Source organism: Lethenteron reissneri, chromosome 21, assembly GCF_015708825.2.
Source record: "Lethenteron reissneri isolate LAM-NWPU_2019-01 chromosome 21, ASM1570882v1, whole genome shotgun sequence".
Lineage (NCBI taxonomy): Eukaryota > Metazoa > Chordata > Hyperoartia > Petromyzontiformes > Petromyzontidae > Lethenteron > Lethenteron reissneri.
This window is the reverse complement of record NC_083799.1, coordinates 10929496-10985526: the sequence shown is the minus strand read 5'-3', so window position 1 is coordinate 10985526 and position 56031 is coordinate 10929496. Positions and strand designations below refer to the sequence as shown.

The window sequence follows — 56031 nt, the reverse complement described above, 5'->3', positions numbered from 1 at the left end:
CAGTCCTTATTGAGCAGCATGCAGTTTCGGAGCCGCAGTTTGCCGACCCTTGGTGTAAACAAATGTGTTTCCCTTCAGCAGTAGCAGAAGCAACGACAGAAAAACATCAAGAGCAGCTGTATGGAGTGGTCGAGTGAGTTGAGAGTCAAAATGAGAAGGTGATGCACAATAACACGAAGCCCTTGTATGAAAGGCATTTCCTTACGTAATTATTTCACTGAGATTTAGACATTATTTTCACAAAACGGTGGTGGTGGTGGTGATGATGATGATAAAAAATAATAATATTCCTACTACACAACATGGAATTGTAATAAAATGTATTCAGGAATGACTTACTGATTTCTCCAGAGACAGGAGGAATGTTTGGCTAAGTCTTTGCACCTCGGAGGAAAACAAAATTCCTGGAGAGAAAAAAAACATCGACATTCAAGAGGATAACGCTCCAATGTCTGCACAGATGAGTTTCATAAACCGACATGTCTTTTCCACCTTGTAGCCCAATGGACTTGGGGGTTTATACCTAGAAACAGCTGTATATAGGGGACATTCGAGTCTTTGAAATGTTTAAAGGTTAAATTCGATTGGTAAATGGGGTCAGAAGTTTAATGATTGAGTAATCAGAGATTTAGTCTTTTCAAAGCAGATTGTTCGCCTTAAATTCCAAACATAATCACACGTGTCATCAAGTGGTACTATACCGTCACACGGCTCGATGCAACTGGGATGATGCACTGAGTATTTCACGATTGTGTGGGATCATCAGCAAAGGCAGTGGGAGCATTCTGTGCTGCTGCCACAGTCGGCACGTGGCCTGTTTCAGTCAGCGCAACCTCAACTCTGTGGGTACAGCACACTTGCTGGAATCCAGCGGTCCCTTGCGGATCATTGTTACGCTGTATGGTGAGAGTTGCCCTTTTGTACATTGTTTGCATCGTGCGTTTTCATTTGGAACCTTTAAGAATATTTTTCATATTAAGAGACCCTATTTAAAAATATATATAAACCGTGTGCAACAAAACAAGAACTCACGCATAAACATATTTCAATTTTATTTTTACGTTCAGTAGCAGAATGCATCCAATTTTTTAAAATATTTCAATGGCACTACGCAAAATACCACGATCCAGCATCAGATACCCAGGAAAAGCTGTTGTCACTGTCATATATTCACACATGCCCTTGTGAGCAGGGCGCATCGTGAACCATGCTCACAACGAATCCAGGTGCAAATTAATTGGCGAATGATGATTCACTGGCGGCAGTGCCTTGTTCTGCCATGTACGTTTGCATCCCGCAGATTAAAAAATAAATAGACATTAAACGTAAATCCTCATTAATGCAATTGCCTGCCGTGTATGTCATATTGTTACTCTAAAATAGCCGCCTGAAATGATGTTTTGATATGCGTTGCACACTCGAAATGAAGGACGTGGACAGGTGCTCCAAATCGAGGACAAACACATTGTAGTAATCTGTAAAATGCAACAGCACGCGTGTCACAGCCATTCTCAACCGAGTCGCCATTAACCACGTGACTGGTGTACAGGTCAGATTACTCAACAACAGTTTCATTTAATCCCAATTCCACTACTGATAAACCATTTTTGTCTTTAATCATAACCTTTACACTTCACTATTCGAATATTACTTTAATCCTGAGCTATATGTCTATCTATACCACCTACTTATATTGATATCTTACACCCATTATCTGTGCTGTATGTGTACTGTATATGTACTGTACTTATACTCTTTGGTTCTTTCGGTAAAGTCACGTAGGTAGAAAAAACTAAAAATAAATCACGACGTTTCGATCACAACACAAGCAATCGTCATCAGGTGAAGAGATACAGCAGTAGAACTGCTGAACAGGAAATGGCTGCTGCAATAAGAGGTTATATATTTAGGTTTGAGGTGGGTGTCACCCAAGGGTAAGTAGGCGGGGTCAGAGATGGAAAGGAGTCCCGTCGCCGCACGCACGCACATCAGCTGCGTTAAAGGGAGAGATTGGCATGTCAATGTAGACGAGTTTAATGGGAAGATAGCGTGTCTGTGTACTGCACAGCAAATAAGGACCTTCACAAAACCACACTTTACTCCATTGCTGCACGAGGAAATAATTAAAAGAGTGGTCCATTTCTAATGTGCCACATATGTTTACCATTTATAATAAAAGATTCCGTCAGGCACTGCTGGTCTCCGCTTGTCTTTTATTTAGGTTCTTCTCCGCACCCCCCACTGGCCTCTTCCACGGACCAGCGTCGTCTCGCGCGCGCCCCGCGCACACGCTTCCTCCTCAGCTCCTCCACTCGTCCTCACACCCCGCTGACAAGGGACCAGCGTCTCCTCTCGCGTGCCCCGCACACTCCTCTCGCATGCCACATACGCTCCTCTCGCGTGCCCCGCACACTCCTCTCGCGTGCCACATACGCTCCTCTCGCGTGCCCCGCACGCTCCTCCGTCCGCTCCGCACACCGCTGGCCGACGGTGTGCCGAAGCCCCATCAGCCACGTGGCTGATGGCGCGGCGGCCACCCAACGTGGTCCCGCTTCTTCACTCCATCGACTGGCCCCGATCTCTTCCGGGCTCCCCTCTATAACCTCTCTCCCACGTGACCCTGACTCCTCCCTTCCGGATCGTCACATCCGGCCTTCCCATACTGCCCTGCTGGCTCCACCTCCATTCACCTCGCTTCCCATTGGAGCCGAGGTGAACGGCGGCCCCTCTCACACGCCCCCAATACCGGGCTCCGCCCCCAATACCCTGGGTCGTGTGATTGGGCCAGAGTCCAGCAGCAACCCCATTTACGCTCGCATTACACATTTGCAATGAAATGGTGTTATAATCACGTCTATACGTTTGTGTTATGTAAAAACCAAGTCCTGACAGCATTAGCAAAGCCATTGTTTAATTAAACACGGTTAAGAGCTCGTTAAGAGATCAGGGGCTACGTTCTCATCTTGACACAAAACATTCATCGTTTTTTTAATATATATAGACAGTCCCCGGTTTTGCGGAAAACTCACGGAAATCCGACCTTGTGGAAATGCTCCAATAAATCATGTTATGAAAAATTAAATACGTGGACATGTTTGCGTTGGTTACATAAACGCAGGTAGTACAGCGTGGTGAGGTTGCGGATGAATAACGTGGAGCGAGGCGGAAGGCGGGCCCGCCTTACGCCGAGGATTAAGGTAAGTGTAAATTATCTTGATTTTGGTGGGAAATTGTTCAGTTTCCGACATATGGCAAATTCGGTTTACGGATCGTTCTTGGGAACCTAACCCTCCTGTAACCCGGGGACTGTCTGTAATTTGCTTAATTGTTTGGAACTAAGACCTCAGGACATTATCACGAAAAATCTTAGAAAATGTGTCACAGTCATCCAAATGAGAATCTACCCGCCCACCCCCGCCACCCCCCTGAATATTTGTTTCTATGGAAGCCTGGTGGAAAACGCAAAGTGTTATGTAAATGACACGGTTACATACAGCACATATGCAACTTATGCAAGGTTTAAAGACGTAATTCAAGCTGCTAATAAAGACAAGTGGGGCTTGGGGCAGACTTCTCTGGGAAGGGAGGATTGGGCCGATGACCCACAGCAAGCCAAGTGCAGCGTAATGCAGTTAATCTCTGCACACATTCGAACACGCAAACGGTCAAACGCCATCCTTGCACGCACTCCTAACTGTTCGCCGGAAACCAGCTGTCTCTGAAGCTGCCACTTGTGTGCAAGCGCCCCTTTTTGCTGCGGCGCTCCATAAGTGCCCGGTGTGTGACTATGTCAGCAAATACATTTACGTGCAGCCGGAGGCAACGAGTAGTCGAGATGGGGGGGGGGGTAACAAGTTTTATCTGCACCACCCGACTTCCCCCTTCAATAAGACGATGGTGCAAGATGTGGTTAATGTCTCACTCGGCTGCCATTTTACCACAACTGCTATGTACACGGGCTGAGACTAAAAATAATATCACTTTTTTGCGTGTAATTAATGTGTAGTTTGCAAGAACGGAAGTTTTTTTTTTATTTTATAATTGTATTAATATATATAAAGGTGAATTGCCATAAAGTTTACTGTGTTTCTTGTGTACAAATTAACGCCACACTACCATGCCTCTGTAACGCCGGAGAAAAGCATTTGCCAGATATGAAAATATATGTTTTAAGTACCCTATATCTTGAGCGTAAATACACGACGGTAGTTGCACAATGTTCTGACTTATGTCTGGGTTTCATATAACAACATGATTTTGCATACAGCTCAGAATTATTCAACACCAAAGATTCAAATCATGAGATCATGATCCATTTCCCAGCCAGGATCAACTCCACTCTGTAATTATGATCCCTCCAAGCAAGGCGGGGAAATGGGCACCACCTTGTGATACTGTATTCAAAATCAGAATATGTATTTATACTGGAGAAATCCGATGAGCTATAAAGATATTTTCACACATGTCCAGCAATTCACAGATACCCAGTAGTTCGCACATATCCAGTAGACATCTGTGAGAAGTCCGATCCCTGCGATAAAAACAATCAAAGTGATTTCCTGCCAGTATAAAGTCATTCAAATCTGGTCGCACAGACACACACACACGCGCGCGCGCGCGTCTAGCACATAATAAAATCCACCCGTATCTTTTGCATTTAAACACAGAGGGATGATGATGCTGATGTTGTTGTTGTTCCCGTTGTTGATTTCCGACCGCACGAACCCAGCAGCGAGTGTTACCATCGCTACACTGACGCTGTTTTCGCTGACATGTGACCGTGCAAATTACAAGTAATCATCTCATCCCTGCACCCCGCGCGCGCTCCCAGCCGGCCGTGCCAGTGGTTTAATCTGCTGCGAGCGAGTGCGTCAGTGCCGTCTCCACGACGACTTTTGCCTTGCCTGGACACAGACGCGCGTGTGTGTGGAGGGGTGGAGGGGGGGTGCAGCCGTGGCCGTCTGTCAGCCGGGAGCTGTGGGGTGGGTACGAATCTGGCGAACCGGGTGGGTTCCTTTGCCGCTCACGGCCAACACCGGTGACGAATTATCTGAACCGGTGCCTGGGCCGCCCTTAGGTCGACTCAGCCTCAAATGAGGAGCTGGTGCGGTGTGTAAACATCGCCGCGAGGGAGACAAAGGCGGCCGGGCGTGGTGTTGGTAACCCACCCCCTCGTGTGCCGTGCCGACCTTCATAGGTTCTCGCAAACAGCACTTGCCCTAGCAGTCTGTTACAGGCTATACGGGGGATCTTTGTGTTTGTAGGGGGCTGCACTTAAAGGCCACCAGGGGCCGCCAATTGCCCGTGGGCCTTGCAATGAAGAACGCTGCTCTAGGGGATGGACGGGGTGGGGGGGTCCCTTGACTCCTTTACCATCACCCATTCCCAATAACCAATTTCAACCATTGGTACCTCATTTGCCAATAAAAAATATGATAATTGGGTTTTTACCCTTTTATCTGGCAACAAAACTGACACCTTTTTTACGAGGAGTCATGTTTGCATAGACCACAATACCTGCAGTCATAATGCAAGTACGATGTACGAATTGTAAACCTGAATTACACGTAGCTGGTAGTGATATACACATCGTAATGTCAATGGCCGATGTTTACAATTGAACCACATGGTTTATCATTCTGTTAAAAGTATTGCATTCCAACCGTTATAGAGCAGTACGCGTAATATGTTTTGAGGGACCCTCATAATCCGAGGCCCCGGGCTTGCATCCCCTAAAGCGCTTGCGTTCATCTGGCCCTGCCCACACCACATCGAGCCAGCACTAAGGATGCCGCGATGTGTCAATGATACGAGATATATTACACAATATAAGTGGCTAGCGCACCGTGCGAATCCACAGTGGCCAGCGTGGTGAAATATGGTGAAACAGTCCCCCCCCCATCCATGCCCGACATGCCATGGGCAAGTGGATTGAGAATGGCTGGAATCTATGTTGGGGTTTTTTTTATCCATGATAATCGTATTATCTATGTTGGAAAATTATTTCTATCATCGTGGGTTTTCTTTTATTGTAATTATCATATTTTAAAAAATATATAATTGAAGTTCTAAATAAAGATCACGTATTACTTATCGTATTCATCATGTTTATTTTCCTGTATGACAACTTGCAGTAAAGCCGAGACTGTTGTAGTTAATTTAATTATCAATCTTGTGTAACGGACAGCATGTAGCGTCATAAGCGTTACATATTGTCAAGTTGCAACAGTTAATGCAGGTCAATGTTGCGTTAAACGAAAATTTAAAAAAAGCTTAAGTCATCTTTATTCATATTGTACAGCAAAGCACGAAAGCAAAATAAAAAAAAAACTTCATATACAGGCGTCCTTCGCATACCGCGTGACATGCCTTCCTGAAAAACAGCGCGTAGGTCAAATCGCGCTTTATTAAACATGTTTTCCCATAAACATACATGTTTAAGGGGGGGGGGGGGTGCGTTACAGAAGAAAAATAAGTATAATTTCATTATTTTAGCTCTGGGTTTAGAAAATACGTATGCATTTAATATTTCATATTATTAATATTACAAAGACAACCTAAAAAGTAGTTTAATAACAAACAATAATAATTGAGATTGAAAAAAAAAATTTACTTACAAAGATTACGTAATAAGGAGCAAATACAGGTAGTCCTCTACTTACGATGGAGACGACCCCATCGTAAGTCGAAGATATCGTAAGTCGAAGATGGCCTAACCTATCCAGGAGTCTTAAAGAATGGTTATAATTTAGCAAAACAGAGCAATTTACAGTACCGTATTGTATAAACTATATACTGTATTTATTAATTACAATACTGTATTGCACAGTAAAATGTAAAGTAAAAAAACAAGGTCAATTCTTAGCCTACCTGTATGAACTGCAATTTAATAGAAAGTTTTTTCAGGAAACAATGCTATTTGCTATAATAATAAAAACACTTTTAACATGCATTGAACGTATCGTAACGTATCATATGGTACTGTACTCACCAAGATTCTCTCCGTCGTCTGCATACTTGAACGATGTTAGGTTATTGATGGCAATTTTGTCGTATCGCAATCACCATCGTAAGATCGAAATATCGTAAGTCGGACCGTCGTAACTCGGGGACTACCTGTACAGAGCTTCTTGAATGCTTCCATGAGGCTGTCTCTACTCAGATTTAGGATGGCGAACGCCCAGCCCATGACACCTGGGCACTGCCATAACGGTTTTTAGTTGGTTAACCTGTGAAATATTTTTTTACATTAAATTTTCATAATTACAAAATCTAATTTTGGTAACAAAAATACGATTTTGTTTTTGTTCTTTCTTGAGTGCGTAACTGAAACGCATAGTGTGAGTGTGATGTATGTCCCTTAAAGTTGAATCGCGTAGCTGCAAATTCGCGCGATGGTGCGTTATGCACGGGACACCTGTACAGTCACAAAAGTATGGGAAACCGATATTGTGATAATATAATATTGTAAAAATCGATATCACATTGTAAATATCGCGGCAATCCTAAACATAACTATCATATTCTCCAGATTATAAGACGCTTCGGAAATTACAATGCACCCCAAAACGTGTGTCGGGTGTCAGTAAAGTTACACAAAATTCGTCTCACTCACCCACTAGATTACAAGATGCACTCCCAACCCTTGCTTTAAAATACTAGGAGAAAGTGCATCTTATAATCCGGAGAACCCGATGACTCTGTGGCCCTTCATCCCCTCTTACCCTGGCAACATTTATGCCTGAGACTCAAATCCTTGATTGGCATTTATGTCGGTTGCGCTGTGAACAAAAACACCTCTCGGAGAATGTCAGGCCTCTAATTTATTAAATTTCAACCTAAAGAAGAAGAAAAAATATCACGCAATATACAATCTCTGTGACATTGAGATGCAGAAGCCAAGAAGCTTGCATAGCACTGCAGCTGCAGGTGTCCATCGCCAATGTTCCACATTCCACACCTGATTGATCCAGCTACTGCAATTGACGTCTTAAGTGTTTTGCTTCTAACCATACTACTGCCTGAACGGTGATATGCTTTGTAGAATGTCAAAATTATAATTTAAAGAAGCCTCTGTATTTTTGTATCTCTTCGACGGTTGGGAATATATCAAATGTAAAGCTGCGCTGTTTTTTTCTGTATTCCCTTCATCCCAATTCATTGTTGTAGCTGCTGAAGTGTTTACGTTTGGTGAAAATACATCAGGGCTCAGGCTGGAGGGGCCCAAGTTCCAGGTTATGAAAAGGAGGGAAAGCACAAAAACCCATGCCGACCACACTACGCTACCGTCCGAATTGCAGAGTTCAACGTAAAATGTGCTACTCACTGTCTAAACATCAGGGAGTGTTACATTTAAGACGGGTCGAAGGCTCACGTCTCTATTCTAGCAAGCTTTTCCATTGCACCGTATTAGTGTGTGTGTGTTATGCAAGTCTGAGCCTGGATAGCGATTGGACACGCCAGGTTGTCATACGCAGCCACGATGCTCACTACGTGGTGGTCAGTGACAGGTAAATGCCACAAACAGTGTTTTGCCATTCGATTGCGCCTGCAAATTGTTGAAGCTATAATTCTACCACTTTTTGACTACGTGGCATTGCTTACAGATAGGCTACTAATGAAACACTAAACAGGCTAACCCCTGCTTTATCATTCTATTCTTGGACTTGCACTAGATGTACCATAAGAGAAACTGCCACTGTGACCTCTACTTAAAATGAAATTTCACATTACTTTATGCAAGAATAAATCTGCATTGGGCCCAGTTCATCCATAAAATCCTGGTTGCAAAATCTGTGCTATACTTAACTAATTCATTTACCCAATTGTCAAACCAAAGAAACCTAATACGTCCATCTAATTACCTTATAACTATCCCATGAACAAGAATTGGAATAGGTGGAAAAGCCTTTGGCGTTGCAGCACCAACATTTTGGAACAACTTTGTTTCCTCCCTTAACATTGTAAATCTTCCTTCAAAAATATTCTAAAGCAGAAAATGAGTGCTGGATTACAACCGCATGTGCCAATGTGATTTGTAACTTTCATACTTACCCAAGTACCGACGGTTAAACTTGAATGTGACATTTTATTGAGGAACTGTGTTGTGTTGTCTTGGTGTGGTCTGGGACTGTTCTTGCTGTTGTTTTGCTGCGTTGCCCAAGCTTGGTAATTGATGTACTTATGCAATTTAGACTTACATTATACAGGTTTTTGGGTTAGATCGCATAAATATATAAATGTGTCGTTAAACCTGCCACCACCCGATACAGCCATTTAGTAAGGTTTGTCGTCACGTAAACAAAACGTGCCAATTAGTCACTACTTCAGCACACCGGTGTGTTGGCGAGTAAACCCACAACATCACAATTATTACATGACCTCGTGGTCTGTGGTGTTGACCTCACGGTGCGCTAAACTGAGTGAGCCACACTGAGATACTGACGATACATAGAATGAAACTCAAGTGTGGCCTTGGGTTTGAGCCGAGCATGTTTGAATATTTAAAGTGTGTGTGTGTGTGCAGAGTATGGCAAGCCGAGCACCAGATGCAAGTGTGACGTCACCCCCCACTTAGTGGTCAAAAGCGTAGTTGTGTGATTGTGTGCGTGTCCGTTAGAGAGACCGCGGGGGCGCGTAGTAAGTGTGGAGCGGTGGCGCAGTGGTTGGCGCATTGCACTTTGAACCCAGTGATTTGTGTTCAGTAATAGTAATTTCATTTTATATAGCGTTATTCATGCAATTGCATCCCACAACGCTGCACATCGATTTCGACAATCCCTGACACAGATGATACAAAAACAAAACCCCACTAATTAGCAAATAAAAAAAACTAAAAGATTAATAGATAAATAACAAAAACACAATGCACATAACCAGAAAATGATCATCACAGAGATAATCAATGAAAATAAATAAATCCGTTCGGTCTCCATACCTTCGAGCTAAGTTAACATCAATGGCAAGTACCTGGTGCAGTGGATAAACATCAATGGCAAGACAAAGGTGGCTGAGAGTGGTTCTGGCCACACAACCCACCTCGTGCCGAACATCATAGGTGCACACTAACGGCACTTGTCCCAGCAGTCTGTGTGGCTATATCATGAATGTGTTGTCAGAGAGAGAGAAATAAAGAAAAGTGCTACCACAGTGACTGATTCTGGTGACATGATTGATTCTGAGCCATGATAACTCGAGTTTTGCTTATTTTTCCAGAAACCAAACCAGAACCATTTTCTGAGTCAGCCTAGCTCGATCAAAACCGTGCAGTCTACTGGAAGAAAGTTCAACACAATAACATTTCCTGGGGTCTCTTTCGCGAGTGATGGTAAGTGGGACCGGCTCAGGACACTCTGGCGAGACGATGTCGTTCAGCTGGCCTGGGAACGCCTGGGAATTCCTCAAGAAGAGTTAGAGTCAGTGTATAGTGGTGTATAGTGTAGTAGTGTATAGTAATGTAGAGCTAGAATCTGTCGCCAGGGAAAGGGAGGTCTGGACGGCCCTACTCAACATGCTGCCGCCGCGACCCTCACCAGGACAAGCGGACTGAGAAACGAACGAACAATACCACTACCAGATGTCGAAACAAATGAATTCCTGCCAGCCGAACACAAATGGCAATTCCCGAACTATCGAGGTCAAACCCGGACAGGTTAGCATCCCTTATAACCTCAGTGGAAATGAACTTGATTTTGACTTCTCTTGGCTTGACCGAGTAGAAACAACTACGTGTTTATTTCAACGCAAGAAAGAGCAAACAGCATGGGCACGGAACTGGCCCCACCTCATCTGCACGTGGAATGCCACGGCTAATAGCTGTTCGCTTATAGCAATTGCCTTGGCAATTTGGTTGTCAATCCACTGCTGTATGAACACCTCCCCACACCGTGTCAGTTATGGGGAGAGTTTCACCGTACTTTACCATGCTGGTCAGTGCAGGTTGGTGAAGGGGTAGGTGGGTGAGTAGGACTGCTTTAGTCAGCCGTGGCCAGGAATCTAATTCACGCAGTTGTGTTGACAGTGCACTGCTCCACCACTCAACCTGCCCTGGTAATGTGTTCAGACTAAATGTTTCATTTGCAAGTGGCCCACATTGGGAGACGAGGTTTTATGCAACAGGCAAAAATTATACAAACAAATGTGCACCACTCGGAGAGATGTTTGCACAGAGTCTGGAAGGTACGGTGCCAAATTCAGTGGGTCCTCGACTTTTCCATGTCAAGGCAACCTTCTATTTGCTGCAGTATTCGTGTCCACAAATGATACGTTTTGAGTTTGCTTAAAACCATGAAGAAAAATACGTAGCATGTTTCAAAATGCAGTTAATTATCAGAGTGAGCGAGTGAGTGAATGAGCGGCCGAATGAACTAGCGAGCAAGTGAGTGAATGAGTGAGTGAATGATTGAATGTCTGTTCGGGAACAGCACTTGCCCATACAGCCTGCTAGAGGCTACCCGGGGGAGCTTTGTCTTTTGTATGAGACCTGGGTTAACGATATACAGCATATATATACTGTACGATGTGTGTCCATTGGTACTGGGCCTCCCCTAGGTCGACTCAGCCTTGAAAGAGCACGGTACCTGGTGCTGTGTGTGATCATTAACACCGGGGAGACAAAGGTGGCCGGGATAAAATCGGCGTCTCTCCCACAGCTACCATATTTACATACGCGAAACTATTCTGTTTGTGAAGTATGGTCACGTAGCCCCAACAAACCCCATGGTGTGGGCAATCCCTCGTCCAGCGGTGGATTGACGAAAAAAGCTGTACAAGTTAATATTCAGCCAATGGGTATCATTCCATCATAAATCAGAAGCATTATCTGTATTTATCCTGGAGGAATCTGATGATCTATGAAGCTCTTTTTCACAGTTGTCCTGTAGGGGCGGGTCAACAAGTTACAAAAAATGATACAAGAGTGAGATATGGAAAATCTAAGCAAGTCATTAAAAATAAATAAATATACATTTAAGTATGGACGTGCAAATTGCACTCGTACGTATATTCCTGCAGATTTGTGAATCCCAAATGGAAGCTTGGACAAGGCAGCAAAACAACAACAATCCAACACCACACCATGGCACAGTAATTTAAAACGTATATACTTCCTTCACCAAATACATTGCCAAGGAGAGTTATCCTTAGACCGGCAGACATAAAGACGCAGATTCGCACGCACATCGCCAGCCTGTGTTTGTTGATGTTTCTGGGAGAATGAATGGGGAGTGGTGGTGTAGCGGTTAGCGCCACGAACCCGCCATAGACCCAAGTTCGATACCCGCCCACGGCCAACACCAGTGACGATTATCTGAACCGCTCATGGGCCTCTCCTAGGTTGACCCAGCCTCAAATGAGTACCTGGTGTTGGTGTGTAAGCATCACCACCCCCTCGTGTGCCGTCCCGGCCTCCATCGCTAACAGCACTTTTCCAAACAGTCTGTTCAGGCGATACGGGAGATCTCTTTCTTTGTCTTCGGGAGAATGCATGAGTTGTTTAGCTCTGCACAAGAGTAAACACAGCAAGTTCGGCAAATGTCGAAGTCATACTCACCTGCGGTAAACTTTACACGCAGTGAAGATTAGTGTGCGGAAAGAGAGTTGAAGCTTTTTGTGTAGTTTACGTCACTTTTGATTAAGCCAGTTTATCTTAAAGATATTGCATGTGTATGTACATCAGCATTTGTACAGCGCTTTGTCAATAAGCTGCTGGATGAGGGCCTCCTCACGCCGTGCGGATTGTAGGGGTTATTTGACCACATTTGAACTGCTTGATGAAGGCGAGGATACGAGATGTGAAAGCGTGGAAGTAGAGTGCAACATTGACTCTTGCTGCAATGCCCTCTGCTTTCCACAAAATTTACAACAATATGTTTGTGCACGGCAGTCTCCCCTCCGAGCACGATCCATGCTCAAACTTGCTCAGGCTTCCGAGATCTGATGCAATTGGGTGCACCTCGGGTGATTCGATCAGAGGAAATTGATCATGAATACACGAACGTAAATCAGAATTAATCATCCCTACCGGTGAATACACTCCGGATTTCATAAACCTGCATTAGGAGGCAAGAATGAATCAGTGAACACGTGTTTCCAGAACGGAACTGTCATCTCCTGGTTAAGGTGTTGATTGAATGTACATTGTATCAGCTTAAATGTGGTGGTTAAATTAGAAGACGAGGGTTTCTACTGCATGAAATCACCTCGCCCATCAATTACACGGACAAATAATTTCCACGAGCAACATACGTACCAGCAGCCTAATGGCAAGCTGATGCGATTAATAAATATAAATTGCCCATTGATTTACATTTTATACCCTACTGACATTGACTATTTGTTGTTGGGATTCGCTTGTCTTGGAAATTATTTCATTTCAGTTCAGTTCATTTATTAGGTGTAGCCCTGTGAGCCATGCGGTTCTTGATTCGGGTGCAACCGCAAAAAAACAAAAACATGAACAAGAAACATCTTAAAGTGACGACGCGCAACAGAAAAATCCAGGAAAAAACAGAAAAGTCTTCCAGAAAAAGCACCGTATATCAATGCTGTGTGCAAAAATCCCAGTGGGATGCAAGTCAAACAATAACAACCATAAGACAATTTAGATTAAGGTTATCAGACTAACTCTGTACTACAACAAACAAATATCGCTAAACCAAAACGTTTTCGAAATCACCAAAATAAAGCGATTAAAAAAATGTAACAGTGATCATAGAAACTGTGATTCAAATTTAACAAAAAACGACATACGTAACATGTACGACCAAACTTTCCAGCCATAGCTGGCAGCATAAATCACTCAATAACAGCAGGAGTATCAGTAGGAGCATCAATGCACTTTAAAGATTAGCACACTATAATCAAAACTCAAGATCATACTTTGCAGCGATCATCCAGAGCGATACATTTGATTTCAGGCCACTGAATAGCAGTGGCAGCTAGGGGTGTACAACTCCTCTAGAGTAGTTTTGAGTGAAGATCTCACAGGCAGTGATCCAAGTTGCAGTTTATTGGCGATAGCATTCCAGACCCTGGGGGCATCAATAGCAAAGGCCCTTCCTCCAGTATTTGTACGGCAATAAGGAATGTGAAGCTGGTAAATGAGCGAAGACCTTAGGTCACATTTATTCTTCGAAACAGTGAGGAGATCCAGCAGGTAGTCTGCGGATTTTTTTATAAGTACATCGTGAATAAATAAGATATGATGCACAAGCCGTCAATCATTAAGAGATGTTAAGTTTGGCTCAATGTAGAGATCGCAGTGGTGGGTCCTATATGGGCAGTTCAATGCAAATTATAGTTTCAAATTTTAAAAGTCTTCCCACATTTTGTGCTGATGCATACAACAAGCAAGACAATGAACTAGATACGGCAAACGCTGATGTGACTTCCCAATCGATGTACAAGCGCCTTGTTGTCTGACCTTGTTTAAAGGGCGGCGGAGGGGTGTGAAGGGACATACACAAACTCAGGGGATGAGGGGGCATAGCAGTCAACATAGTTTAAACAAAATGTTAAACGCTAAGCAGAACGAGCGACGGACGAAGCAATCTGCTTGTATTTTTCGATTTAAATCTTTCGTGACTGCAGGGATTCATCTTCTTGGTTCTTTCGGTAAAGTCACGTAGAAGGGAAGTAATACAATAATAAAAATAAAAATAATAATTCTCACATTTGAAAATGTTTTATTTTTATTATTTTATTATTTCTATTCTACGTGACTTTACCGAAAGAACCAAGAAGATCCATCTGCTTGTGTCTGCCATGCATTCTGCTCTCGCTCTCCGCCCCCTGCGTGGATGAGGAAAAGCTGTGACGCCCAATGCTTGATTGTGCTGATTTTTTAGCTTTGTCCAACCCCCTCAAACTATTGCGGTTTGCTGACGGGGGCTGAACCTCCAGCAGAGGGGCAGTGGGGCTCACCCCCCGCTCCGGCCGCCCAGATACTACGGGGCCGCGTACAACCGCATTAACATTCAGAGAGAACATTCACTCTCTATGCCTCACTGATTGACCTGTTCGGAGACAATTGCCAACATTATCGGAAAATGTTACTCACGTTGATGGGGAATGCATTCCGGTATCAAGCTTTCAGCACGCGAGACTTAACAGGTATTGAAGCAGAATGTGTAGCAAATACCTCTCTCTGAGTAGACATTTAACAGCGCAGAAATGCCAGTTGGGAGGATGACATATGATTTAGATATGATTATTTAGCCCAGCAATCCGAGCAGCCACGGGAGAGACTTTTTTTAATGGTTGAATGTATTCAACGGCAATGGAGAAGTATGAGACGCGATGACTGTAATACATTCATTAGGTGCATGTAAAAGTAATAGGATGCCTTTCGGGTAAGGGTCTGCGGTCCTGATAATTACTCTGTAATTATCACACTGTCTGAAGCGCCACATTTGTGGCACTGTGGCTTTCCAGTATCAATTGTTCACACATGTCCATGAGTATTCACATAAATTAATGAATTGTAAAGGAAATATGATTTTTAAAAAATATCAATTCCTACACTTTTTGTATATCCAGATCAATTAAGTTCCCAAATACAAAAAATACAAAAATAAACTAAACTATGAACCATTTTTTATTTTACCAGGTAAGGCCCACTGCGCTGTATAGCTCTTTTTCAGAAACGACCTGCCTACAAATGACAGCCCAACAAAGTGATTTATCATGTGGAAATGTATAGCAGCCAAATACTCTAAACCCATGTTGCTAAATGTGGAAGGAAAACCGGAGGACCCAAAGAAAAATCCACGCGACCACGGGGAGAACATGCAAACTCGCATCATTCAGGTGTCATGGTCGAGATCGAACCCACGACCTCCTGTATACCAGGTGAGGTAGTTAACATCTCGCCACCTTGGCGCCCCAGTTACTTTACCAATCCACTGCTGGATGAATGCCTCCTCCCATGAGTCGTATTGGTAATGAGAGCTGTTAGAGCATACATCATCACTTTGGTCAGTTGGGATTGGCGAAGAATAGACCCAGGATTGATGCAGATACATCACTTGCCGCTGATATTAGCCACAGCCAGGAATCAAATGTAGGTGGCAAATTCAGAGCGTTGCTCGCTGACCGCTGTGCCTCTGGTTCACTCCCTGCCCCGCCCACCCGCCCTCCCACGCCCCCACCCCTGCAAGAGTGACCCTGACCGTATGAATGTGGAATGCTTTACCTGTGGCTTAGGGCTGCTAATGGAGACGAGCATTAACTCTAGATTTGAAGCTTTCGTGACTGCACGTGATGCAGTAATTTTAGCTGTGACGGTCCCACCTGATGACGGAGACTTGTGTTGCCTCCGAAACGTCGTGATTTATTATTTTATTTTATTTCCATTATTACTATTATTAACTTTACATTTTTTTACCTACGTGACTTTACCGAAAAAACCTAACAGTACGAGCATTAACCCCACACTTGCTTGAGCATTGAGGCACTTTGCCGGACGAGGCGTTGGAGGTACAGTGGGCGTCAGCAACCACATCCCTGCTGTGTGGTGAAATGGCGAGCCAGCAAAAGCTTGTAGGCACATGCTCGGTTAAGAATACATAGCTGCCCTACAGCTTTACAGCAATGCAGGACATTAATCCGGCAACGTCGAGGTGGGTTTGGTAGATCACATGGAGAACCAGAGAAGGTGGTCCAGACAGAAGGTTATTGGGTAGTATTTTGTATGTACGTATGTTGAACTTCTTTCGCACCGTACGTAGCCAACCATGCTAATCGCAGGAAGTTATTTTCTCATGTGCGGGTTTTCTTTGGGCACAAGCGAGAAAATATATAAGCAATCGTCTAAACATTTGTCAGAGTTGAAATACGATGGGTTTTTTAAATGTGAAATTGAAGGGAATTAATTTGATTAATTTTGCACGCAGCACAACACGTAATTACATTTATAATAAAAAATAAAGGTATTGTTTCTTACACAATGTTTCTTACACATTTTCCAATGTTGCACTTAGGCATGTCTTCGTCACAGCACATTTAAATGCCGTGAAGAAGGGTCATTACCCTAAACGTCAGCTATTATTTTATTTTAAGGCCACAGTGTTATTTACAAACGTGTTGTTTCTTCACTGAAAACATTGTTACGGTATTTCAGAATACGAGAAGTGGTGCGTTATAATTGTACTTCAACGTGTCGCGTTTTCACTTGTTAACAGTGAACGTATGTTTGTCATAAATGCAATGTAAAATACCGAAACCCTAAATGTGCCTTCATCCGCCTACAACCGACACGTTTCATTTCTGGATCAGCAACAGCACCCGCAGTAAGATGGGCAGATTTCATGAATATTATTTCTGCAGGGCCTGTTCCCACAAGTTGGGTCGTTCACCTCTTATGGCTCTGCCTATTCGAGCACCACCCAAGCCTGCAGGGAAAATCATGATGTAAGGTTCCTGAACGATGAGCCATCTAGGTGTGGCTTCTTGTAGAGTTTGCGGAAACCCTTAATGACGCTGACACGGGTTACTCTGGAAACTTACCTCTGGCAGAGCGTAATTCACTGAAACTAAACTAAAAAGGAAAACTGTTCAACTATTTTTTCTATTTTACAAGGTAAGGCCCACTGAGCCCTTTTTCAAAAGCGACCTGGCCACAAATGATAGCTCAACGAAGTGGCTTATCATGTGGAAATGTATAGCAGCCAAAAACTCTAAACGCATGTTTCTAAATGTGGAGGAAAACATCGGAGGACCCAGAGAAAAATCCACGCGATCACGGGGAGAACACGCAAACTCCAAATATACAGGTGTCAGGGTGGGGATTGAACTGATGACTTGCTGCATACCAGACGATGTAGTTAAAATCTTACTACCATGGCGCCCCAGGAAGATTTGCTGGCAACACAGCATTCGTGAATAATGTATATTTTGTGTTTCACCTATCGGCAAGCACTCCTACATTGAGACTCAAGTAGTTTCGAACCCATTGGAAACATGTTGCTTCGTGAGGCAAATGTTTGTAATGGTTAGGTTCCCTGAACAGAGTTGAACTCTTCAACTTTTGAAGTCTGTTTATTTTTCTCTCCCATTCCCACTTGTGACATTGGGACCACGTCATGAGACAAAGACATTTGATTTAGATTACTGCTACTGGATAATTATTTACCCAATGTTCGGAAACAGTCTTTGGAAGTTGAAGTCAGTGTTGTTTCTGAAGTCACTTAAACACTATGCAGTTCTCATAAACACACCTGATGGTGCATTTTTCATAATAACAACAACAACAACCCGATTTACATAACGCACATTATATTCCACGGATATGAATGCCTGTGACTCTGGGTCATGCCGCCAAGCTCAGTGTCACTCAAAAGCCAGGCGAGAGCGGTGGACCTACTCGTGTCTCTTAAAAGTCGGAGGTAATGACTTAGGGAGTTACAACGCAAGTATTTCTGGAACTCCCCGAGCTGCCGGGCCAATGAATACATGTTGAGCATTTTATAAGTACAAAGTTGGTAGCGTAGAACTCAGCACTAAGCCTAACATTAAGGCAGTGGCAGCCCACGGATGCATACGGGTGTTGAGAGGACGAAGAACCACCGCTGGTTTCTCTTCAACACGCAGTGTAATGTAAACTAAACTATGTTTATTTGATCAGGTAAGCGGCTTGACCCACAAATGATAGCTCAAAGAAGTGGCTTATTACGTGGAAATTAACAGCAGCCAAATAGTCTAAACGCATGTTTCTAAATGTGGATGGAAAAACCGGAGGACCCAGAGAAAAATCCACGCAACCACGGAGAGAACAAGCTAAATTTAATATAGAGGCATCAGGGTTGGGATCGAACCCTCGACTTCCTGTATACCAGGCGAGGTAGTTAACGTCTCCTAACCGCCGTGGTGCCCCTAAAAATATCAGGGCCACTGAAAGGTTTTTGGAAACCTGGAGGAAAATGCCAGAAGAAGCCAACCTCTTAGCCCCATCGGTCATCTCTTAGGTTCATCTCTGAGGTTCCCTTGCACGTGAGGCTTGGAGCAAATTGCCCCCCCCCCCTACCCCGCCATTGTTTTAAAATAGCCCAGCATGCAGTCTCATTGCCCGAACAGTTACAGTGCTAAGTCATTGCCCCAGTAGGTGTGCAATAACAACAATGCCCATCATTTATCCAAAAAAACCTAAATGAGCATTTTGACTTTTTTCAGAAGGATGTGTTTAGTATGTGGGAGGAAACCGAAGTGCCTTGAGAAAAAAACATTCATGATGAGACGATATCAACAAACGTCTGCACGGATCGATTTAATCCACTTGCAATACTCTCGTCTCTTAGTCACTTCAAAGCTCAGCGCGTTCGGGACTTTCCAAAATGTGTGATCCACCAAATCTTGCGTCCAAAATGCTGAAGCACAGACATGCACCACCTGCCACAATGTGGACAGTGGCTTCTTTGTGCGTCTGTAATGGCTGTGGTAGTGTGCATGAGTGCAGTGATTTTCTTAAAAAAACTACACTGCCAAAGTGTATAGAGTGACCTTGGCTGCGTGCTGTAGTGGAGAGCCACTCCACATGCATACCACTACTGCCGTCCAAAGCCTCCCCTGCCTCTAAGTACACAACAGTGCTGCTCACCAGCACCACCACCACAAGGAATGTTCAACATCTATTGAATTGCTGCGTAATCTAAGAAGGGGGAGGGGGCAGTTTATATGAAGGTAAAGTTTAATATGGTTTAATTCACAACACACACATCCACTTTTGCATAAAATTCTGTTTCTGCCCTTTGTCAATCCACTGCTGGGTGAATGCCTCCCCATGTCACGTGGTGATTTATATGACTCGTACTTTACAACGATGGTTAGTGCGGCTTGGTAAGGAAGGCACCCAGGCCCATTTCAGATGTCACGCACCACTGATGTCAGCCGTGGACGAGAACAGAAACTCATGTCGCCAGATTTATAGCACAGTGTGTAAGCCACTCCACCATGGCACCTCTTATGATGGGTAGTCGTCACTTCAGAGACACTAATAGTAGGAGGCACACACGTTTATTGTACACTTCCACAGTACAGGGGATAACTACACACGGGTCAAGACAGCCGGCACACTGCCTGACCCACAACGCCGAGGAGGTGAAAACGGGGACGAAGACTTGTGTAGACGACGGGTTCCATTCCCAACGACAGCCCTGACCCAGCGCCGGGACCTCCCTTTTATCCTCCCCAGCGTGGCCTGGCTCCGCCCTCGGCCACGCCCCCGTCTGGAACCTACCAGAAGGTTCTGGGCTTCACCCCACGTGTCCCCTCTGTCACCTTTACCCTACATCCCTTGCTCCGGCCTATCACGTGCCCTGCTGGCAGACCGGCTGCTGTGTCCTCTCTGCCAGCAACCGGCGCTACGTGCTCCGGTAGCACATTTCACCTGCCCTGCTGGTAGACCGGGCTACTACACCCGCAATCCCGCTCTCTACCAGTAACCAGCGCTACGCGCCCGAGTGACCCATTCTATGCCACTACAGATGTATACACACCAAAATATGTGTGTGTGTTCGTATATATATCCAGAAAAGACTGTACTGTATTATCATTCCTTGTTGTTTGTGCTTTGTGTTGGTGCAATTTGTTTATTATTATTATTTGATTCTGCGTGGTAATAGGGGTTTTTATTTTGCTTGGCAGTGGCTATACAGTATATGGGATTAAGTCCTTACATAATTTAATGTATCGATTTAAAGCTTTCGTGACTGCAGGGATTCATCTTCTTGGTTCTTTCGGTAAAGTCACGTAGAAGGGAAGTAATAAAATAATAAAAATAAAACATAATAAAACAATTCTCACGACGTTTCGGCCACAACGCAAGCAGCCGTCTTCAGGTGAAGAATGAGACACTACCAAGTTAGGAGCTTATATATAGCATATTCATGCTAAATTCCTCTTCATATGCACATTCTTTTTGTTAAGGCGCCCTTCTTGCACCTCCAACCCAGCGTAACACCGTACATATTGTAATACAGTACATGTGTAGTGACATCGCTGGATGTCACTGTGTTGTGCCAGCCCTAGAGAGGCACGGCGTGCGGTGTATTGGCATCGCGGATACCACCATGGTCAGGGACGTGCGGTCAGGAGAGGCAGGGGGAGGCAGAGCCTCACCTGTCATACTCCAATGAAAATAGCTGATACGAAAAAAAAAATCAAATCAAATAAACATTAAGATTTTTCCACTGATCTGTGTTATAAATGTCATTTCTGTACAATTCCAATCATTTTTATAGTCAAAATCGCCAAATTTGCGAAGCTCCGCTGCAAATACAGGAAGAAACGAGAGGTGAGGCAGCAATGAGCTCAGCCTCCCCTCTGATTGCGCAACCCTTCAGTAACTGGATGGAGCGCGGGCAATAAGCGCGTGCCTGTTACTATCTCAGTATGTCACCAATGTCATGTTTGTAGACCCCTTCATTTCATGTCCTCGCCTTCCATACTCCAGGTAGCTTATTTCACGTATGTGTATAAAGATATTTAGGCTCGTTGGTCTCGTCATGAAACTGCAATGAAAAAGCACCAGGGGAGGCAGCTATCACATCTGCCTCACTGAGGGGGACGTGTCTAACACGCCCCCCTCCGTAAGGCCACGCCCCCTCCGTGAGGCCACGCCCCCTCCGTGAGGCCACGCCCCCTCCGTGAGGCCACGCCCCGTGTGTTGGTGTTAAATAAATGTGTTGCCTCCAAGAGTACGTCTGCGACTCAGTTCAACCCACTACACATGCAAAGTCGTGTATTCCAGGTCATGTGTTGTTTTCGGAATGGAGAGGCAGGTTAGCAGATTGCAAATTCCAGGATTTGTTCTCATTACGGATGTATTCCCTTGTCAATCGAACCAAGCCTCCTCTTCTTTCAGATGACACCCTCATTGTGTACTATCCGGTCTTGAACCTACAGTGGTGCCAAGAGGTAACTTTGTAGACCACGTATTTTGTTGCTCTGCGCAAACAACATGTTTTGTATTGCATTACAAAGCTATGCATGAGGTCGATGATGAACAAGCCAACTATCGAATTACCTCGCACGTGAACACAATGTTCGAAGCCCAATTTCTTTTCGTAATATTACGGGTTTTTTTGTTCCTGCTTTCTATCAGTTCTGTCATCGGCGTCATGTGGTGAGACGAAGAATCCGTTCAGAAATCTCACAGAGCAGTGTGCATCATGTGCCAGATAATGACTGCAGAAGAGATTTCGCGAGACTTTTAAAATAAGCCTTGGAGTGGCCTCTTTATCCTTTCGACAGTAGAGTTGATGCACTTTTCACGTGCTTAGCATTGAGATTGTCTCATTACAGTTACATTTATATTTCTAGAGCTGGAACTGTAAGAAAACCAAGAGCTTAACCACATTTTGTGTGATGTTTTCCATTGTGCAGTCAGTTTCAGTTTTTCAGTTTCATTTATTAGGTATAGCCCTGTGAGCCATGCGGTTCTTAAATCGGATGCAACCGCAACAAACAAAAACATGAACAAGGAACATCTTAATGTGACTACGCGCAAACAGAAAACTTCAGGAAAAAACAGCAAAGTCTTCCAGAAAAGGCACCGTAAATCAATGCTCAGTGCAAAATCCCAGTGGGATGCAAGTCAAACAATAACAACCATAAGACTATTTAGATTAAAGTTATCAGTCTAACTCTGCACTACAACAAACAAATATGGCTAAACAAAAAGTTTTCGAAATCACCAAACTATAACTATAAAAACAATGTTACAGTGATCATCAGTCATCACTGACCAGGCTAAAACCATCATGCGTGGTTGCTCAGAGCCTAGCAATGCCGGCTCAATGCTCTGAGTGAGCTACCCAGCCACCTGTTCACAGGAAACAATGTTTAAATGTTGTTGGGTTCAGGACCCTTGCTCTATTTCAACTGTCAATGACCCTGAATATCAGTACTTGTGTCTGTGTATTAATGCAGTGCTGAATATGTCAATATCCCAAAAAAAAAATCATTTTTAAATAATATTGAAAATATGCAACTAAGTGAGTCATGTTTTTTTTTTATTAATCAGTGTTTGTGAACTATATATTATCATTGGCACTGCTAATTAACTTAGCAAACAGCCCTAAGGACTGTGAAAATGCCACTTAGCCATTTAAATCACACTTAATCGAATTTGCAATAAACATATAGAATTTGCACGTACAAAGTATGCAAAAAACATTTTACCTAAAATAAAAAGATGAGTTATAGTCAGAGCCTGACTAAATAATAATGAGATGTCATTAAATTATCTTCAGAATTTTTATTTCACCACAGAAATTAGAGCAATAGAATGATACTTATTGTTTCAAATAAGTAAAAATCAGTCTAAAATGTATATTCGATATTGTTGCAACTCACTGTGTTAATACGCCTGTTTCAAGGTTTGAATTTCTGCAGCATCAAACTATTTTTTCATTACCAAAAATGGTGACACCCCACATTATTTGAAAACTCCAAGGTAATATAATTTGCAAACACAACCACACCCAGTGGGGACTCAGCCGACTGGTTTTGCGGTTGAACACTTCGTTTCACAGTACATTTCCAGAGCACGATTAATTCACAAAGCCTGACGCGATCGCAAGTTGTGCAGCTCAGAGGCACCCCACCCATTCACATACACGCGGTGCATCGTCCGCATTTCATCGGCAAAGGATCCCGAGACCCGGTCAGCACCATGGCTGAGAAAACTCTCTGGCTGCTTCTCAACCGTCCGAAGAAGACGGCCAAGCCTGCGGAGGAGGCAAAGAATGGGGACGACATCCCCAAGAAGCTGGAAAACCTGGCAACGGAGCGCTCTGCAGCACAGAGCGTGGGCCTGCGTGTCGTCTACATTGAGGACATGGTCATGTCGTTGGAGGGAGGGGTCCTGGGTAAGTAAATGCTTTCTATGTAGGGTCACCGTATGGCCTGGTTTTCCCAGGATCATCTTTTTGAGGTAGCTGTCCTGGGGAATCTGCAATTGTTGGAGGACATTAAAGGTCCTGGTTTATATCAGTTGTGGGTGCCATGGTGTTGAGATGTTAACTCTCTCGCCTGGTATACAGGTGGTCGTGGGTTCGATCCCAACCCTGACGCCTATATATTTGGAGTTTGCATGTTCTCCTTGTGGTCACGTAGTTTTTCTCATGGTTCTCCGGTCTTTCCCTCCAGATTTAGAAACATGCGTTAGTATTTAGCTGCAATACATTTCCACGTGATAAGCCACTTCGTTGAGCGATCATTTGAGGCCATGTCGCTTCTGAAAAAGAGCTATATAGCTCAGTGGGCCTTACCTGGTAAAATAAAAAATGGTTTAGTTTAAGTAATACAACACTCAAGACATTTTGATTTTAAGTTTTCGTGACTGCAGGGATTCATATTATTGGTTCTTTCGGTAAAGTCACGTAGAAGGGAAATAATAAAAATATAAAACAATAAAAAAAATTGTTTTAGATTTTTATTATTGTATTATTTCCCTTCTACGTGACTTTACCGAAAGAACCAATAACACTCAAGACATTTTCATGCCGTTCTCCCCTCTTCTGGTATTGTGAGATATTCTTCTTCCCATTATATGTGCCAGTTTATTGTACCATTAAGGGGGTCATCGTCACGTGATTGTGCTGCACGTTCATCTTGTTTCAATCTTTGCCTGGAGGTTGAATACATCTTGGGGTTTTCCGTCACGTGCAAAGATCCAGGGCGTTTCTTCATTAATAATGGTGGTGGTACCATTCTAAACCAGGCTGTGCCTTTTGCATTTGTCCACAAAATAACTAATGGTTACGAGGGCAGCGAGGAAATATCCGGATATACTATGCATATATTTATTTAATTTGACATTGTATGTAACAATGGAAACTCAATATTTATAAAGTGAGACATGCAGGTCAGTGTGTGTGACTGAATCCCTGCAGTCACGAAAGCTTTACATCGAAATTTGAGACATGACTGTTTTAGGCTTGAATAACATGTATATTTTTAACTGTGCTAGAGAGAATACTATGTTGAAACATGTTAAAATATACAATAAACCATGGTGAATGATCGAACAGTAAAATAGCGAATTCAGTTGCAATAATTATATGAACATTGTAATACATACTTATTTTATGGCAGTTAATATTTTAGCATTTGACCAAGTGTTTTCCTATATCTTGAGATATACATTTTGCATATAAATTATTCTGTATTACCATTAATAATGTACAGCCCTGAGTCAATACACAAGTTGGTGAAGACCTTCCCATATAATAAGCAATGGGGTTGTTTGACCATACTTCACCACGCAGGTCAGTGTGTGGGTTGGTGAAGGTGGTAGCAAAGCATCTGTTGAGATATCACTTGACATTGATGTTAGCCATGGCTGTGAATCGATTTCAGAATAAAGCGTGCTAATTACTGTGTCACTGCTCTCCCCCAGTATATATATTTTAGGCCTTCATCCAACAATAAACAGATCATCGATGATGATCATGGATTAATAACATATTACTGAAGGAATTATTGTCAGTATTTTAACTGACAATCAATTGCAATCAATTACTCTATTTCAACATTTTTTCAAATGCGTTAATGGTCCCTAAGGCAGATACAAACTATTCATCCGTATTGAATTCCATTAGGGACTACACCAGACAGTTTGTGTGATCTGCGGGGTTACAAGATATAATTGCCACATTTTAAGACTATTAACCCCTTTGCAAAAGGCAGGCAACAACCTTCATTGATGTAGACTATTGCAGATAAATTGACTGGCTTGAAATGTGTCCCGTGTGTAAAGGGTTTTAAAGGTGCGATGTAATAATGCCATGTTGTGACCTGCAGCCATAATCACTGTATGATCGTTTCCTCCCCCCCCCCCCCCCCAAAAAAAAAGAAAATCTGTTCTACAGTTAATCTTTCTCGAGAGGATTAAATTTAAAACCTGTAAAAATAACACAAAATAAATGCATAAAGGTTACACAAACCTTAACACATCCGGTAAAGTCACGTAGGTATAAAATAAAATAAATCACGACGTTTCGGAGGCAACACAAGCTTCCGTCATCAGGTGGAACAGCCACAGCAAAATTATTCACTGCAGTAATTTTGCTGTGGCTGTTCCACCGATGATGGCAGCTTGTGTTGCCTCCGAAACGTCGTGATTGAATTTAGTTATTTTAATTTTTTTCATCTACGTGACTTTACCGAGAGAACCAAAGAGTATCCTCTGATACTTATAAATGCATTGGCTTTTAAACTGATTGGCATACACGAGGGACAGCCTTCTCGAGGACCTAGTCTCACCAGTGTCACACCAAAAGGCGAACAGCACAAAGACAATGCATGTGTCACAGTATTGATAGCTCGAGGTGAGGAGTTGTAACACAAGGTCCAATGATATCAGCTTATTAACATAACATTAATGTCAATGAGAGAAACCCTTATTAAATCCTTTATATTAAGTTCGCTTGCTTGCTTGCTTGCGTGCTTGCTTGCTTGCTTACGACCGTGCAAATCTTTCAGTCGAGCTGACATTTTGCACACAGACTCGTGCGTGACAATTAATTTTCGTGAAAAAAATTTTCTCCAAAATTTTACACTGTTTAGGGAAAATGTTTTAAATATTTAATTACCAATTGCTTAATGCTGCCAGACAATCATCTGTCCCATAGGTGGCAGCCATCTCAAGCCAGAGGACGAGAGGACTCTAGCCGCCACGCATATAAAGGATTTATAGTGAAAAACTTTGTTTTTACGAGTTAATTTTTTTTTTAAGTTGCAAGCAGGCAGTTAACAAATACCAGACTGCCGCATGTAAAAATATAGCTGCTACAAATCACTCGAGCATGCCTCAATTCGACTCGTACGAGAACACAATTCGGAGGAATTGGGGGCACGCAATGCAATGGTATAGGCGTTATAATGTTGCGTAGTTATATTTATTTTGTAGGTCAGATTGTAAATATTACATTTCAATTTTTTTCATATTTTTGTCAGTTTTAGCTATGTTACACGGACATCACCCGCGTATTGCCAGGACATATTCTTTACTTTATTAATATTGTAATCAAACGTTTTATGAAAAAAAGACCATGTCGAATTTCTGCATAAAAATTCTACCTTATTTTTCTAAGAAATAATGATGAAATAATAATCTTTGTGCATGTTACAATATCCACACAAATATCAATGACTATAGTTTATTCAAGATTGGACGCTGTCATGAAGTATAGGTGAGCACACTAGACTTGCAATCCAGAGGGTACCGACTTGCTTTCCCAGCATGGCATTTCAAACAATGGGCAATATAAATGCAGTATCAATGGTTACACCACAATTGTATGCATGTATTTTTAACTTCTTTCGACACTGTACGTAGCCATACCTGCTAATCCGAGGTGCGGCGGAAGTACAATAAAGTACATTTGGTGGGGTGAAGTGTGGGTACAACCACCTTAGACATCTAACCAGCAAACTAAGCTCAAGGACATCGGTTCCCAACCTTTGCAAGTGTACGGATCCCTTTTCAACCTCCAAACATTTAGTGGCGTACCGCATGCTAGTAGTGATTTGAAATTGTGCATTTCCTTGGTTGGGAACCGGTGTTCTAGAGTGTCTCTCTAGACTTCTCTCTGGTAGAGGCCCTACTGCCAACAGTGCCATGAGCAAGTAATTGCAGGGCTGCACTTTGAGCTTTTTTTATTCAAGAGCATCACATTACCATAAAAGCTTGGTGTAAAATAAATTCAGTTAACTGAATGAATATTTTTTTCATATATCATAAGAAGACTTGCAAAAGATTGTTTTCATATTTTTGCTCGACTATCAAGTTATGACGAAATAAGACAAAGCTATGCATATGACCACGTTAATGACATTTAATTGTAATTATGAAATATCATAGATAATTGAGCTCAAATTTATGATTATAGCAATTAACAAAGGGGTAATCAGCATTCAGAAAAATTAGGTGTCTTCTTTCCCAGCTAATTTTACCGTACGTTACCAAACTATTTATTTATGTGACCTTAATTCACCACGCCGGCCTGTGGGAACATGGGGGGGAGGCCCTCTTACGGCCGTGGACTGACAAAGAGATGTATTATTAGTTTATGGTCATCAGCGATGCCAATAAGTCGGAAAACTTACCATAACATTGACAACACAGGACCGTGGCATCAATATTTAAGCATGCAAACTGTTTGGTAAAGCTCTGGCATTATTAATCGTAGGTGGAATTTGAACAGCCTAACCCTTGCAGTCCGCAATTGTGGTGGCATACCCTGTGAATAAGTTATTCTGTCTGTGTGGGGGGCTGCTGTCGACCCTGGTGCAGTGTGTATTAAACATCGCCACTAGGGAGACAAAGGCGGCCGTGCGTGGTGTTGGCCACCCACCCCCTTGTGTCTCGTCCCGCCTTCCATAGGTGCTTCTCGATAACAGCACTTGCCCCAACTGTCTGTTAAGGGTATACGGGGGGGTCTTTGTCTGACGCTGTCTCAAACAGGCATGTACGTGACCAAAGAGAAGGTGAGCGAGTACCCCACAGCGGTGCTCGTACAGGCAGATGCAGGCCGGGCAGGTGGGGACACGGAGAAGCTTCACACCCTGCTGTGCCACTTGGAGAGGATGGGCAGCCGCCTCTTCAACCGCAGCCAGGCCCTCTCTGCCTGCCGCAACACATTCCGCACGTACCAGGAGCTGTCTGGGCACGAGCTGCCACTGCTCGACACCTTCCTATGCGGTATGAGGCGGCAGTGCCGCGTGGCTTATCGGGCACAGACCTCGTCGGAGTTTGTAGAAGCCACAGTCTAATTGGTGCATCCGTCATCTATTTAATTATTTAGTTACTTGTCCTGTCGTACACCTGTCCATTCACCTATTCGTACATACATACATACATTCATTAATTTGTAGGCTATCTACATATCAATAGATCAATGTCTATAACTCCAATCATGTGCCCGAATATAATCAATCCGTCAAGTTACAAGTTATGAATGTATTCTGGATCGCTGGTAAACTGGATGCGGTGTGCCAAGTATCCACATTTTCCACGTTACTGATCCAGACATACCCGGCTGAAATGAAGCTCTGCTGGTATCCATGAATTTCACTTGTCACATGCCCATCTCTCCTTTAGCCATAATTATCATACAAAGGTAATCTGGTGGAAAAACCAGATATAAAAACACGTCTCTGATGGTTTTGGTTTAAAACACAACCAGTGTTTGAAAAATACAATTATCTAACTACACCGATTATATATTAAAAAAAAAATCCACAATAATTATAAATGTGCAACAATAACAATATAAGAATGGATTGTTACCAACCTTTCAGATTTTTTTGTACACCTGCATATGGCGTCATATTTTTTAAAAGCTAAAAAATGCTCCTACAGTATTGAGTTGAAGGTCTAGCGTGACGGGTGGATGATTTATTTTAAAATGATTTCATTAATGGTCCAGCAAAGGGACTGTGATATTTTGAGCCATAGGTGTGACTCTCGTGATCTGTGTCATTAGAGCTGGGCGGAGACCCCCAACAGAGTTTCCGGGCCATGGCTCAAGAGGGAGAAAAACTGGAATACCCTATCATCCTGCGAGAAAGCAAGGGTAAGCATAAACCGGCATTGCCACAGATTCACTTCACATGGCTGGACTGCTCGAACTCAAGTTAAAACCCCATAATCGATTGTAGACATAGAGATTGTAGTAAATTAGAGTTTTATTCATATTGTTTGGGTTAAATTTGGTAAATATAAATGTGTCGTTAACCCACCAGCACCCACCACAGCCAATTAGTAAGGTTTGTCACGTAAACAAAACGTGCCAGTTACTTACTACTTCAGCACACCGGTGTGTTGGAGAGTAAACCCACAACAACATTTACAATACCCTGACGTTTTGATCTAAGCCCAAAAAAACATTTCTCATGAATAATATTGGTTGCGAAAGCCTCCGTGTTAGATTGAGAGTGTTATCATTCACCAGTCAATACTTGACCATGGGCATTGCCACCATTTTACAGGTTGAGGGCTAAATAACCTCACAACGGTGGGGGCGGTATGAGGCATGAGTGGCAAGGAGATTGGCTGAGGTTAAGGATGCAGATGTTACGGAGAGACGACGCATCGGTGTTTTTCACGTGGAGATGCTGTGGCTCCTTGTACATGACACGAAGTGGCTCCATATATCATGTGCAAAGGTCACGGCTTCACACCCATGCTGAGAGCGATGCCGTTTGTTATGTTCGCCATATTTTGGTGCACATTTCATATATTCGTGGTATAAACTAGCCGTAAATAACAAATACTTTCATTGTTAACATTTCGTCAATTGGCTCCTACTTCCCAGTTCACAGTGATTTTTATTGGGTGGGGTGGGGGGGCAAGTCTATTGTTTGCACCCCCATTCTGCCACGTTTGGGGACTTTTCAACCCCCATGTGCCCCCCCCCACCCCGTGGTGCTGCTTATATATACGCTTAGCAACAAACCTAGCAACCCTACCTGATGTGTAAATGCTATAAGCCCATATAGCCTGGTTTGAACTGTCTTGCATCCTCAAACAAACGTTGATAGCATTTTTAAAGGGCCTCTCGTAGCGTGTTTAGTGCTGTTTCTAGGCGGCGTTTCAGAAAACAGCAGTCATTTAAACCGAGGCTTAGAAACGAAATCTATTGAATCGTCCCCTGTGCACAAAGACTCGCCTTGGAAAAACAATGACTGAGAGAGGCAGAGAGAGGGAGCCTGTTCGATCTGACTGCTGCTGCAAGCTAAACGCAGAGGCTTGTTAGGGTTAGCAGACACTCCCAAGATAAGTTTGATTTTATAGTTCATCCTTCTAAATACGCCTCTCCAACTGGAGGTTTAGGATACTCTAAATGCGACAGTGGCTATTTTGGAGACACATTAGCTAACAGTGGAAGATTACGGTATTGAAGAATTTCTAATAAAGGGTGCTTACAAAATAAATATGAAGATTTTAAGGCAGTCTAACTTACATTTCATTGATTATACGCCACCTGTGACCGTTGGTATTATTTATTGTCATTTTTTTCTATTTATCATTGCCAAAAGGGGCAAACGGGTTTTTTTGTTGTTGATGCGTGGCCTGTGTTGTGATGGTGTGATGGCGCGTTTGTAAATTGTACTCGCAGGGCAGGAGGTATTCTTTGCCCGGGACAAGAAATTCCTGCACAGTCGCACGTACTTGCTGCGGCGCGAGCAGCCCTACATGTTCCAGCGCTACGTGAAAGGGGGCGGCAGCATGGAGGTGCTGGTGTTGGTGGTGGGCAGCAATGTGGCTGGGGCCCAGCTCAGATGCTGCAAAGGCCTGGAGGCAGAAGGCACCCCGGGCGAGGGTAAATCCTGAATATGTATTCTTCCTGATTATAAGATGCGCTGGTTTATTTTTTTCTCCACGTAATTTTAAGTCAAAGGAGGAGCGTCTTATAATCCAGAGAATACGTTTGTACCGGAAGACGTGTCTTAATGTAGTTGTTTAGCATCATCTTTCTAATAGATGGTTCTCCACAACAGTATATGACCATCCAGAGGGCAGAAGATACCACCAGCTGTTCAGAATAATTATCCAGAAGACGGCTCTAAACCATTTTAAAGCCATGCATTTATAAATCTTATAAAAGATGGCTATCCATAGGACCTTATTCTCCCTATTATAAAATACACTTTTTCTTTATCAAATTGACGTCCAAAGTTTGAGATGCGCCTTACTTTCTGGAGGGCATTATAATTCAGAGAATGCGGTAATTGTATGCATACAAGGAACAACGTCAAAGTGGTTCCCCACTCTACCGAGCAAGGGGAGATTATCAACTTACGTTTACAGCCCTAAGCCAGTGCTGAAAATTCCTAATTTCTATGGTCTAGATGAGTTTTTTTCATAGGACAACCACTGTCGATGTCCACCACAAAGTGGTACTCACTTTATTTACTTCAGAGGGAAGAGGGGCTGAGTCAACCCCCAAGGTGAAATTAAAATCACAACCTTGCTATTGCAAGGCACGGACTCCAGCGCTGCACCAGCAGGCTCATTCACATATAAACTGTTTTAAATCTTAAGTTATAGCTTTCGTTACTGCAGGAATTCATATTCTTTGGGTAGATAGAAAAATCATTTAAAAAATATCACAACATTTCAATCGCAACACAAACAATCGTCATCAGGTGAAAAATATATAGTGGGAGAGCTGCTGAAGCAGGATGTTATATAGGTTTGAGATTAACACCAACACACGGGGTAACTGGCCCTTAACAGAATAACAACCTTTGGTGGTGACCACCAGGCTAACTAAACTAATTACACCGTAACTAGCTACAACAGACTGGACCACAGCTTGGGTCCCGGTCCACGTGTTGGAGACTCTGCAGGACGTAAAATGTAGACGAAGGTTTCTTCAGGATGAACAAGAGTGACGGTCGCTCTGGGGGACCCGGCTTATATCCTCTGTGGCGTGGCTGGCTCCGCCCTTGGCCACGACCACCTTCCAGAATCCTCGAGCAGAATCTCGACCCTGACACGTGACCACCCCTAGCCCCCACTTGGGGCCCCTATGTAGACTTAACCGGTCACGTGTCCTCTGGGGTCAATGGCCTATAGTAACCCCATATCCATGGCCGGCACTCCCACACCCTAACCTGTAGGGGCCAGCACTGCACGCCGAGCGTGGTGCCATCCAGCGCTATCGATCAGCGCTCACCGAGCCCCTCTAGGGCTGGTACTGCACCCACATCCAAGTGGTGTCCGCGATGTCAATACATCGCACGCCGTGCCTGTCTCGGGCCGGCACCACACAGTGACATCCCACGATGTCACTAAATATGTATATACATGCCCATTTTGTGTGTACATATACCTGTATATTTATGAGATTGTGTGTGTGTATCCTTGCCAAGATGACAAATCAAAGGATTGGGAGCTGAGCTCTGAAGGCAAGGAGTTGGCTCTGAAAGTGGCCAAGATCCTGCAAGTGGACATCTGTGGAGTCGTCTTGCAGTGCGGAGACAATGGATCGTTCTTCGTCACAGAAGTGAATGCCAGCATGGAACTGGGCGCACTCGGAGACATCTTCAAAGAGGATGTGGCGGGGGCTGCCCTAGACCACGTGCTGGCTTACATTAAAAGCCAAAAGAGTGCTGCCTAAAAACAGCTGCCATTAACCGCAAAGCAAGGCCCCGCTTATGAATATATAGCTTATTCATGGCATGTTAATGTTCCAAAGATTACATGTCACAGTATTGGTTATTAAGTGACATACAAGTACTCAATTATGCCATTGTAACAAAAACAATCCGAGACGAATTTTAAATAATTACACATGACTAAATTATGACCACAATATTGCCTGTGTATTCCAGTACATACAATACTTTTAATATTCCATAAATAATGGATTTTCACATTCGTTATCAATTTAATTGAGAAGCTTTTAGATAGATGACTTACATTTTAAATTGTCATGATTTTAGCTGTTCTCCAGCCAAACCAAAACTAAATATCCTGATACTACATAAATTACATTTGAAACTGTTTGACTGATCTAGCATAGCCATGCAGATATCATGGTTATGTCTTTTGTTGGATAACACATACATAGTTTATTATTCTGCAAATGTTCTCTGTTGGTTATACTAATAGTTGTGTGGAGGGTTTCCACACAACTTTTAGTATCTACGTGGCTTTACCGAAAGACCCATAAAATATGTATTCCTGCAGCCACGAAAGCTTTAAGTGAAGATGTTAATTAAACAATTAAATCTCATCACATCAAATAATACTGATTTTGTGTATATACTGTATGTATAACTTCTTTTGCACAATGGAGGTGCGGGCGAAGGATAACAAACACACACACAAACGGTTACATTTTCATATTGATCTATTTTGGAAAAGGGTGACACTGGCACTTGTATGAGTTTGACATTTGCTATTGCTTAGTCACGAAAGCCTACGTGTTAAACTGCTTAGAACATGTATTCATATATATCCTGGCTGTTTTATGTATATTGCACCTATAATCATTTGTACGGTTGTGATGACAGCTCTGCTTATTTAAAAGAATGAGCAATTACTACATGGGCATTACGTTCCTCCCATGAGACATTTAAGGCACTACAACAATTGATCCATAAGGCAGCGCAAGGAAATATTAACTTTAACACATTTGCTTTGATAGACCTAAGAGGTGTAGTATACTGTAAATGAAAACAATGGCTGATTTACATTTTTGGAAGTTATAGTTTTAATAATAAATATGCTAATATTAAAAGCAATGGCGAATATGCATGTAATCGTTCACTCCCCTCAGAAATTAAATGTAATTCATCAACTGCATTTCAGTATCAACTGATTTTTGTTTTTGTGCTGATTTGCATTGTCTTTGTAGTTTTGTTTCCTCCATTATCCTAAACATGATTTATGGTATTTGCATTTAATTTGCATAATCATGATTCTTACAAACATGATTCTATGTACGCATTGGGAACTTAAGAAGCAATTAATAATATAATCATTGAATGGATTGACCGTTTACGCATAATGGGCAGGGACTACAATATCACCAAGAATTGACCACGGTATATGCTTTACTAAAAAGGACATTGTACAATGTCTATAGCAGTGGTTCCCAACCTGTGCTCAGTCGATTACTGGTGGTCCTTAAGGTCATGCAAACTAGTCTGTGGAACTTGTGTGGATACGATTTATTTTACAAAACACCATGTTTTACTGAATGGTAATCCACATATTATTTAAAATGAACCCAGTTCCGTGTTACTGCATGGTGTTTCTGTCGTTATCTATAGATGTTCACGAATCTGACTTTTTCACTTACGGTAATGGATGCATACACTGTATGTTGAACGTTTGCACCGTACGTAGGTCTATATAGCAATACACATCAGAAAATTACGTTTCTTTGAAATTATGCTCTTTGGAAACATTTTAAGGTATCTCAAGGCAGGGAAGAATATCTTAATCAGCGTTGGACTGTATTTAGGTTACCACCTGTCCAGATTTGACCTGGACAGTCCGATAATTGGCATCGGTATTCTGGTGGCAGGAATTAATTTGTACCGAACCTTGGTACTGGTATTTCTACCTACGTGACTTTACCGAAAGAACCAAAGAGTATGGATTCCTGCAGTCGCGAAAGCTTCAAATCAAGATTGGTATTGCTATATTGAACTTTGTTTCAGTACTGTAGACTGCAGTTCTGATGGACCTAAGGTGAGAAATATATATACTTGGTCTGTGGAAAAAGTGGAAACCTAGACTGCATGCATGTTAGTTAAATGTACCGTCATTACAAAGCACAAGCCAGATTAATGTTGGCAGTTGGATAATGCACAATCTGCTCCAAACACTCCACTGTACAGGGTGGTCCAGATGTCTTGTCACCCCCATTTAATGATCTAAACCGTAATATTTGAGTATACCAATGGGTGTGTAAACAGAAATGAATAAGCAAAGAGAGAAACAATGTCAGTGGTCAATTAATTGGCGGGGTCACAAGACATCTGGACGACCCTTGACATTATACCACCACAAAAGACTAACAACGTGTTGACTAACCAGAGTGCCTTTGTAAATTAAAAAAAACTAATGTTACATGTATTTTTGAAAATCGTTCAACTCCACTCCTGCCATCCAGATTTACACGAGGTTAGTCAATTTAACACGTAGGCTTTCGCGACCAATATTCATAATGAATTATTTTTGGGGGGATTAGTTAGCGTAAGTAGGAAACAGGAAAACTTCTTAACAATTCTGGCCAAAAATTGCCCGATTAAGCTGGCTGTAATCACCAGCGAAACGTCGTACTGAAATTGCAAATGTGGATTTACTCTCCAACACACTGGTGTTTCTGAAGTAGTCCACTAATTGGCACGTTTTTGTTTACGTGGCAAACCTTACGAATTGACTGTCGGATGGTGGTGGGTTCACGACACAATTATATTAACGCGATCTAACCCCAACAAAAAAACTGATTTTACACGTCTGCTTGGTTCTTTCTCACGTTTCGGCCACAACGCAAGCAGCCGTCTGTCGAGAAGAAACAGGTCTGTCGAGAAGACAGCGTCTGAGATTTCTTCACCTGAGGACGGCTGCTTGCGTTGTGGCCGAAACGTCGTGAGAATTATTTTATGTTTTATTTGTATTATTTTATTACTTCCCTTCTACGTGATGACTTTACCTAAAGAACGAATAAGATGAATCCCTGCAGTCACGAAAGCTTTAAATCGAAATTTGATTTTACACGGTTATCTAAAGGGTGATTTCGAACCTTAGCTCACGTTCAGAGCAAATGACATGGCCATTATGACCCCTCTGCCACCCAACCACGGCCACTTTTGCCCCATTACAACCGTACGCGATGACGTCACCACGCACGGACTCCGCGTTGCGTGATGACGTCAGCCAGCCGTAGCCGCGAACGAACTTCGTGCGTAACGCGAGCGTGATGACGTCGCCTCTGCACTGGCTCGTGGGGGGGGGGGGGGGCGGGCGGGGTTAAAGGTCGAAGTTCCTGGGTTCCGTATCGGCACGGGTTTGAGAGAAATTAGCCGCAAGAGGTTGCCGAACGTTCCGAAATCGACGCGTCTAAGTGCCGTGGCGTCGCTCGCTCGCTCGCTACAAACGACGAGGACAAAAGTGAAGAGGCCACGGAGAAAGCGGTGCAGAGCACGACAACGGTGACGAGATTTCGTGCGCGGTGTTGCGGTATGTGTGTGTGTGTGTACTTGGTCCAGTGAGTGAGCGAGCGCTGGTGAGACCGGCCTGCACATAGCGAGAACGAGTTGGGAGAACAAACAATGAACAAGAGTTGATAAACAATAATCAAACAACAAGGCAACGGTAAACAACGACTGCGACAAGGCGCTCGTCTGCGTGTGTGGGAGTCGGGGATGATTGATGCGGAGCTGAGGGCCTTGCTGTTGAAGCCCTTTGGTGGAGCAGGTGAGGACCGCTGGTGACATTGATGCCCTCCCACCACCACCACCACCCACATAGCCACTGGTGATTGTCTAACAGTCCAATCGATGTCGAATATTCGCCGTCCTGAGAATTAACCCAGTGCCGTTATTGCATATCGATATTCACAAACACCCGGCTTTTCATCTAATTGGTTCTTTCGGTAAAGTCACGTAGAATGGAAATAATAAAATAATAAAAATTAAACATAAAATAATTCTCACGACGTTTCGGCCACAACGCAAGCAGCCGTCCTCAGGTGGAGAACAGGTCTGTCGAGAAGACAGAGTCTGTGGCCGAAACGTCGTGAGAATTATTTTATTATGTTTTATTTTTATTATTTTATTATTTCCATTCTACGTGACTTTACCGAAAGAACCAAGAAGATGAATCCCTGCAGTCACGAAAGCTTTAAATCACCTGACTTTTGTTTGTATTCCACTTACGCGATCTAACCCCAACAAAAAACAAATTTTAGGGAGGATTTGAACCTTGGCTCACGGTCAGAGCAAATGACATGGCCATTATGACCCCTTTCTGCCACCCAAACACGGCCACTTTTGCCCCATTCCAACTTACGTAAAGGATTTGTGTACTGTATGCTGAACCTCTTTTGCACCGTACGTAGCCACTGTGCTTATCGGATGATTTTTGTTTAGATCTGGCATACGTTTTCTTATTTATTTTTGTCCAGTGACCTATGTGTGCACGGTGAAATTGACGCATCCGACCTTTTCCGATATACACCTTTAAAAATAACCTCATTCCCTTTGGTTCTTTCGGTAAAGTCACGTAGGTAGAAATAAAATGAAACAAATCACGACGTTTCGATCGTAACACAAGCGAACTTCATCAGGTGGGACAACCACAGCAAGAAAATACCGAAAGAACCAAAAAGTATGGATTCCTGCAATCACGAAAGCTTCAAATCAAGGTTAATAACCTCATTCCCCAGCGAGTGATATGTGACGTGATACAGTATTTCCATAATTTGATGTTGCGTGCTGTAATTAATTTTTCCAAATGGGACCTCCGTCTCAAAGGAATCTCACCTGGTCACAAATTACATGGAATTATTCCATTTGTTTATGCACGAAAGCCTCACTCTCGGAACTTTTTCAGAGAGTACTGCATTGAACGATTGCATTGTAATAAGCGAGTTTCTCCATTTGGGAGGAACACGGATACACTGGAGAAAACCCGCACGCAAGGGGATAATAGCCAAAGGTTTTCACAGGGGTTTCAGATCAACCAACCTTTGCATTATTCAACAAAACACTTTATATTTAAACTGCGACATAATGGTCTACTCAACAAACTATGTAATTAAAATGCAATACAGTGTATAGTTTTAACATTTGCATTTTTTTTTCTTTCAAGTTATTTTACATTCTAATCTTCCCAGGGCTCGCTTGTAATATAGCGACTTTCGCCACTGGGGTCTGATCTGGTTACATGTAAAACTGACTTCCTTGCAAAAAATACGGCCTCTGGTATATTCGTTGTCACATTATTTCAATGAAAAGTGTATTCTAAACAAGTGCTTAATCAGGATGTTGTACAGCAAGTACACCATACTATTAAAGTCAGATTGTAGTCTTGCCTATGGTATTCTGTTCAGGAGCTAATTGCCAATGTCCAAAATCTTGACTTAAAGCTTTCGTGACTGCAGGAATTCATTTTCTTGGGTCTTTCGGTAAAGTCACGTAGATAGGTTCAAACAAAACACATTCCTGCGGAGGGAGCTGGTAGGAACGTTGGGTTGCTCGGTCAATGGCCAGGGTCAACGGCGGCGTGGTGTATTCCGCAAATATGCCCGACTGTGAGGGTGGGCACAAGCCGGCGTGAGTAGGTTAAACGTTGAGTTTTATAAGGGCACCACGGGGTGACCAGCCCCTCCCCACCCAGCCCCACCCCTCCCCCCACCCACTCTCCCCACCCAGCCCCTCCCCACCCACCCTCCCCACCCAGCCCCTCCCCACCCACCCTCCCCACCCAGCCCCTCCCCACGCACCCTCCCCACCCAGCCCCTCCCCACCCACCCTCCCCACCCAGCCCCTCCCCACCCTCCCCACCCAGCCCCTCTCCACCCAGCCCCACCCCTCCCATTTTTGGATGCACGACAGACGGGCGGACACACTAATCCCCTGTGGGCTGGTGGAACCAGGTGGTTCCTACCAGTAAAACTACGACGTTTCGATCGCAACACAAGCAATCGTCATCAGGAGACAAAAGATGTCCAGTTACGCTAGTCAAGTGAGATTGAGATAGTGTGTAAATGGTATATAATATTCATAGTTTTTCTGTTTTTGCACAAGGGGAAGTTTTTTTTTTTATCGCCAAAGTTAATCGTGAAGCAGAGCATGCTGATGATATGCCTGTTGTTGATATGTAAACAAATACAGATTGGAAATGTATTTTCAGTAAAAGACCAATATTGATGAGATGTCTAACCTCACTTGGACACAGCAGCTGATAGGCTCGATCAAGGGGTCTGCAACCTGCGGCTCCTGAGGACTGCTTCGTGCCGTTATTTATCAAGGACCACCGTGATTTGAAGCTTTCGTGACTGCAGGAATCCATACTCTTGGTTCTTTCGGTAAAGTCACGTAGGTAGCAAATTAAATAAATCACGACGTTTCGGGCCCAACACAAGCGTCCATCATTAGGTGGGAAAGCAAACACAAGCGTCCATCACCTGATGATGGAGACTTGTGTTGCGACCGAAACGTCGTGATTTATTAAATTTTATACATACGTGAACTTACCGAAAGAACCAAGAGTAAGGACCACCGTCTCGTGTTCACCACATGCATTGCGGTTCTTGAAATATTGAGGTTTTTAACGAATTGAGGTTTTTAACGAATTCGAAAAACTTTGCTCTTGTTATATTGGTTGCCGACTCCTGGGCTAGATGAAGTCTTGATGAAATCAACTTACACTTTAGTTTAAAATTAAGAATCTGGATGTGCGTAAATTATTGCATTTTTAAATATGTATATTTTTTTATTCCTTCCACATTTCAGAATCCTACGTCATTAGCATGGATGTCATCAGAGTGAAGACCTGGGATTCCTTTCTCAACATCTACTCATTCGCATTGGTATATTCTGCTTCACATAAGCAGTACTCTCACTTTTGATACACGTGATTGATTTAAATTAATGTACAATTAGCGTTGCGTTTAGACTAGGGCTGAACGATTAATCGATTTAAAATCGAAATCGCAATTTGCAACAATGCGATTAGAAAATCTCAAAGGCTGCGATTTTTTTGCGATTTGAAAAGTCCTATTACTTTCTTATTGAAATTGTTTTATTTTTGATTATTTTAACTTTCTTTATTTAACTTAACAATTGTTCTATGTTTGATTGTTCTATTTCAATTAATTTTTTTAAATAAATACATGTTGGAAGCAATTCATATATTTTAAGTTCTCATCCTTGCATTATAATATATAGAGTAGTTAATATTATGATAGTATGATGTGGTAATGCCCCATCACATGTTTTAAATCTATTACACAGTGAATATTGAACTGAAGCTTGACTTAAATGTTTTAATCGCAAATAAAATCGCAATCGAAATATCTGTCAGAAAAATCGCAATTAGATTTTTTCCCTAAATCGTTAAGTCCTAGTTTAGACCAATCATTTGTGCTGAAAGAGCAAGTGCTATTCATGTGCTTTGGGAAATGTACCATGGATGGCTGGCCTTGGAAACTGTGGCTCCACACTGCGTATCCTGTTACGGTAAGCGATTTATTTACATGTATCTTCATGACTACATTGTATTCCCTTTATGCAAATACAGCAGTTAAATGTACATTGGTCGTGACCATGAGATGCACTCTTCACAATTCGCATGTCCCTTTGTTATATTGATACTAGCAATATTTTAAAAGCAGTACAGTTCAATAAAAAATAAAATCATAAATGAAAAAAACGGTGAATTTCCGATATTTACATGCAGTGCAGTATAACATGTAATCTGTAGATGGCCTTACAACATCAGGCAGTGAGTGGTGAGTTTTGCAACACCATACAGTGGTGGCTAGCGTGTATGACACTTGAGGAAACCTGATGCAATGCCTTGCAACCTCTAAAGCATTGCTTGTCGATTGCAAAGCGTGTGGTGTTTACATGTGTACCAAAAAAAGACCCCATTAATAAATAATGTAATATGCAAATTTAGAGCGATTACAATTTCTACTGGTACTTCCACACAGGCATTACCCAGGAAAGAGTTCTGAGCATTTGGTAAATATTTTACAGCGTTTACCCACGTCTGCATAGTTTATATCATGTAGGTATTTAGCTTTTTAAAACATTTTAAACGATGGCTTAATGACAAGGCGAGTGAAATGTATACATCTTGTAAACGTTGAACATTGCACCCCTGTGGAGTGTTTTGGCATGACACATGGGAGGATTGTGTTTACCCCGACTGTATGTGTAATGTGTGTTTTTCCCATGAAGGTCAGTAGAGTTGGGTTACGAGGCAACCTTCAGCATTTGCAGTAGTCAAAGGCTTACTGCATATCATTTCTTTTGAATGATGGATTTTCTGCACAGCTAACTATATTCACGTGAATAAGTACACCTCCGATTAGCACGGTTGGCTACGTACGGTGCGAAAGAAGTTCAGCATACGGTACATTGTGGATTTTAAAAAAATGTAAACTATTTAGCTAGGTGTTGGTTATAGTGAATGGTACAATTATACAAAAGAAAGTAATGGCATTTTATTTCAACTGTCGCATTTTACTGTGTGTTTTTACGATCTCGTAGAAGTTAAAACAAGGAAGAAGTTTAAAAACAACGTGGAAAATGGTGAAATACCACAATGGTATGCTGTTTATATACATAGTACAGTGTGGTCTGTAAAGAGAGCAGCTCCACAGTGGGATCTAAAGTACTGTATAAACACGTTTCCTGTTTGATAACAGATGTATTCAACATTGGCCTGCCGGTTACGGCTCAGACAATGCTTTTTGTTATCAATGTTTTCATCATGTCTTCCATATGCTCATTCCTTTCTCTTGGGAGTTTTTTTTTGGTCGTGAACCTAAAAAAATAGTGAAATGTTCACCTTCACTTTGCAATGTTTCCATGGTGACACGTCTCCTCCCCCAGATACAGGGTTTTGAAATCCACAGGCTTCGTGTTAACTGACCTACGCAGCACAGCATTCTATGAATACCACATATGAATCATATTCAGTCCTCGTGAGAATCCATTCACAGTATTCTGGTGTCGCTTAGTGGAGACATTTTCAGGTTATACTGTATACAAAATATTCCAGGATGCCCTTCAAAGCCAAACAAGTTAACTGGACCTCTAAAAGATGGACTATTTAAATGTAATAGTAAGGTATGATTAGGACTGCCAAATAAAGCGCAGCAGCATACGTCGTATGCACAGAAGTTAGCGAAATATTGAACCGGTAGTTCTTTTTGTTCAAAAATATTTAAAAAATTGGGGGGGGGGGGGTGTTACAAAGAGACTCAAATTATAATATACCCTGATGCATAAACTCGTCGTGCAAGGTCGTGGCTTAAATGCTTAACAGGCAAGCGATGCACAAGTTTTAAAGTGAAACCGGATCCCCCCCCCCCCCATCTTTATCATGAGCGGCAGATGTTGGTACAGACCTGTGTGCGGCAGTGCTGGTCACATGATGCCTGCAGTGTTTACCTCTGAGCTCATCAATAATACTGCAGTGATCATGAATGGGTGGGGGGAGGAGCACAAGATTTTAGGTTCAGATAATCCAGATGAGTGGTACAATTGCTCGGCCATTCAGTGCATGGTATAAGTAACGAAGAGCGTTGTCTTGATGCACATCTCGTGGTCACGTTGCTTTCAGGCACGTGCTTTTTTATTTACGTATTTCATTGCCGGTTTGAGCACTGTACATCTATTTTTGTTTCGTGGTAGTCATGGTAGAGAGCATTAGCTTGTTTTTTTTTGTATCAGTAAGCAACGAACCAAAAATATAACAAGAATACAGTATTTTCTTCACGATGCTTAATTGCACTTAAATAATTGTTGTCATCGTCGTAATGTTGACCACGTCTCTTGAAACGATTGGATTGGAAAAATTCACAATCACCTAAAACATGCCAATTAGCTACTAATATAGGCCTCAAATAAGTGTACTGTACTTCTTCTTGGTTCTTTCGGTAAAGTCACGTAGAAGGGAAGTAATAAAATAATAAAAATAAAACATAATAAAACAATTCTCACGACGAGCTCGTGTGCTGTTTCATTCAGACTCTGTCGCCTCGACGGACCTGGTTTTCACCTGAGGACGGCTGCTTGCGTTGTGGCCGAAACGTCGTGAGAATTGTTTTATTATGTTTTATTTTTATTATTTTATTACTTCCCTTCTACGTGACTTTACCGAAAGAACCAAGAAGATGAATCCCTGCAGTCACGAAAGCTTTAAATCGAAATGTACTGTACTTATTTATACGGTAATACGAGTTTATTAAACACTGTGGTAAAAGTTAAGGAGTCGATTATTTTAAAATATTGTACTTCAAAAAGTTTTGGAACACCTTTTTTATTCGTTCACGAGTGCTGTATTGTACTAATTTGCAAACCAACATCCCCTTGATTTACCACATTAATGGAGGGGACCGTAGAGCCATTTAATAAATTCTTGCAATTAATGAAACACAAATTCTGCTGAGTATATCAGGGGTTCAAGCAGGAGGTGGGGCTGTGAGGTTTGCTGTGATGGGGTGGGGGAGGCTTATATTGACTATAGACGCCTGTGAGGGATGGTCGAAGGTTTGCAGGAAGGGTTGCATATACACAGACCTCATTGAGAAGGCAGGGGTGGGTGCTTGGGATTGGGTCGCAGAGAGTATCACAAAAATGTGATGGTTGCTCCACACCCGAAAATAAATAAGTTGGCTACTGTACCACGTGTTTTGTGGTTGATTGCGCGTGCAGTTAACCCGATCTGAGGTTTAAGATACTTTACATTTAGTGTCATCACCAATCGGTCATGCTCAGTCCGCTGCAGAATGAAGGCCTCCCCCAAGCTGCTGCCACCTCTCATGATCCTGTAATGTGACAAATCCACCTAGCCCCTGGCCACAAAAATGATGTCATTGCAGTTTAACACGTAGGCTTTCGCGACCAATATTATACATAATAAAGTTTTTTTGGCTTAGATCGCCTAAATATAAATGTGTCGTTAACTTACCTCCACCCGACACAGCCAATGAATGAGTAAGGTTTCTTACGTAAACACAACATGCCAATTAGTTACTACAGCACACCAGTGTGTTGGAGAGTAAACCCACAACATTTACAACTAGCCTTTTGCCCGTCCAAGGACGGGTGTATTGCAGTAAATTTGAAACTTGCAAGCGAAAAGCAGACCGCGACGTGATATTAATTGCATCAATGCGTGTACAATTTGTAAGGGCGCGGTGTCACAGACCTATTTCATTTAAAGGTGATAATCCCTTGTTCATCATGACATCCTTTTTACTTTGATGTCTCAACAGCGTTATGGAGATCGCGTGACGTGAGGGTTCTCTGCCTTTGTAGTGAGGGTTGTGAGTTGATGCCGAGGAGGGGGGAGGAGGCGCCTCGGCCCCCCCATGTGGAGTGACGTAACCTGCTCATGATTATTAATGAGGGGGGCTGGTCGACGTGGAGTGACGTCACGATCATTGCACACAGACATTATTGGCTCAGAGTAGATAATAATGGGGGGGGGGGGGGGTGTCCATTTGGAGGACGTCACCTGCTCATGATTATTAATGAGGGGGGCTGTTCAATGTGGCGTGAAGTCACTTGCGCATGATTATTAGTGTAGCTGCTTCACAAGTTGAGGTAGGGGCAAAGGGCAAACAACCGTGGAGAGGAGGGTGTTTTTGGAGATGCTGGAGACGCCTATTTGAGTACGACGTCACAATTGGTTGTATTCACCAGCAAATTCACCAGCAAATGGATGCTCTCTCTGATGCGCTCAAATCCTTGGCTGCCAGTCGGTTTTTATTCTTGAAAATCATCCGTTATCCATTCCTACCAAAGGTCACTTCCATTTATGTATTTATCGTTTGAATGATGGCATGAACTTGTGTTTGTTCTCTCCTCCATGTTTTCCGCTTTCTGTCTCTAGCACACTTTTTATTTAATTGGCTTTCTGAACCATATGCCATAGCAGGTAGTACACATTGATGAAACAGTCTTCGTTAGGTACATTGGTATGTTGCTTTTCATCATCAAATTCAAGTTTTCAAAAGGACTCCAACCTGCTCTCATTTTTATATTTTTGATGTTGGGCTGCCTTTAATACCTGCCCCAGGTACACATACTCGACTGCTTTTGAAGTTGTGCCCATCCAACTGATGTCTATCTCCATTTGTTTAGCAAACTTCTTGTACATGATCATTGTTTTGCTCATATTTATCCTCATCCAAACTTTTAAAAATACAATTATTGTAACATTTCCTGCTGTTCATTCTCATTAGACATTACACTAACTATATCATCACCAGGTTTCAGTTAGTTAATGTTTTCTCTGTGAATATTTGTCTTTCTTCAGTACAAATTTCTTAAAATATATATTTAACGTCGCTGTGAAAAACTGGTGCAAACGTGTCACCTGGTCTGCTTCGCATTTCAATATTTAGTATTTTGATCATTTGATGTAATGTTAGTGTGGCTGATCTGTTTTTTTGAAATACAGTTGATTTATTAGTTTAATATGAAGGCTTTCGAGACCAATATTCATACTAAAGGTTTTTTGGTTAGATCGCGTAAGTATAAATTTGTTGTAACCCTTCACCACCCAACACAGCCAGTAAGGTGTGTCACCCCCCACTCCTCCGCCTCTGGATCTGGGCACCTGATGGGTTCAGTGATTGCATAATCTTTCTCTATTTAAGACCGGAAGCAGGTGGATTGCTTCACTATTCTGGCAAATCGCCCGATGTTGTTGGATGTAATTACCAGCGAAATGTCGTATTCAAATTGTAAATGTTGTGGATTTACTCTCCAACACACCGGTGGGCTGAAGTAGTTACTAATTGTCGTTTTGTGTTTTACGTGACAAACCTTACTGGCTGTGTCGTGTGGTGGAGGGTTACGACACATTTATACTTACGCGATCTAACCCAAAAACCTTTATAATGAATATCGATCTCGAAAGCCTTCATATTAAACTAATGAATCAACTGTATTGCAAAAAAACAGAAGTGGCGAATTGATAACTGAGAAGAGATTGCACTTAATGTACACATTATAGTGGAGCCCGTTTATGATTTAGGGCACTATGTTCGTGCAGGATACCCTTCAATATAGCGGGGGTTACGTTCTTGGAAAGTGCCAGGAAAGCCAAAACCGCGATATTCATAACTTAAATCTTGCCTAAATAATGGGGTTGGGAACATGGCAACCAAAAATAGAAACATCACTCTTGAAATACGTACTGTACAGGACTGTATGCCAAATAAACCAAAAATATTTTTTTAAACCTATACAAAAAATATTCATAGACAATAAATAGTAGTATAAATACTGAACAAATACCGTACTTACCGATGATGACAATCCAAAGTGGTGTGTGTGTGTTTGTCCACGGGTGGGGAGCGGTGGTGTAGCGCTTAGTGCTCTGCGCTACGAACCCAGCGAGCCGAGTTTGATTCCCATTCACACTCAACACCAATGACGATTATCTGAATCGGTCCTGGGCCTCCCTTAGGTCGACTCAGCCTCAAATGAGTACCTGGTGCGATGTGTAAACATTGCCGCTGGGGAGACAAAGGCGGCCGGGCGTGATGTTGGCCACCCACCGCCTCGTGTGCCGTGCCGGGCTTCATAGCTTCTCGCTAACAGCACTTGCCCCAACAGTCTGTTATGGCTATATGAGAGATTTTTTGTATTTTTGTTTGTCCGCAACATGCTTATACGTCAAAGGTTAAGGTGTGACTGACTGCCTCGTGTTCCACGCCCGCCCCGATTTACGATATCAGTCACAACACCATCACTCCAGAACCTTCTAGAGTAATACTTCCTTGTATACCCGCTAAAGGCCAAAACTATCCCCTGCGACAACTACATTGGTATACAGAGAGGTTACCTACGACAGGTCGAAACCGCGAACAATAAACAAAAATCGTGCACAAATTAGCACATCCTGACTAAACACACTCACGCGGAGGTCTTGTGTCACTTTTAATGCACATTTAGTAAACTTAACTGTCTGATAATTTACAGCATAAATTGATTTTGCGGTAGAAACTACATTTTGAGGAATCCTACCAGTCAGGGGTAATTGTTATATACAGCTTGGTTGCCAAGTGCAGTCTGTAAGAGCCATAAGACAGAAAGTGAATGTATTATTTCTGTGTATACATTTGATGTACATCTGTCATACCTCCGCGCGCCAACCTCTACGTGGCGGCGACTCTGCGATCTCACATTAACATGCTAATCTTTCACATTAACATAGCCACCTCAGCTCGCTCGCCATGGAGGCCGCTCTCCGATCTCACATTAACATGCAAATTTTCACCTGGCAGCCCTTTAATTGGTGGAAACCCACCACCAGCGCCGTCCTTGCCCATCACTTACATTAACATTCGCTGCCCCGCCCATGCTGCTGACACTTGGGCTATGCCCATTTTAAACTTTTATTAACAGTTTCTTTTTTCTATCTACGTGACTTTACCGAAAGAACCCAAGAATATCTGTCGTACATTTGTTGAAGATTGGGCATACTTGACTCGGAATATTCCAACTCATCTTCTTGGTTCTTTCGGTAAAGTCACGTAGAAGGGAAATAATAAAATAATAAACATAAAACAATAAAATACAATTCTTTCCCTTCTACGTGACTTTACCGAAAGAACCAAGAAGATGAATCCCTGCAGTCACGAAAGCTTTAAATCGAAATATTCCAACTGTTTAGAATCCACCTTGGTTAGGCCCTCCGTTGGTTGAGCCCATGACGTCACTTCCGATCTGGCAGTATAAAAGGGAAACCAGGAGAAGAACCAGATGGAGTGTGTGGACACCGTCTTTGACCGTGTGATTACGTGATAAAGTAAAAGGCGAGATATAACTATGGAAATCGTTCGTTTTGTGCAACTAAGAAATAAAGAAACAGTTTTTTTTTAATTTAAGACACGTCAAACACGCATCAGACTTATTGCTCAACCAGGTTAAGGCGTAGCTTGTTTTTTTTGTACAAGAAAGCTGTGCCTACACAGTCTACAGTATCACTGTAATGAGCATTCTTACACTGCTAAATATAGCACTCGGATATGCAATAGGAAATATCCACGCTGTGGAGATGTGTATATTGTGCAAGGTAATTGTTGTGCCTGTCTGAAGTGCAGTGTATGGTAGGGTACAGTACGTTGACTAGTTGGGAATATTTTGTGGTTTATTTTTGAAACTCAATTTAATATTTCAACCGTTTTAGGGAAGTAACGTTTTAATAGTATCTAAACTCAAAAGCTATACGTTCGGTAGCATAACAGTGACACACTCCCAAAAAAAGTTTTAAAACTGTGGACTGGAATTTGTATTGTTTCCATCTTGATGCTTTTTGTAAACAATGGCGAGTGATAACTGAACCGGTCCCAGCTCCTCTTCACTGACATGCGCCGGCCAGCGTGGTGGAAAATGCCCTGGATTATAATTAAAGTTTATGTAAAGCTCATAAGCTCATTGCAGAGCCTGATGACGATTGCTTGCGTTGCGATCGAAACGTGATATTTTTATTTCTATCTACGTGACTTTGCCGAAAGACCCAAAGAATATGAGCTTTAATAGCTTTGCATTTTTTTAAGCCTTAAAACTAAGTTGGAAAATGCATTAGCTCTGTCCTGCCTGTCATTCAGACTGTCTGTCTGGAGTTGGGGGTCACGATAATTCTTAAAGATAATCCATTGTAAATATAACTTTAGTATAACGTTTTGTGGCTATTAGGGACTGGGACAATTGATTAAAAGGTTACCCAAAACATAGCGAAAAGAAAAACCCGTGCATAATTTATAATAATTTTTTGGCCAAGGTGATGACTTCACAAGTCATGCGCGCCTCCCGATGAAGTCATCTCGCGACATCATCTCATGCGGCTCAGAAAATAATGTTAAAGCTTTCAACCATGATCAGTTCACTGCTGGAGAAAGGGCCCTCAATAAGCCACTGGCATCAACCGTGGTCCCACAACGTAAAAATCTACAGAGCACCTGTACGCGACTCATTGCTCCATCAAAGCGGTAGCCGTCCCTCTTGGGTGTGTTCCTTCCCGTTGACCGCCACTGTCATTAATTTCGACCAAAGGCCATCGTACCCTTTTCTATTGAGGTGTCATGCCCAAGCCCGTTTTTATTGACAGTTGAAATTATTTGTCTAACATCCATTCGTTCTCTAATCCATGTGAACATCATTCATAATAGATTTTTTGGGTCAAATCGCATAAATATGAATGTTGTTAAACCTGCCAACACCCGACACAGCCAATTAGCAAGGTTTGTCACGTGAACAAAAAAAACATGCCAATTCGTTACTAGTTCAACACAGTGGTGTGTTGGAGAGTAAACCCACAACATTTACAATTCGAGTATGACGTTTCGCCGGTAATTACAACCAGCCTGTACACGTGACAGCCCTTACTAATTGGCTGTGTCGGGTGGTGGCGGGTTTAACGACACATTTATGTTTACTCGATCTAACCCACAAAACTTCTTATGGATAATATTGCTGTGTCTGTCAGTGTATTTCCAGGCGTGTACCTCTCCATGCTAATTTGCACATTTTTCAGTTTTTCTTAAATTTTTATCATTAATGTCCATTATTCTTATCCATCTGTCACAGCAGATTGTACGCATTGATACATATTTTAAAGTAATTTCAAGAATAAACGCATGTTTGAAAGGTTTACGAACCATGCATATGCATGATATCCCTGCCTTATAAATTATAATTTGGCTCCCATAATCCATTATGCATTTGGAATCCAACATGGCACTCCCATACTCTACATTTCCAGTGCTTTTCGTATATTTAAACTTTGTATATCGGATAACGTATAACAGTACTATGAGGATGCGTTACCAGCCTTCGTAACTTACATTTCCTGCTATAAACGCTTCATAACTTACTATTCATATTGTAAACGAAGGCATTAGATTACAAATCGCGTTATCTTTTATACTGTACAATATTAAAACTAATTATTTTTTACAAATTAAAGAAACATGGCGTACAGTACTACTGTAAAATATACTCACACTCACCCGTGCAGTTATAAGGTTGCATTGCCCACCATACACCAAAGCTCCACGCATGCTGATTGTCCGATACGAATGTAAACAAACATTGCATGAGCCATCAGGATGTGCAAAGCTGAACAAAAGGTATCTTATAATTGTATCCTTATTTATATGGATAATTTTATTCATTTGTTTAAGTTATTGCCATTTCACTACATTTTTTGTATTAAAATAATGGTAATAAATCCAAAGTTCGTGAGACTGAAACTCCGTATATCGAATATTCGCATATCAAGGTATTCATGTACAATATACCTTTAATATTTTTATGATAATTGTTTTATTTGGAGTGAGATTTACTTTTTTGTTTTATCCAAATGGCTGCATTCAACCAATACTCAGTGTTTTAGAATTTCATTATGACACGCCGCTTATTAAATTGTGTGTCTACGTTGTCAGCAGGGGGCAGATGGCAGTGCAGCTACAGTACACTCAATCTAGATTTGAAGTTTTCGTGACTGCAGGGATCCATACTCTTTGGTTCTTTCGGTAAAGTCACGTAGGTATAAAATAAATTAAAGCTTAAGTTGCGCCCGAAAGAACCAAAGAGTACAGTACAGCCGTTGTTATTGTACTCCAGGATAGAGTACTCCACCGTCTATAGTTTATACTGTCAGTTTTGAAGCCGGAATGACCAGCGTGGTGAAATATGGTAAAATTACCCCTGAAACAGAATGGCTTTGTGAGGTTCTCATCCAGCGGTAGATTGACAAAAGCGCTGCACATCTACAGTACGTGTGTTCGTTTGCATTGCCAGGAAGTTTTTTCCCTACATGGAGCAGTATCATTTTTGATTTACATTTCTTGCACAGCACACAAGTCACCATAGTATTTACATAGCATTTAAATGTAACTTAACCAGAAGATTTTATTTGCCTAAATTAATCAAATGTTTACATTTGTCAGTTGTGAACTTGGTTTCTATAAACAAACACTCCCCTCTGGATTTTGTTGTTGCTAAAATTTTCAAAACACAGCATGTGCCAATTTACTATACCCTAATAGGCATTTTTTTTAAAGCATTCGCATTCAAATGGCAAGAGTCTTTTTCATTTTATATCGATACGACACAGCGCAGATTTATTTTCATGAATCCCAATTTCGGCAAGTTGTTGACTACTGGACATGTAACATCTCATCCTAAGCAATCGATCCACGTATGATCATGATTTAGGATTGTTATTCTATTCAAAAATGCATTATTTTTGTCTGCTCTTTACTATCTCATTTGTATTCTTTCTTAAGCCAACAACTTTGTTTCCGGCTTTAGCTGAAATGTATAATTTGCATTTAACATGCGTATATAATAAATACCATAATTGAGTCTCACGCACAATTACATGAGTGTATCGTGAGTGTAAGAAATCAAAATCAGTTCATGCATTGTTACATTGAGGGTGATTAGGTGTATGGCAAGTAGTCTTTAACTAGATATTTAAGAAAACACAATTTGCAACTTCTATGTTTTTCGTCGTTAAACTAGGGGCGTGAAAGTTATACAACTCTAACCATGTTGTCAATATCTCCCATTACGGTAAAGCTTTCCGTAATTCGGTGCATGTTTTCAGCTTTTACCTGCAGGGGTACTGTATGTCTAGGTCAATGTGCACTTCTGGGCAGGGTGTGACCACGTGCTTTTGTTACAGTTTGTTCCAAAGGTCACAACATGGTGAAGTCATTGGAGCACAGTTTTTCGACAAAAAACTTTATTTAAAACTGTTTGCTAGAAAAAAACTGCTACAATGGACGAAGTAATCACACTTTGGTAAAGATGGAATATATTAAAAAATTCGGCATTGAGGGCAGGAAGGCTGCCTCTGATTCGTGTATGGGCCACACAAATAATGTTTTGTCGAATCCCTTGCCAAGAGTGTGACTCGTAAAATAACTTGAGGTGCGAAAGTTTTTAGAGTCAGCCAGTTCACTGAAATGCAGAAATGTATATCTGGTATACCTGACTGTGTTGAACACATGCAGCTTTAAAAGCAGTTTGGCTATGTGGAATGTTTCTTATCTGAATGAATATTTATCAATGCTGCCATTGTCAGTCAACGTAATTAATTATTGGCTAAATAACAACTCGTGGTGTAAGAAGCACTTTTGTCAAATAAAAACGTAATTGTCATCTTTGTACCATCTAGATGTCCAATTGTAGCTCATCAGCAAGCACAGTGATACGTCAGAAAGCATTGTGGAGGGCCAGCATTAAAATCGTACTTTTACAATGTAAATTATGTGAATTACATTCCATAGCATGTGTTTTTACGTAACCATGTTTGTGTATACATAGTTGGTTTCATACCATCAGCAATTAATATGGAAGGTTAGTAAGTTGACGGATTAATTTCCACATCCTTTCAGTGGCTTACACAGCCTAACGCGTGCATTTACCGTATTTTAAACTATCTTCTTCCGTATGGCTGATGTAGATGCAGATCAACAACTACAATGTCACGTTCAGCTTTGTCAAGCCAGATAACTGCATCAGGTCCAATGGAGTACTTTGTGATGTTTCCTTCGTTTTTGTGGATAGGGCATTGCTTCGTTATATGTTGTATTGTCTGTTTAAGCTATAACACTGTACATCAACGTATAGAGTTGTAGGTTTCATTCGTTTGCCTGTGAACTACAAACGGTGATCTGTTATAGTTGTTTACAGGAGGTAGGGGATGGGCTCAAGGCATCGCCTCATTCATCCTTGGTCTCGCTTTCATTGTCATGTGTGTTCGCTGTCGAGTTAAATTACAAAGCTTTTGTTTAGCCTTCACACCTACACATTCTAAAGCCCACCTCACAACCCTGAACCCAGCTGTTCCTTTTAAACATTTCCTTGTCAAAGTCGTGCGATGGCTAGTCTTGACCCTTTATTTCATATACAATTCACATTGAGTATTCGGAGTGTTTTCATTCAGTTTAGTTAAATGCTAAACGTTTATTATTGCGATTATTAAGCTTGTTTGCCAAGGAAAGCCTCACTGAGTCCCACGACTCTTCAGGAGGGTTTTGCGGTAAGGGGTGATGCTTGCTATATATATTCGAATTGAGTAATTTTTGGGTAATATAAAATGTGTTAAATTTGAACCATGCCGCTGACACAACGGACAAGCAAATACGTCACAAACTTTAGGTCCACTGTAAAACAAACGGTGCATATTTTTACGTGTCATGCAGTTGCGTTCCTGAAGAACACCGCGTTATAGAAAAATCGTGTTCTAATCAAAAGCGCAGTCCGCGATGACACGCGAGATGCGTACGCATGCTGAGCAAAGACTTGAGGCATGTGGTCGGTAGCTTCGAGAAGCATCCAGCAGCATCCCACCTTGTGTGATGCAATGCCGAGGCACCTCGTGCTACATAGTTCTGTTCAATCAATCGATGTTATTGCCAATTTTCAACCGCGTTATAAAAAAACGCGTTCCCTAATATATTTATCGTAGTATATCCAATTCGCATTATGAAAACACGTGTTGTCGGAGAACAGACACACTGGGATCTTTGTACACAGCGTTGTAATACAGAGTTTTTTTTTGGAAAATTTGCTGGTTTATCCAGGATGTTTCTGTTACGCGTCGTCACTTTAAGATGTTCTCTGTTCATATTTTATTTGTTGCGGTTGCACCCGACTCAAGAGCCGCGTGGCTCACAGGGCTATACCCAATAAATGAAACTTGAAACATCCGTAGTATTGATCAGGGTGGCTGCTGGATTCAAACCATGAAACTCACCCATGTCACCTGGCCACATTAAAAGAATAGTTTAGAAAGAACTGGCACAAGTGATCGATATTCACGGCTAGTTAACGATGAATGGTTGCATGTTTTCACGCGTTGTTTACCCGGTATATGGAGTCCACTTTTCGTTTGAGATTAACCGGGAGCCACAATCGCATGACATATTTTTAAATCCTTTATATTAAGTTCACTTGCTTGCTTGCTTGCGCGCTTACGACCGTGCAAATCTTTCGGTCGTTTTTTAACCCACTTCCCGTGATCCAATCGAGCTGACATTTTGCACACAGACTCGTTGTGCGTGACAATTTCTTTTCTTGAAAATTATTTTCCGAAATGTTCCACTTTTTAGGAATTTTTTTCTTTCACATTTAATTTAAAATACCAATGTGATAAAAATGAAACTCTTACTCAAGAAAAACAGAAATTAATAATAAAATAAAACCGATGCCACGCATATAAAGGATTTATAGTGAAGAACTTTGTTTTTACGGGTTCATTTTTTAACTATTCTGTACTCAAGTCCACATGTGCATATCGTACTTTCCGAGGAGGGGTCTTATCAAACTTCCTTGTAGTAGATGCGTATTGTTTACAATAGTAATTGTTGAAATTCGGTGGCAATAAAGGACGAGGAATTGTATAGACATATTGAAGTTGTTGACAGCGACCAATGTTGTTTGTGCGTGGTGATGGACGGGGGGGGGGGGCCTTGGGCTGGCTCAACACGTGGTTGACGCAAGAATCCCAAGGCTTGATGTCCGTGAACTCGCTGCCCCATGCCGGTTGTTTTGGCAGCGTTGTGTATTGTTCACCGGTAAATTCGAATGTTTTAGAATTGTTTCGTTGAATTAGTGGACAGTGAAAGCAACGATCCTAATTACGACTTTTTTTAAAGGCCCGTCATGCAGACTGAGTGGGTGGCGATGTTTTGTTTCTAATTCACATTGAAATAAATCATTTTGCCATGACCCAAATAATGGCTATGCATTGTCAAGATTACATTTAACACATTACTGGCCTGTGGAAGTAGTGAGCAGAGGGATATACATTTCTTTAAACCCAAAATTTACCCTTGTTTTTGTGTACGCTGTGTAGTAATTAAAGCACGTGTTTAAAGTGTATGGCGCGTAACGGACTGTCCCACAAGCATGGCTGCAAATGTTTAACGAAAAAAATTCCACGGTGAATCATTTGTTCCGAATAAGAGTGTTGAGGGGTACACAGCAGGCTGATTGTTTCTGGGCTGTAGTTGAGACGTTTCAGTTGCACGGGTTGTGGTAAATGTGAGCGGGTGTTTACGGGGATACGCAGCTGACGTTCCAGCAGCATGTGTCACGACATTCCCAATATTCATTACACATGGACAGTGGGTCACGTATGGGATGGGAATTTCCAGTTCGCACGCTCCATCCTTCCTCGACAGAATCCTAAAACTGGGTACATGTAATCTGTGAATTGAGTACCAAGGGGTAGTGGATTAAAATTATCTCGATGGTGTTTGGGATGAAGCCACGTGCGTGTCGTTACTACTACTTGGAGGGGAATCTCTCCGGACCTCGGGAAGGGCCCCCACTACCAGGGTTGCCAAATCCGCTCGCGAGACCTCGAGTTGCCAAATGCCCGCCGCGTCACGGTTCTTGTGGCTCACACGAGGGCGCCTGTTAGAGTTGTGGCAAAAAAAAAGAGAGTGTGGGCGGAAAACGCGCGAAAGAGGCCGCGTGGCCGCGCCAAACGTGCGGGGTGGGGACGGCACCGGTGGCGCAATCGGCGACATCCTGGCCCCTTTGTGGAGAGAGGGGGATGGCGGCATCTAAAACCGTAGGTTGCACAAGCAGTCTCCGCCCTCGTGGGCCCCCTTCCGAAGCGCCTCGTGCGATTGGCTCGAGTGTCGCAGCTGGGCGTCATCGGCGATGTCTGCCGTCGTTTGGGGCGGTCGCGAAGACGGCCGCGGCGTTTCACGGCGGCGGTCGATTAAAAGTGGCCACGCCCCTAACCGGGATGGGACGGAGGATTGGTGGTGGTGGGGGGGG

At 42.4% G+C, this 56031-nt stretch overlaps 1 protein-coding gene across 1 annotated transcript; it reads left to right on the top strand.

The window, feature by feature from the left end:
* Positions 1-23550: 23550 nt before the first annotated feature.
* On the top strand, positions 23551-34784 carry LOC133345229 (beta-citrylglutamate synthase B-like). The gene is made up of 5 exons (XM_061555806.1): positions 23551-23864; positions 28466-28702; positions 29487-29576; positions 31122-31325; positions 32881-34784. The coding sequence occupies exons 1-5, from the start codon at positions 23669-23671 to the stop codon at positions 33126-33128; spliced, it is 975 nt and encodes a 324-aa protein (XP_061411790.1). The 5' UTR covers positions 23551-23668; the 3' UTR covers positions 33129-34784.
* The last annotated feature ends 21247 nt before the right edge of the window (positions 34785-56031 follow it).

Coding starts and splice junctions, on each gene's coding strand:
- LOC133345229 (XM_061555806.1), top strand. CDS start 23,669: ATGGCTGAGAAAACTCTCTGGCTGCTTCTCAACCGTCCGAAGAAGACG. Junction 28,703..29,486: donor GCTCGACACCTTCCTATGCG/GTATGAGGCGGC, acceptor CTGTGTCATTAG/AGCTGGGCGGAGACCCCCAA. Junction 29,577..31,121: donor CATCCTGCGAGAAAGCAAGG/GTAAGCATAAAC, acceptor TTGTACTCGCAG/GGCAGGAGGTATTCTTTGCC.